At 32.3% G+C, this 59,195-nt stretch overlaps 1 protein-coding gene and 1 long non-coding RNA gene across 2 annotated transcripts; both read right to left on the reverse strand.

Annotated features, from left to right (window-relative positions):
- Nucleotides 1-14,007: 14,007 nt before the first annotated feature.
- On the reverse strand, nt 14,008-28,489 carry LOC143069877 (matrix metalloproteinase-18-like). Its single transcript, XM_076244683.1, has 13 exons — nt 28,265-28,489; nt 26,975-27,098; nt 23,622-23,735; nt 22,672-22,772; nt 22,171-22,375; nt 21,253-21,422; nt 20,867-20,879; nt 20,384-20,578; nt 19,722-19,858; nt 19,348-19,486; nt 18,732-18,904; nt 15,820-16,000; nt 14,008-14,078 (listed from the first exon to the last, which is right to left on the reverse strand). The coding sequence occupies exons 1-13, from the start codon at nt 28,361-28,363 to the stop codon at nt 14,008-14,010; spliced, it is 1,722 nt and encodes a 573-aa protein (XP_076100798.1). The 5' UTR covers nt 28,364-28,489.
- Nucleotides 28,490-55,732: 27,243 nt separating this feature from the next.
- Nucleotides 55,733-56,958, reverse strand: LOC143066319 (uncharacterized). Its single transcript, XR_012975551.1, has 2 exons — nt 56,828-56,958; nt 55,733-56,291 (listed from the first exon to the last, which is right to left on the reverse strand). It is a non-coding gene; the product is annotated as an uncharacterized LOC143066319 (long non-coding RNA).
- Nucleotides 56,959-59,195: the final 2,237 nt, after the last annotated feature.

The raw sequence follows: 59,195 nt of genomic DNA on the forward strand, positions 1-59,195 counted from the left end.
AATTAGAAATATATATGTTTTAGGTAGATAACTGTACGGACAGTCTAGGCAGCAGTTTTCTATATAGATATAGTGATGTAAGTTTTTCTGTTGGACACACAAGTCTGTTCTTCTATTTGTTAAGACCTTTTACAGTAAGCTTGTCAGATTTTAAAAATTGGATTATGATCCACATCGGTGCAGCCAATTCGTCAAATAGAGATTTTTTGGGGATTTTTTTAAAAATTTAAATTGAATACGAATAAATCAAGGAACCAAATAGAAAACAATGCACTTTTATGCTTCAGCTATAAATGCAGGGGGGGGGGGGGGATAAACTAATCATTCGATAATACTTTTCTATTTTATCGTATTTGAAATATACTAAAGTATTTTCGATGTGTGCATTGAGTTTCCATAAATTTTGTTTCAGTGTAATATCATCTCAGTTCATTGTAAACTTTTAATTATGTATAATGATTAACTTTACAGGAAAACTGTTTTCGTTTCTGTCTCAAATTTAAGAACAAAAATATTTGGCAATGTTTTATCTAAAATATCATCGTATGAATTTGACGGCACATTTATTATGAAATCATTTATCCTTTATTCAAAAAATGTAAGCTTTTAGTGAGCTACCAAAGTGTACTAGTACTATACATAGGTTACATTTACATTGTGAATTTCCTAACAATATTACTTTTTTTTAAAGGGGCATGTAAAAAATTAACATCTGTATAAAAACGGCGAACTCTAGCGAATAATGATTCAGAGTTTAAGTTCATGGGTGTGCCTCCGCTAGTTATACAATAATAAATTAAAATCGAAATTTAAATTTGACAATTTTCTAATTGTGGATATGAGATAAGATTTTCAACAAATGTAGGGGAGGTAACTCCTATACCTTTAAAATAAGACCATACTACTATTTACATTTGTACTATGTGTTTAAAAAATGCAGTTAAAATTTTTTTTTCTCTTTATGCATTGATTTCCCGAAATTTTGTTTCAGTGTAATATTATCTCAATTCAATGTAAACTTTTAATTATGTATAATGATCAACTTTACAGAAAAGGTGTATTAATTTCTGTCACAAATTTAAGAACAAAAATATTTGGCAATGTTTTATCTAAAATATCATCGTATAAATTTGACGGCACATTGATTATGATATCATTTATCCTTTATTAAAAAAATGTAAGCTCTTAATGAGCTGCCAAAGTGTACTAGTAAACTAGTTTAAGTCTGAAACGGCCATTTTGATTTGAACTTAGTTAGCATTTGCATTGTGAATTTCCTATCAATGTTTTACTATTTCTTCAAAGCGGCATGTTAAAAATTAACATCTGTATAAAAACGGCGATCTCTAGCGAATAATGGTAACGATTTTATGTTCATGGGGATGCCTCCACTAAATTTACAACAATAAATTTAAATCGAAATTAAAATTTGACAATTTTCTTATTGTTGATATGAGATAAGATTTTCAACAAATGTAGGGGAGGTAACTCCTACATAATAAGACTATACTACTATTTGCATTCGTACAATGTGTTATCACGACTAGTGTCCAGCTATATAATGCAGTTAACTAATTCTAATTGTGTCGTGCCATCAGTAGTTATACTGCATACATTAGAATATTTGTTCCACAATCATGATTCATCATACCCTTCATATGTCAATCCCAAGCAAGGATCATATGCCAGTTCCAAAAATGGAAATCATGTCATTCCTAGCAAGGAACATTTGCCAATCCTAAAGCAAGGAATATATACCAGTTCCAAGCAAGGAACATCTGCAGCCCCAATCAAGGAATATATACAAGTCCCAAAACAAGGAATCTATGTCAGTCCTAAGCATTGAACCTATGGTAAATATTGGTTGTCAACGTCTATATTTGTTTTTCGTTTAATGTCATTTACATAATCCGACAGTTAGTTGTCCATTTTTCATGTTTCACTCATTACTAATTAACTTGTCATTTGTTTACATTTTCGTTTCATGTTTTATGATGACCAGTTTATAACATATCCCCATGTTTTATGCATACCATTTATAAAGGGTTGAAGTTGAAATCATGGCTTCTTTAATTTTACGGTCGCCATCATGAGTTGTTTGATTGATATCGATCGTCTGTTTCATAGATGACGACGGATATGATTCAATTATACCACAATCCCGTCTTCCTTTTCCCGAATTTGTTCCACCGAATAAGACGTATCATCTGGTTCATATTTGACATGATCAACACGACGGATGCCACATGTGGAGCAGGATCTGCTTCCCCTTCTTGAACACCTGATATCACGCCCGTTTTTAGGTGGGGTTCGCGTTGCTCAGGTCTTAGTTTTTTTGTGCTGTGTTTTTTGTGTACTCTTGCATGTCTTGTTGTTTTTTTCTTTTTTTGCCATGGCGTTTTCAGTTTATTTTCGACTTATGAGTTTGAATGTTCCTATGGTATCTTTCGCCTCTCTTTTATAACTTTTTACCATACAACAAAAGGAATTTTTACACGAATACACGTAATTTCTGCCTCTTGTACAATATTGATGCAGTATCAAGCTCTTTCAGATAAATATTTTACTCGGGAAAATATTCATCAAATATCGTATTATCATAGTCTGTTGCCGTGACTAAATTTCATTGTGTTCGTTACTTAATCTGTATCTAAAGGCACTGAATACTGAATGTGGGTGGCGATTCTGTTTTAATATCTATCCAATAGAAAGGTCAAAGTGTATGACATTACTATATGTTGCATACGTCTTCGAACATGTTTGAAGGCACCAACCCTGCTCCTAACCTTGAACAGAGGGTTAACAGCATATAACACAAAAAAAAAAAATGTAAAACAACAAAGGAAAAAATCACATGAAAAACAGCAAAAACAAAAACGGCAACCACTCGATGACAGACTCCTGATTTGGGACAAACACATATAGAATGTGACGAGGTCAAAAATGCTTTAAGGCATCGAAACCCCTCTTACATAGATCAGTGGCGTAATAGTACAACATAAGAATAAAGATATAAACATTTAGCAAAAGTTTCATGCAAATTGGTTTAAGCGTTTTTGAGTTATCTCCCGACATGTTGACGACGGACGGACGGACAACGGTATACTTTAATCGCGTTGCTTGGTCTTTAGTTTTCTATGTTGTGTCTTCTGTACTATTATTTGTCTGTTTGTCTTTTTATTTTTTAGCCATGGCGTTGTCAGTTTATTTTCTATCTATGAGTTTGACTCTCCCCCTTTTAATGCATTCCGTAATCGGGCGTTAAAAAATCAGTCGAAAATGACTTAACTTATCAGATCGATACTAAACAGAATCTACTTTTTTTATTAAATTAGGGAACACTATTACTTGTTAATTCAGCGGATAACTATGTACGTGGTGGATATATCTCTCCGTTATACGACAAATCTAAGTGGAACAATAAAAGGTATGACCATCTGTCGTTATTATAGATTTTCAATTCAAACAGACGTCATAAATAAAGACAACAGTAGTATGCCAGTGTTTAAAAGTCATAAATCGATTGAGAGAAAACAAATCCGGGTTACAAACCGAGGAAAACACATCAACTATAACAGGAAAACAAATCAACTATAACAGGAAAACAAAGGAACAACAGAAACACTGCAGTGCAACAAAAACAATCGCCCACATACATGGAAACGAAATATATTTGATAAAAACTATCATATTTCTGAATAGGTACAGAACATTTTAAGAACAAATGGTGGGTTGAACCTGGTTTTATGGCTAGCCAAAGCTCTCGCTTATGACAATTAAAAAATATATATCATTAAAATGACAACACTTAGTGACAGAAATATAGTACAAACACACGCATGAACATACGTTCCAGAGAAAATAATGACGCTAAAACTTCACCTTCTCTTTTTATATTTAGCGTAGTTAATCACATATATCATACTCGTTTATTTTAGAAATGCCATTGGATTACTCATCAGTCTTGATGAAAATGGTAGTGCCAAAGGAGAAATCCAAATTACGAAGGCCTTTAGAAATCGTAAGTTATTATCTTTAGCGTAATGTTTTTCTTTTTTCTTTATTGTGACTAATGATAAGTTCCAGATATTATTATGGTTCACAACTAGTTTTAGATATAACAGAAATATTTTTAATCTTTTGGAACTTTCACAAACATGTTTTCATCATTTCCTTCGTATTTTCAAAGGGCAGTATTTTTGAAACAATAAGTTTTACTTTTAGAAAAAGAAGATGATTACGTTAACCTTCGACTCTTTGTTTCTGAGGTAAGAAAAGTTTTCACTGATTCTATTTTCCTTTTTCATTGTCAGTATTTCTATTGAAATATACTTTTCTTCGCCTTTTTTTTGGTATAGTTTTTACATCAATATCTGTTAGTTTTATTATCAATATCTGTTTCTTTCTGGGAATATGTTAGTTTTATTATCAATATCTGAAAAGTGTTCACGCCGATAAATGTTTATTTTAAAGACATTGTTTACTGCTATATAAACATTAATATTTATTTCATTCAGGAAAATCAGTATTTGTAACATTACTTTAAGAGAAAATATTAAGTGATTACAACAATACTTGCTACTTTAAGGGAAATTGTTTTTGTGTATATAAAATATATCTGTTACTTTTAGGAAAGTTGTTTAGTGTTAACATCAAAATCTTTTACTCCAAGAAAAGTTGTTAAGGAGTAACACCAATTCTTGTTACCTTGAGGAATGTTGGGTGTCAACACCAATAATATATGTTACTTTCAGGGAACTTGTTTAGAGTTAACATCAGTTTCTGTTACATTCCGTTGGATTGTTACAACTTTTGTGACTTCAATAGAATGAAATTCAAAACAGTGTGGCTGTGGCCATTGATTGACACATTAAATTCATCCATTGACTGGGACAATTTACCTGAACGTTTGTCTGTAACGACCACTGTTCACGACGTACCTACGATAGACATTTAAACTGTGGGGTTACCAAACGTTTCTTAACGCCTTTAATGATAAAATAATTCGAAAAAATAATCAGGAATAACCTTTATGTTTTGATTTATATAATTGATATAAATCAATACATCGTGTTATTTCTGATTAATTTTTCGAATTACTTTATTAAGGTGTTGAGAACCTTTGGTGACCCCATAGTTTAAGTGTCTCTAAAAAGTACATAGTGAGCAGTGGTCGTTACATACAAACGTTCACCTAAATTGTCCCAGTCAATGGATGAATTTAATGTGTCAATCAATGGCCACAGCCACACTGTTTTGAATTTCATTCCATCTGTTTCTTTCAGGAGGATTGTTTAGTGTTAACATCAATTTCTAATACATTCCGGAGGATTGTTTCAACTTAAGTGTTTATATCGATTTTGTTTAAGATTGCTTAGTCTTTAATTTTTCTATGTTGTGTCATATGTACAATTATTTATCTGTTGTCTTTTCATTTTTAGCCCTGGTGTTGTCAGTTAATCTTTGATCTATGAGTTTGACTGTCCCTCTGGTATCTTTCGCTCTTGTTTGTGTCAACATCTATTTCTGTTATTTTCTAGTGTTTACATCAATTTCGTTTACCTTCAGGGTGATTGTTTATGGTTAACATCAATTTTTGATACTTTCAGGGGGGTGTTTAATGCTTAGCATCAACTCCTGGTACTTTCCAGGGGATAGTTTAAGGCTTAACATCAATTCCTGGTACTTTCCGGGGGATTGTTTAATGCTTAACATCAACTCCTGGTAGAAGACGTTACTAAGTTGAAAAACGTGTGTCTAATACATTTGTCATATTTGAACAATAACATATGTTTAAACTAACTCCTGATACCGTTAGGATTGTTTAGTGTTAACATCAAATCATTGTACCTTAAGGAGTATTGTTTAGTGTTAACATTAGTTGCTTGTACTTTCAGGATTATTGTTTAATGTTAACATCAGTTCCTGGTACTTTCAGGAGGATTGTTTAGTGTTAACATCAATTTCTGATACTTTCAGGGGGGTTGTTTAATGCTTAACATCGACTCCTGGTACTTTCCGGGGGATTGTTTAATGCTAAACATCAACTCCTGGTACTTTTAGGAGGATTGTTTAGTGTTAACATCAATGTCTGGTACTTTCAGGATTATTGTTTAGTGTTAACATCAATATCTGATACAATCACGGGGATTGTTTCATGCTTAACATCAACTCCAGGTTCCTTTAGAAGGATTTTTTAGTGTTAACATCAGTTTCTGTTACTTTCAGGGAAATTGTTTGATAATAAGGTCAATATCTGCAAATAACGATAACAACTACTTTGACATAGATTTTATACAATTCTATGGATTATACGGTTTTCCTGATGGATTTGTTATAGATAAAGGAAAGAAATATAAAGTAGAAGATGATTTATCCAAAAATAGAAGAATCTTTAATCAACATAGGGTAAGCCATATTATATTTAGGGATGGTAAAAATCCTTCGAAATTGTTGTCATACCAGAGTCTATCGGATCTTCTTCAAAAATGAATTCAGGTTTCAACTTATCACAAAACTAATCAACAATGCGTATTGGCAATGCATGTTAGAATTTCGAATAACATAGACGTTAAATTGAAAAATAAGAGGTGCAATTATCGGACTTTTATTTACCGAGTTGTCGTGTTATAAATGAGATGCAGGAGATACGAAACAAAATGTCTTTTACCAATGACTAAGATATATCTTTTTAGACAGCAAACATTGACAAAGTTGTTTAGCCTAATAGAATAGTGATCAATAATAATTAAAATTCTATGTCTCGCTTTTGACGACAACAAATAACCACAATATCTCGCCTGGGACAGAAACAAATGACAAACAAATCTCGCTTTAAACATCAACACACGCAGGACAGGAAACGGTGATCATGATCAATGACAAAGATATCTCGCTTGCAATCAAAACTTAAGCGCTTGCAATCAAAACTTTGGACAAAATTGTGTTGAGTTGAGAACAACCAAATTGAATGAAAACAAATCTCGGTACGGACTTGTAATTAGACATTAACCAGTGGAAAAGTCACAAAAATATCTCGCTAGAGACAACAACTGATGACAAAAATTAACTCGCTATGGACACCACTCAATCAATAACAAAGATATCGCGCTTGATACATCACACAATGATCTACCGGTATATGGCTTGGCAAAAATACCTTTAGTACAAATTGCTGACTGAAGCTAATTTTAACTTTTTTCTTTTGTAGATATATACTTTTTCGCATTTACGGTTGGATACTAAAACAGATCATATAATAAGATGGACATACTTTTAAAACTATGAGTATCGAATGAAGGAATCTCAATTTCTACATAATTACACAACCCGCAACAGAGATCGTTCAATCGATTAATCGAGGGAGAGCGATGTAATTTTTCTTACAGGATTATCTGTTACTAGTGTCATTTGAATGTTATATAAATATGTTACCTACTAACACCAATCTGTAACAGTTACTAATAACATTAATATTTAAAACTACTAAATTAATATAGATTAATAACTATCAATTTAAATCTTTATCTAATAATATGAATAAGTAAGAAAGGATATATATGTGGGTATATTACCAATTTCTATAGCTTAAACCCGACACGATGCGACAGGATGATTGTTTTGGAACCGCCCATTAATTTCATATGGACATATGTGGGGATGCAGCTTTTCCCTCTTGAAACAAGAATTTTTCTCAACTTAAATCAAAAGCAAATTATTTTTGATTAACATAATGTAGCAGGACACGTTTTTTTGAAAATCACCGTTGAAAATATAATTTCTCATAATTTTCAATTGAAACAAACTATTTTGTATATTTCCCTTCTTTAACAATTTTTGAAAAAAGAAACTTACAATACAATTTACAGAAAAGCCTAATGCACTCCCCCCTCCCTAACAAGTTACTAAATGTCGTATAAATAAAGCTTGATTTAAAGACCTACGTCTGAGATGCTTAAATGATCTTCTGTCGAATGCAGACCTCTGAGAGATGATTTGTCAGAAATAAACACAAAGTCTTAATTTAATTGGAGTTCTGTGTTTTACTGTTCAAGTAGTCTAAGTGTTCAAGTTCCCTGGTCATCGTAGTATTATTTTATTTATACCGTTAACATGTACATGTCAATGAATATAAGCATGATATTTCGTTTCATTGTAAAAAAGTGTCATAGTTATTGTTCACTTTTACTTCGTTTTTTTGCTGTATGTAACATATACTGGTATTGAAAAGTTTACAGGGACACACACACACAAATAGTAATTCTAATATGACGTCCTTATTACGCTTTGTAAACAAAGCCGTATTCTAATGAGCACAAAATATGTTTGACACATGCGCACGAACTTACTGTTTATATTAACGTTATTTCAATCGTTATCCATTAAAATATATACATTTAAGCAGCTAACATAAACTTTTATTGTATATTTTCATAAAACAACATATATTTTCCCTGCACGTAGTTTTTAAACTTATCAAATTTGAAATGTAATGTACATACTCCTCGGGGAGGAAACGGGAATAGTCAAAGATTTTTACGGTATTTTCGTACGCTTCAACCTATAGAAATACAGTATTTGTCCTATTAGAATCGAAATAATTCCTTCATGTCATGCTCTATGCTCATTTTAACATGGGTAGGCATTATATTTGACCACATTTTACACCTCGCTAACGCTCAGTGTAAAATATCGACAAATATAATGCCTACCCATGTTAAAATGAGCATAGAGCATGACATGAAGGAATTATTTCTTAAACATGACCAGCTAGACAAGATCTATAAATATCAAACAAGCCCAAAATCGTTAATCGACTTCTCACTGAAATTATTACCCTTTTACCTTTTTTGGTATTTACTTCAAAACTCCAATATGCTGTATGTGAAATAAATGAATTTTGGTCTGTACTAGACGAGTGCATAATTCATGAGAGATATCACCGTAATATCAGGCATTCGTTATTAAGGAAGAAATGTACACTTTATCAGTCAGTTGATTGTCAAGCTGTTTAACATATGCACGTTATGTCATCATTGATACCACTTCCAGGATACATTATATAGAATAAACGGATATCAAGTCGGTTCAATATTCAACATTCAATATTCAACTTTAACATTCAACATTCAAATTGTTTGTTTGTAAAAGCTTTTTTTTTAATCTATGTTTCTTCAAATAATTAACATTTGTTTTCAACATCCAACATTCGTTTTCATTTTTCGATTTTCAACATTCGTTTTTAGTTTTCAACATTCAATTTCTACATTCAAAATTCGTTTTCAAAATTCAACATTCATTATCAACATTCAACATTCGTTTTCGAAATTTCAACATTCATTATCAACATTTCACATTCGTTTTCGAAATTCAGCATTCATTATCAACATCAATCATTCGTTTTCAAAATTCAATTTCAACATTCGTTTTTCAAAATTCAACATTCGTTTTCAAAATTCAACATTCATTATCAACATTTCACATTCGTTTTCGAAATTTAACATTCATTATCAACATCAAACATTCGTTTTCAAAATTCAATATTCGATTTGCAACATTCAACATTTGTTTTCAATATTCGATTTGCAACATTCAACATTCGTTTTCAACATTCGATTTGCAACATTCAATATTCGTTTTCAACATTCAACATTCGATTTCAACATCAATAAGCGGAAAGTTTGGCTAGCCATAAAACTAGTATCACCCAACCATTTTTTCTTAAAATGTCTTTGATGACTGCTGTACCCATATTTTGACTTTTTTATTTATTATGTCTGATTAGTTCACGCATCATTGTAAATATAACGGAATTTGACGTGACTGTCAGGAATCAAGATATATTGAACTAGACCATGGATCAAGTTGTTAACGTTGGTTACCGTGTACAAGTGCACATCAATGTATTGATAAAATGTAGGCAACCACTTTATACTGGAATAACCATATTCCTATAAAAAATATTCTCATTGAAACATCTGATTGGTCCACTGATAAAAGTACAATGTAACCTAATAGAAGTAATACTGATATGTACCGATTATCAGGTTATCTGCATGTTGATATCGTAAAATATCAGCTGCGAGACATAATATGAAGCTTTTTGTCGAGTGAGCGTAGCGAACGAGATCAAAAAGCCTCCATATAATGTCAAGCAGCTGATATTTTACAATATAAATATGCAGATAATCTGATAATCAATTTATCGGGCTATATTTGCGTGTTTCGGAAGTGTTTTCTTTGTTTCACCAGCACACAAAAGATGACTTGATAAGTTCGGGTCAAAGTTATTAACGTCGGTTCAAACATTATGCCGTCGCTGATATGTCCGGGTCAAAGTTATTAAGGCCGGGTCAACGTATTTGACGTCACAAAGACATGATACGGAATAAAATTAAGAGCTGAACAGAGTGATATAGACAGTGGGACGACCGATAAGGTATTAATAACGTAAAAGAAGTACATTTACCCGCCTGACAAAACTTTTAAATGACGTCGTTTACACCTCAAAATTGACTCGGAGTACAGACTAACCTGTGCATGTGGAATAGTTTAAAGGCATAGCTCTAGTTAAATACAATTCAAAATCATTTTATGCGTATAAAATAATGAAAACTTGAACAGGATTTTACAGTACACTTTTTTTTATCTATGCAAAAGACAAACAGTAGAGTTTCACATGATATGGTCCACTCGGGTACACAATTATTGTCAAGTATCAAGTCCCTCTAATGTCCATGTCAATCAATATAGTTCATCTCAATAATAACCTGTGGGGAAGTTCTCAAACCTCTTCACAAACTTTGTTTATTTTGACACCTTCTGTAGGAATGAAAAACATGAGCATTTCAAAACCCAGTTAAAGTAATCAATTTTCTAAAACATAAAGTATATTTGAACTTTATTAATCTAGAGCATGCTATGTCTTATTTTTTTCCGGTAACATGGGTCACCTGAACTGTCTTGTCTGAAATGTTGGTGTGCAAATGCATCCATTTTAGCGAAAGGGTCCACACGAACTTTAATCAATGTTTTTCAAACTAGGTATTTTTTCTGTATACAGAATATTGATAGCAAACTGTGCATTGCTACAAAACTAAGAAATATTAACGCCAACGTTAAAAACGGTAATAATGTAATACAAATAGACAGGAAATACGAAATAAAACTCAAAACCTATCTATTTATGTCGAAATACGCATCTGGTGTAGTAAGATTGTACCGTAAATGTTATAACTATCATTGGACGTTAAACAGCCATTCATACATCCATTCAACTCTTTGCTACGCCTGTTTTTTTTGTCACGGGGCGTCAGATTGAGTGTTTAGCACGGTGATTTTATCATGAATTGTGTAGTGGAACATTAAATATTAGATTGCTTTGGAATAAACAATTGCAAATGAAAACAATATGATTGAGAAGAAAATTGTATAACAGAAGATTGATTGACACCTTTTTAGAAAGTAAATTTGAAAAAAAACAAAGTATACGTTGCATGTTATGTTTTATTATCGAAAGAATATATAGAAATAACCAATAATAACGCATATACTGGAGAACAAGACAATTAATTACGCTAATTGTAATTATTTTTAAATTAAGTCAGTAAACCGCTGTTCAAAAGACAAAAGTCATAAATTGATTAAGCGAAAACAAATTCTGGGCCGCAAAACGAAAACCGAGAGAAATACTTCATTTATAACTTTAAAAGAACAGATCCTCATAACTTCAACACCGCCTTGACCATACTTTATCATTCCTTTTCCTGTATATTTACTCTTAATCAATCGCCTGATATATACATTCAAATATCCTCGAAACTGTTCACACGCTTCTTTTGCATAGAAATATAAGTAAAAAACTAAAGCAAACATTCTAATGATTAACATGAACAACTTTTAAAGATTTCACAGCAGATTTGTATGTGAAAACAGAGATATATGTCTCTGGTGAAAATTAGTGCTTGACCTTTCTCCCATAGACTGGGTTCGTTCGACATAGAATATTATTTGTATCCGTTTATAATTTATAAAACAAATATGTCATTACAGATATTATCTCTTTTTGTATTAACTATTATTTCGAAAATGGACATCAATAAAAAATATATGTGGAATGCTTTCCAATAAAACAGAAGAGGGGCGCAAGATTCAGAGGGACATTCAATAAAGATATCCAACAGTGTTCAAATGACGATTACAACAGCAATTACAGTAAGAGTGCATTTGTTTCTCACCCGAAATTGTGTCATCGACGACTATCGTTTAGTAAACGTTAAGCTGCTAGAAACAAATACATCGTTTAATAAACTTTATCGACCCCGCGTAGTCAGACAGAAATAGATTACACTCACGCACTGTAAACACACAGGTAAAAGTGCGGGAAATAAATAACCAGGACTTTATGAAAACAACAGTGCTCGTAATTATTTAAACGACAGATGCAGAAACAAATTTATCGTTTACACGTCTCAACGATAAACGATCAACGACTACGCGACTATTTTGCGCGTACATCTTTTATGTGAACGATGTCAACGTTGACCAAAAACTGTAAGAAACAAATGGATTAAACGACTACGCGCGTAATCGTTTACATCGTTTAGGTTAGAAACAAATGCGATCTAAATTATACAGCTATGAGATATATAGTAAGCTAGGAAAGATCCCTGACATGACGAAAAACGTGAAACAACTCGTCCCCAAAACCAAAACCGAGAAATGTCAGATAGAAATAACCACCCACTAAATACACATTAACATTGTATGAAACAAACAAAAGTAAAGCATGGTATCGAAAAATGGCATGCTTTAGCTGTTAAGCGATTGACGTTGTTCATTATATCATACTAATTGATATTTAATTTGGTATGATTAAAAAAAGAAAATAAGGGGAAAACATCTGGTTCCTAACTGAACAAAATGAGTTTATACCAAAGCAAAGTTTTTTAAAATGAAAGTGATAACCAAAATCCAATATTGATAATGTAAACAGTTTAAATGAATTTGTGAAAAAAAATATGGGTTGCATAATCTCCGTCGTAAATATATCCCTATATGACGATAATGGACTCTACCAGGGATCAAGACAGAGTGGACAAGAGCTCGGGTCGAGTGGTTTACTCTTGTAATAGTGCACGAGTAAACTTAAAATGCATTCTATTTATTAAATCTATTTGATCTTTTCGTAATAGGATCCCACACTCCTATCATATATACTTTCAAAACACCGTTCATTGATGAATATGTATATAGCTATTGTTTGGTTAATTTTTGTAGTTTCTAGTATAAATCTTTGAAATCATTTGAGCAGTATACATGTGTATCCCTTTTGTCCTTTATTTCAACACTCTGACGAAAAAACGGATAGTATTTGGTAAGAATGTCCTGTTATCCTGTTTTATAATGCCCTATACCAAGTCAGGAATTTAGTAGTTGTTATCAAATAGTTCATGTCTAGGTTTTTGGCTTTTTTGCACTTCTTATAAAGTTCTGTAATCTTTTAAATCTTATCATATGTTATGTGGTAAGACTATTATAACATACTGAATCGAGATTATTAAATAGTTTTATTCACAAAAATTTCCAAGGATTTTCCAAACTAAAGAAAAACAAGCCATGTGTAGGTGGAAAATTTAATGGTATGATATAAATGAGGAGTATTTGTACAGTTGTACTATTGATTCACACATTTTATTTACATTTAAGTTCATGGCACATAATTTTGTAAAATTGCTAATTAAAAAAAAAACAACACTGATTGTTTCATTTTCTATGTACATTCATTTTTTGATTCACTCACATAAATCAGACTTCCATAGCACTTATTAAACATGTTAATTTCTGTCATCTACATACATATAAAAAAATGATGTATAAAAACAGTTATATCAAATTTATGAAAATAAAATTCAAAATATCAATAAATCACATATCAAAAACAAAGAGCCATGTGGTATGAAATTGTCTAAATGCAATTTAAATCACACATGTATGCATAACATACAGTCAAATCAGACATGTAATTATAACATACAAACCATTCACACATGTAATCATAACATACACACATATCACACCTGTAATCATAACATACAAACATATCACACATGTAATCCTAACATACACAGATATCACACCTGTAATCATAACATACAAACATATCAAACATGTAATCCTAACATACACAAATATCACACATGTAAGCATAACATAAACAGATATCACACATGTAATCATAACATTCACAGAAATCACACATGTAATCATAACATTCACAGATATCACACATGTAATCATAACATACAAATCACATACATGTATGTCACCCTTACATACAAACAAATAACTTGTGTAAGCATTACAATCACACAAGTCATATATCTAATTTAACAAGTCACATACCAAAAAATTATAAATATCTTAATGAACAAACAAATTACATATATCCGAACAAACAACCAAACCACATATGTAATCAAAACATTAACAAAGCACATATGTAATCATCACAAACGAATAAATCGCATATGAAATACCAATGAATAAATGTTTCAAAAATCCCACGTGTAATCATGAAATACAAAAAATGGTAAAATAACATATAAATGTAATAACAATGGAATCCTTGCTAACAACGTAACTAATGTTCTAATGACTAATATTTCTAAAATGTCTCTTTTTCCATGGATTCCAAATATGTAATTTTAAAGGAAATGAAGGTGTAAGGTATTACAATAAAAAAAAACATTTCACTCTAATTTTTTTAATTGATGAATAAAAAATGTTAAAGGATTATAGTCAGTTTGTTCAGACACTTGGGATATTAATTTCCATAAACTTTATACAGTTGTAGAAGTTAACCATCCATATGAAAATTTTCTCTATTAATCATAGTTGGTTAGGTCAGGGATGTGTCAGATTAACTTTTATACACTTTATAAAATTCAAAAAAGAGATTTTTCTAAAACATATAATCCTATTTTGTGGGTTGATGGTTAATTTGAATAAATAAGAGGTTTTTAAATGTTCACTACATTTTGTATAAATGTCTCAAAATAAATAACAAGCAATATCTACAATATAATGAAGTCCATTTCATCAATATATACATATATAATCAAAACCAACTTCTACTGATAAGTTAAATGCTACAACCGGTTGATGTCTTATAATGAAATAAAATACATATATGAACAACATATTCCACTCTAGTCTTGGATCATGTGTCACTGATCGACGAAAGTAGTTACTTTAGACCTTACATAGAAAAGATTGGACTGGGACCAAAGGCTACTTTGTACACGATAAATGGGACATTTCATAAGTAACTACACCATATTAAGAGACAGACAGATCTCACCGGAAAACAAAAGACTTTAAAATGCAAGAAGAGAATCACTTTCATTTAATAAGCCTTTTTTAATGTAAATTCCCTTTGTGATATTTTATCTTCGAAACGAACTATAAAAATAACATATGAAACCCAAATATTGAAGAACATGTTCTGTATGTATACTCTAAACCTTTTAAATATACATGCAAATGTCAACTAGCCTGTTTACACGCTTACTCCACATAGGAATATTATTAAAAACAAACTAATGCAAACAATTTTCACAGCAGACCTGTAGCTATAAAATAATGCTGGATTTATCTCCCTTAGACTGGGTTCGTTGAACATGGAATGTAATTAGTACCCGTTTATAATTTTTAAATATTTTTCAATTCATCATCACAAATGAATATTACAGAGAACTATCAAAAAGCTTATAATAAAAGTTAAAGTAGTACTATATTTGGCAGCAGAATTAATGTTACTCTGTGCGTCCATGTAAGTGGTTCCATCATCTTCCACAACTAACCATTGTTCATCTTTATCGTTTTTCTCTGATTGTCCTTTGTCATCTTGTGCGTAAGGGTTTCTTATGTCTGTCATTTCACCTTGATTTGGACATCCTAACCACCATGTAGCAACTGATCTTGGATATGTGCTGTCAACCTACAAAATAAAGAATTATAATAACGACTGCTGTTTGTTCTTTCTACTTGAAATGTGTAATCTAATCATAATTATCCTTGTACATTTGGTGTAATCTGACCACCCGTTTATATTTCTATCATTAAACTGGCAACACTTGTTGTTGGAAGTTTAAATACGGTCATATTTTCTATTGAAAATTATTTAGTTTTGATGTTGGACTGTATTCATCTATTTTCTTGCAACGTTATTAAAGTTTGAAAAATAAAAGCAAATTCGAGGGTACATATTTGTGTTTTAATCATTTGCTCTCCATAAAGTGACTTAAAATTCATCTTTTGTCATGAACTTAAATTCACGGGTTTCCCTACATTTGAAAATCAACAGTATTCCACGAATAGAAATGAAATATAGATTATGATGTACACATAACATATAGGTTGGTCTGCATAAATGGTATAATTTTGATTTCCGATGTGTATGTAATTGGAGGTGAACCGGTACGTAGTTTTATGGGCCTTCAGTATATGTTTAAGAAATAAATTATGAGGATATACATATTGAACAATCATTGTTACAAAAAATGCAATTTAATTTTAAATTGATTGAAAAAGAAAAGTAGAAAAAAATTGAATAATTAATCCAAGCGTGAATAATATAGCTAAATCATAACTCCAGGTAAACGTGTGGGTTGTTAACATTCATCATTTTAACCACACTTCTCCTCACAGTTATAAATTAATAATACAATTTGAAGATCTGAATAGTAAATGTCGATCGATAGTCAAAACTTCAATATGTCCTTAAACACACAGCCATTTAATGATTGCCAATGAGACAACTATCAATCTATACGTTACAAGAAATGTCTCTCTTATGTTCAGAAAACATATAAAGACGGATTCATTAACCAGAACTCGATTCACAGAAGGGATCAGTTATAACCTCTCTTTAGACCTGTTATAATGTTTTACAACTGTACCAAGTCAGGAATATAACAGTTATTATCCATTCGTTTGCTGTGTTTGAGCTTTTGATTTTGCCCTTAAATTAGGGACTTTTTGTTTTGAATTTTTCTCGGAGTTCAGTATTTTTGTGATTTTACTTTTTCCAAAGATCCGTTTTATCCTTGATAAAAATACAGTATATCCTTGATAGAACTGTCAGAATAAATTATAGAATTTCTTGGCTTGAACTTTCCATGAGACGTCCAAACAAGGTCTGCCCGGATAAGTTCTACTATAGATCTGTCCATATCTATTCAAGGGTAAATTGATAGCAATATACGACGAAAAATTAAAATTTTTGCGGTCGTATAAAAACTGTTGTTGAGTAGAATTTTCTAAATGACGTAAATAAGAGCAGTTAAATAAAGGCAACAGTAGTATATCGCTGTTCAATAGTGATAATTATATTATGCAAAACAAAACCGGGTATCAAACTTAAACTAACAAAACACATCAATTAAAAGAAGAAAACAATGGAATAAAAGAGGCACTGAAGTGCAACAAAAGCAAACGCCAACATACATAGAAACAAACTGTGGACAGCAACTGCCTTATTCCTGACTTTGTACGGGTAATTTTAATAAAACAAAACAAAAAGTTGATTGAAACCTAGTTCTATGGCTATATACTAGTATTACGCTTATATGCCGACTGTCGTCAGATTGGTGTCAAATGCCCAGTGGTGTGCAGACGGCCGACGTGTGAGGTCATCTAATCACTTATGCAGAGAACCCAGCCAAAACTTCTATGCATTTAAGTAAAGGTGACTCTTAATAACCACACACAAATAAAACGATAGATTGGTTTCACTTTCAAGTTTATATTATAAGAGATTCGTTCTTTGGCTCTTTCTAATTTACTTTATAAAAATGTATGATTGTCGATGAGACAAAATTAATATCCATGTAATACCAAAAAACAAAAAAAAGTTATATACAATCTCACTTTCCAATTTATATGGAATTTGTATACTTTATGTGCAATACATGCTGTATCATAATATATTACGTTAAATGCTGTTTTAACATTTCAATGGACACCCTGACACCTGATATATGTACAACTGTCATATTTGTTATGTTTATGTTATTATATTCACAATGAAATATTGTTCAAAATTTATGATTACACCTGGATAAGTAGATAAAAATATCACGCCAAAGATATACGTTATATGGGAATAAAACGAGACATAAGGTATACGTCAAGTAGACTGAAACCCAAATACAGATGTTATTAGAATATGTCACCCAAGCTTTTAATAATCCAAATCTGGTATAGGCGTGAATAAATTGCACAGACACAATCACAGATCAGCATCTACTATTAAAACTCAACTCTCAAGTAAAGGAACACATTCTGATGATACAGTGCAGGGATCTGCTGTTACTTTAACGGGTGTTTCTATTAACAGTCATTTCCATTTGCATTCTATTTTATAGTATATACTTTGGTAAAAACATTGGAGGGCTAATTTAGATGAAGAGATGTTTGTTAGCAACAGATAGTGTGATATGTGCTTTGCATTACATTAATTATACTGTAGCTAAATGTAGGAGGCTTCGATGCCGATATTGACACTGGGTAAAATGAATACATGTATTTATATGAATCTATAGTGGTCTGTATAGGTCCGTAAGGATGCTTTTGTGAATGTTGTCTTGTTTTTGTATTAAAATTCCCCGATCTTTTTAAGTATAACACATTTTGAAGTATAGTATCTGACATTCAAAACAAATGCTTACTGTAAAAAGATGATCATTATATCTGTAATATTTCTCGCCACTGAAAAAGTAGGTCCTTCCATTCTCCCACTTAAAAGCTGCAGTTATCTTCCTTGGTAAACCTCTCCATACCGACACTGGTCGGGGATAACCGTACTCCACCTTTCTCCCAGAATATCTCCAATAATAACCATCTGAAATAAATGTATTTGATATAACATGATATCATTATATTACTTTGCTATACTATATACTGCCTGAATATCTCAATTGAGTTATCCAATTGACACTGAATTGACTCGGTAAGAGATTAAACGGAGCCAAATAGTAGTGTATCTTTTGACTAAAATTAATATAACTATTTATACATGCCTATCGTTTTGATAAATCCCCATTTTTTAATACTGAAATATATTTTAGAAATAAACGAAAGACAACAGAATTATTCCTTTCTATGATTTTTCATATGTTACACACATATATTAAAACCTCTATAGTTAAATGTTTCCTTAATTATTACGAATTTGCCATAACCATTCTAGAAATATAACACATATATAGACAACATGAATACCATCAAAATAATCGGTGATAAATAGATTTTAAAATTCGTTGTTTTCAACTTGGAGATTCTCACCTTTAAAGAAATAAGTTTTACCATTACCGCTCCAGACCACAGCAGCATCGATACCAGCAGGCACTCCACTGAACCCAACAGATATCTTTTTAGGACCATATATTCTCTTAGTGTTCTGGAACTTCCAATAAACATCGTCCTATAAGCGAAGAAGAAAAGATATTTTGAATATAGACATCTGCATACAAGAACAATTTCTAATGACAGTTGATTTCCATTTTGAATTGTTTTACATTTCTTCATCATGGGTCATGATAAATGGTGCTGTACGGAGACCTTTAATTATTTTAATAAACGTCAAATCTATAGACTGACGGTGTCATTGGCAAACATACCATTCATCTTTATTTTTATATCAATAGTTTGTTTCTTACCTTAAAAATATAGGTATATCCATTGTCCCATGTAATAGCAGAATCTATTGGTCCCTCTACACCTTTGAAGTCCCACGATATTCTCCTCGGGAAACCTTGCTCAATACCATAACGGGTTAAACGATAATGATGTTTTCCTGCAACAGATTATTCAAATATATAATTGTCATGCCAAACTGCATTAGCAGTACTAGTACTTTAAATCACTAAAAACTTGAATACATTACAAATCATGTTGAAAAATTATCACATATCTAAGCCCAATAGTCACTTGCTTTCAAAGTCTTGTACGACAATATTTATGAAAAAAAAATCCCAAGATGTACTTCTGCAGCAATATTTATTATGATTGTTTCTAAAAAACAAAAAAAAGGTTATAACATTTTATAATGTTATGGAACACAAATAGCAAAAGAAGACCATGAGCCATATAATTAATTATGAAGAAATGCTTAAATATTAATTTACCTTAATCAAATGAAATCAGATTTGTTGATAGTTGTAAAAGATAATAAAAAATATAAATAAAACCGTTGACTGTTCAAAAATTCATAAGGTTTTAGAAAAAATACCTTTAAAGATATAAGTTTCGCCATTTTTCAGTCTTGTTATGGCGTCTATATAAGCATGTCTACATATGTGTGGGATTTGCACAACTGGACTTTTATATGTTGTAGTAATTCTGTCTGCAGTAGTTGCTTTTGTTGTCCATGGTTTGGGAATCATGTTTTGGTCTTTCATTGGTTTCCATGGTTTCATCGGTTTCCATGGTTTCGTCGGTTTCCATGGTTTCATCGTTGTAGTTGTTGTGGTAGTTGTCGTTGGTGGTGTTGGTTTTGGGGTGTTCTTTGGCGTTCCTATAAAAGACAAAATTAGAAAATTGTATGACTTATTATACAACCTAACGTATTGATGATTATAACTATCAATAATGGCTTACTAGATTCAGACAGTTTCTCACTCATTCACTCAATCTTTCATTCGTTAGTTTTGCTTATTTTAAGGCAGGTTGAAACTGTCAGTTAGTAAATGTTGGCGATTATTTGCATTACACAAAACATTAAAAAGAAATAAAAATATGAAATCACACCAATCTTTTGTTGAAATCGAAGTTTTGTTTTACCGATTCTCAGATATAAATGTACTCATTATTTTATGCTTAAGCAGTTCAATAAAATGCATCAAAAATGACTGCAACAACGCTCTGTAGTCCTGTTTAAAAATCTTTCTTTTTTTACTGTGTATATGAATAAATTGATGAATAAAAATTAAATTTAATTGTATTGTATCCTCAATTTCCACTACGTTTCATCCAAGATAAAGATAGGGGTCATGTTTCTCAGTCTTATTGTATGTGGGTTTTTTTATGGACTTCTTTGTCTCTTTTTCGTTTTTCTTAATTTTAGCCATTTTTGTTTATCTTCAACTGAGTTTTGAATGTCAACTATTTTTGAAATCTTCCGCCTCTTTTCTCCAGATTAGAGACAACTGATACCATTGTATATGTTTGGTTTCATTGACTTTAATTAACGATGATTTTACCATATAATGCCTGTATGGCAGCTACATCATCCCTTCCAAGTTTGAAATCTTTTGTGTGGCCTTTATAAAATGGTGCCATTAACGCACTATAAATGTTGGAATGTGCCAGTCCTAAGGAATGTCCGAATTCGTGTGTTGCAACTTGAAAAAAATCCACACCTGCAATTTAAAACTACATTTACTGCTATGTTTATTAAGAAGAGAGTCTGGTTTATTATTATATAGTAGTTAAGTAGTTCATGTTGATATCAAACAGTACCGACTCAAGTTAATATAGTGTCTGTCCTTCGGTAGGCTTGTTGTCTCTTTGCATTTCCCATTTCCATTCTCAATTTTATTTCTTTTATGGTAAACGGCCTCTTTGCTTGACCTCCATTATCTGACTGTTTACTGAGATGCCAACTAGTACAGAATAAAATTTGGCCAACAGAAAATCATTCATCGTGTATACACTACACTTTTCTTTATCAACACGATCAATCGAATACCGAAAGTAGGCAAACCGTTGCAACTCTTAGAATTTGTAATTTAAAAATCTAAAACAAGTTGATGAGTGGATAAAACAAATGATGACGTAAAATATAGCAAAATTCGGACAAGAAATCAGAGCAATGCCTGCGAGAAATGGAAATCTTGTAATTTAGATATCGCATTATCATAGAAAAAAGAAATAACAAAAATCAAGAAGAAAAGAGAATTTTAAAGGAATGTTAAAATATAAAGAAAAGAAATTAAAAGCAAAACCGTTCTTGGCGTTTTAAACGGAAACATTATTAATTTTCAAAAAATGAAACATATATATAATACATTAGTTACATGAGGTGTAATAGGGATAATGCGCTAGAAAACTTTAAAAGATAAATTCGAACTAATGAACAGATCAAGAAATTTATTTCGAACACTTTACCGTCGGGAAGGTTAATAGTCCATGGTTCATCATCATCAAAATGGGCATCTCCTCCAAACTGTGGGAAGAAAGCATGAGCTAATGTTTGACCTTGCCCATCAAATGGGTTATTGTCGCCATGCCAATATTTTTCAAATCGTATATCAATATCCACTGGTCCGGAGTATTTTCTAGTAAATGTTAAAGGTGAAACTTCGCTCCAAACCTGTGCGAAATAAAAAATAAAAATAAATATATTTTATTTGATAGTCAGAAACCTTCAGTTTTCATAGGGACCTCTGTTTGAGTTAAATAAGCACTATTTTAGATATTAACTAAATCTTTTGTTTACTACGGTTTTTTTTTTAGTTTTTTAGTGATAACGTTATATTTTCTCGCTTTCTTTATCTTTTGTCCCATAATTTTGATTGCACCCTATAGTGCTTATCCTACTGTAGTCCTATTTCTTAATTTTATGAATTTATGCTTTTAATTCCCATTATTTAGATCCCTTTTACTCACTTGAAATGCATTGTGAATTTCCCTGTCGACATCCACTTTCTTTATCTTTGAACCATATTTGGAAATTTTATATGTTAAATAGTGCTTTGACCATTTACTGCCTGTAAATAAAATGCATCATTTTTAAAAATCTGACTACTTCCAATTACCACTCGAGATGTAATGAATGTATTACTCTTATGTCAACAACAACAGTATGTTCATGTCTATGCAGTACAATGGTATGCAAAGATCAAGTCCTACATAACATCTGTAATAGAACATTTGTCAGCAAAACAAGTATTTTTGAGGGCCAGTTATTGTCAATGTTTCACAGATGAGAGTCAGATGACCGTGACGTATAATACATGTTTACCCATGCTCTATAAAAAAAACCAATTATCACACATCTACCATGGTATCAGTTGCCTAATTGATAAACTTTATAGTTTCAAACGTTTTGGATATTCATTCACGTCAATGTAAGCCAAAGCATCTTAATGACCAAGAATTGTTAATCTTTCATTAAAGCAGTATAATTTTAATAAAAATAAGATCATTGAAACTGTTATCACCAAGATATTGGAACTTTTATGACAACAATGTTCATATGGGAACCAAGTGTGCTCCTTTTCTCGTCGACTTGTTCCTTTGTTTGTATGAGGCGACTCCAACCAGTAGCTTATAAAGACTTTGTGTTTCACTGTAGATAAATTTGTTGACGATTGAACAACTGCTGTTATATGATATAATATGTTCTGAAGTCTTCGATACTTAGAACTTTGATTTTAATTTTTACAAATAGAAAAGTACATGTAGGGGTTGCGTTTCTTTTGAAACTCAGAATAATTAAAACACTTAAATTTTCTTATTTCTTGTATTACAGGCACAATAATCAGTATGAAGTAAAAAGAAAAACGATTGGTTTAATGTGCTAATTCAATTGCATAATTTGTAATTATTGTAGTTACCATGTAAAGCGTATCGTTTCTTTCTCTTGGCATTATCAGACGTTCCTTGCATGTCGTCCTTGACGCCACACCTTGGGCGCTTCATCATCTCCTTTGTAGATGTGTCAAGAACACCTGGAATGAAACATACATTTCTCTGCATGTTATTAATTAAGGAATGACAGGTGAGAGACACGTGTGGTACCGACTACCATACAGACATACCGGATGGCTTCCTTTGTTACAAAATGAAGGTTGAAATATTTCATATTCATTTTTCTTGTCAGAAGCCACATGTTTTTCATCAGATACAGAGACATGCAATCATATATTTCAATGTTGCATTTTGGGAAATTATCAATACTAAGGAACTTAATTTTCCATCGCATTTACTCACTGTCTAGTGGACATGACTTTAACAATTGTATGCGATCTATCTACTTTACACTTGTGTACGAGCAGAAAAGGAGAGCCAAACTTTTTTTTACTCCAAGTTTTGGACAAAAATACCTAATTAAAAAAAACGAATACGTAAGAGGACATTGACTAACGCCTAGACTATAGAAAAAAATGGATTTTTTTGTGCTTGTCGCTTTTTGTATACCTACTTAACAACCCCACCTTTGAGTCCACCCATACTGCCTTGCACATTCTGATAGGGCATTGCTCTAACATATTTTACATTCAGTCACATGACGGAGTTTGCACTAGTAGGATAAATGCAGGTCGTATGATACAGTATATTGTTCTGACACTAGTATCTGAAAAACTTCTGGTTACACACATATGACATTTGTAAATAAACGGGTCAGTGATAGGTGTTGTGAATGGGATTCATAATCATTAATGATGATCTTTCTTGTAAACATGCGTCCATTATACATTTATAAAACAATAGAGGAAATTTGAACTAACGTTAAATCTTTACAACAGAACATTAATTGTTCATAAAAAAAATATGGCAACCTTTGTTGGATTCAGGGAAACTACGATATGTTAATGTCTAAGGCGGCATGCTATTCATATTAGCACAGATATTTTAGCTGTTTAAACGTATATCCATGTCCCTTGAGTTGCGTGAAAGAATGAAAACTATTTATAATCTGACATTAACCAATTGATAGAATAATGTTAATACAAATACCACCTGCATTCAACGCTAAATCTGATATTTTTACATCGGAAATTAACTCTGAAAAGATATCGGTCCAATAATCAATTTGAAAAAAAAACAGTTGGCGTTGTACTTGAAAATTCTAAAAATAAAATTTATTAAAGAGTCAATTGTCATAAGAAAAACAGAGAAAAAAAACCAACAACAACCAAGAAATAAAAAGCTACTTGGAAATCCTAAAAATAGTCACGATTAACTCAAATATGTCGATATACCAACGAAAATAGACAGACAGTAAGTAAATGTTTCCAGACTTTTAATGTCTACATGAATTTGTTCAAGGGTATGTACTACTTAAATTTGAAGATATGATTACTTTGTGTTGTGGACTCTCTAAACCTACGTTTATAAGGGGTTGAGGCTGAAACCTGCATTAAGGTTTAAACGGGTTTGAAGATGCAACTTATATTAAAGTTTTAAACGGGTTTGAGGATGAAACACACATTTGATGTTTCGACCAGATGTTAGGATGAAACCTTTATTTAAGTTTCAATCGAATTTAAGTTTGATGCCCATAATATGTACTGGGTCTGATCAGACTTCCAAAGATTTACAATCCGAATTTACACGTCAATTTGCTATTAGTATCGTTATACAAATTACTATAAATTACTTATTTTTGAGTATTACATAACAATAATTATTTCAGAAGTTAATACTGAACGCTGAAAATAATTAAGCAGATTAATTTTATGAAAAGTAATTAAGTTATTGGTACCAGTCTAGCTGTAAATAGATGAACGATATGATGCCACACAGACGTTTTTAAAGAGTGTCTATTGTATGTCTTAATTGGGTGTAATATTTTGCACTAAGAAACAAAATTTCTTAACATGAATGGCGTCAATGTAGAAAAAACTTGTCCGTAAACAAGGGATGAATAGTAGGTTTAAACAGTGGTAGCATGAACATTTGTTTAAAGTATACTTCCGTTTGTTCAAATATATTACGTCACATTACCAACAGACGTGGTAATACGTCAATAATAGAGACACAACGACACATATTCAGGACAACATACAGACTTCATTTATAGATAGTCAGGTATCGACAAAACATACCAAGGTCTAAAAAGTCTTAAAAAAAACTTTCCGAAATTACACAGAAGCTTTCAAAGATGTGGCATCAACTCATTTTATTTTACAAAATTCAAAAAAAATATATATATAATAAATCTCAAATTAAACATGTAAAAGAACCTGGAAGAAACACAAAGAAAATTGAGACGATGCCAATTGCCAGCTATCCAAAAAAACATGTCGGATCACAGCATTTGGTTACACCACACAAAACTCTAAAGAGAGAAAACTACCATGGAAACAGAAAAAAGTATTTATAGAACTTTTGCATGATTAAGATGCATGTGATATTTTGGAAAACACCTAAGTTATTTTTATAGCTAATGATCTAATGCACTGCGACAGAGTGTACATGTGGTTTACCTTCATATTTAAAGTTATGATCTGATACAGATAGAACGTTTCATTGCCCGTCTATCATTCATCAGGTCATTAGGCCATAAAGTAACTTAGACTTTGATATCTATATAGACCACAAAGTACCCATGAAACATGCACCATACATAAATCATTTTGTACCTGTAAACATTAATTTGTTATGATGAACCAGAAGCACTTCCGGAAATAAGCTTTGATAAATTGATTGCTTTATGACTGCATGTGATTATTATTGTTACACTCTCAGTTTGACATCAGCTTCTATTTTCTACTAACGTTTTATGTTTCTTTAGATACTTTGTTCTACCAGAGAACATTGTGGAGCAACTGGAATCATGATATCGACTTTAGATTGTCTAGATTGATATTTTGAAAAAAAAGACGGGATATTGGGTGTTTAAGAAAAGTATGAAATAAGAAAAAGAAAACAGAAACACAATCATGTATTCAAATTCTTTAGATCCTTTTCATTTATATGATGTAATGTATGAATAATAATTTAGCTTTGGATGTACTAGACGAAGTAACAATCAAAGAAGGCTAGCTACCTTTAAATTGATATAATAACACGAGGGTTAGGTCACATTCAGGTTTTAATAATATGATCTGGTTATTTTAACCTACAAGGCTAGTGGTGACCTCTAATGCCATTAAATGGAATCAGTAACAGGGAAAATTAGTCGTACCTTTTTAAAGACCTTTTTTCCAACCAATTACATAGCTATTCATGTTTATAAACTCACCTGTAACAGGTAAATTGGCCATCATCTGAAAGTTTTTGACTGCATCTTTATAGAACTCCTCGGTTCTGTATGCAGCACTACCTGATGACTCCGGAGGTATATAACCATATTTCATTAAATAATTCTACAAAGATAGGATACAATAAAGTTGTAAAGTCAAATTTAGCATAATGTACTGAATTATTTTATATAAAAAAAGAAGATGTTGTATGATTGCCAATGAGATAACTCTCCACAAGAGACCAAATGAAACAGAAATAAACAACTATAGTCACTGTACGGCCTTCAACAATGAGCAAAGCCCATACCACATAGCCAGCTATAAAAGGCCCCGAAATGACAAATGTTAAACAATTCAAACGAGAAAACTTAGACAATTTTTTAATTGGGTTGCTGTCTCAAGACTTTAACCCAACATTTCATTTAAATTGATTGTTATTTGATGAATAGTGTTTTCTAATTATACGGGTGATATACAATATACTTTAAATGGATGAATTGGAGATAATGTCATAATACTACAGAAAACATATACGAGTTTTGTGCTCTTAAAAATGTGATGTGAAACACTATACCACTTCACATTTCAATACAATCACAATATCGGCGGGTTAGTTCATAAGAACATAGATTACTATCAGGATCTTCTTTCAAAATTTTCCGCTACAACTGAAGAACTGAAAAACACCATGTGACAATGGTATAGTATATGGTTTTTAAAGTTGATGTTAACAGTTTTAAAGTTAATCTGTCTCTGAGGTAAAAAGTTAAATAGGTCGCTCTTCCAGCAAGTTAGATAACTGTCATTAATTAACATAGGTAACTCATCTTTAACCCTTCTACCTCTAAATGCACGGTGATAGCGTACACTTCCTTATTTCTAAATAGCCTGAATTGATTTGATGGTCTGAAAGCGAAAGCAAACAAAGACAACTAACAGATTTATTCATTCATAGATGTATAAACCCAAGTTATATATCTCGATTTATATATACATCTATGATTTATCAGGAGAGGTAATAAGGATTATGAAAGTATCAGGAATTCTGGAAATAAATCAGCCAAAGTATAAAAAAAAAACTACATTAACAGACTACCAGTCATTTAATAGAAAAAAATGAAATTTACCGTGGGATAATTCAATTAAATATTATGAAAATTGAATGTTGCTCTACTTAGCGACAGCAATACATATGTTTGCTATTCTTAAAAAATGAACTACTGACGTCAGACACCCACTGTCAAATCAATAATGGTATATCATTTGACAAAACATTATATAATTCTTACCGTTTCATCTGCATTTATTACTAAGTTTCCCAAGGTTTCATATTTTATAAATTGTAACACTAATGTTAGACTAAAAATCAGTCTGTTAACTATATCCATAATGGCAAACACTAATTTAGTTCCTTGTTATTCGAATTAGCCTAAATTGTACAGAGAAATTATAAAAGTAGATTCATAATTTAATCGATATGAAAATAAGTAATATCTTAGTTGCTTCCTACTCCTAAAATAAAGTTTGTGTTAAAAAACCATGTATAAATATATAAACAAGTTACGTCATGATTGACAGCTAAGTTCAAATGGGCGGTCTTAGTGCTCTATAGATGAAAAGAGCGCGGGTAATTGCCCTACAAGAGAAGTTTGGAATCAATCACCGTAAAGTTCATATTAGTATTAAAGGGAGTGAAGTAGCCCTGCTCTATTGATACCGTACATTAATTGGTAGTCTGTAGTTTTTGTTTATGTAACTTTTGCACCCAATAATTTGTATTAACCAGAAATCCGATAAGAAGAATGGGCAGTTACATGATTATAATGACCTAACATCCGATGACCACTAACTCCAGAACATTTAAAATCACTGACCGATTCTTAACTTCATCCAATGTATAGTACAAGTCATAAATTATTTATTGTCAATTTGGTAAGCTTCAACATACATGATTCTAGACAGTGGTTTTGATAGAAATGATACATTTTATTCATGAATGTTAATTGGTTTAATTGGAATTGATCGGATCGATTGATGCTCTTTTAGCCTTGACTCCAGTGGCAAACATTTCATGTATGTTTTAGATAAGAACATATTAACAGTAAATCCAATGGGTACTTTATATCAATCTGATTTTTCAGTTTGTTCTTTTGTTGTATTATATTGCCACCTGTCTCGGGTTAGGAGAGGGGTTGGCCAGATAAATAGTTTAGCCATATTGAATATTTGAATTGTTTCATATTTCCATGTCAGGATCGTTTATAGCCGACTATACGGTATGTAGTTTTCTCATTGATGAATACAATACGGCTGTCTATTATAAAGTATGCTCGTACAGATAATTCAAACATAATGAATATATGCTATTATATATATATATCCCACACAGTGAGTGTAACCCCCCCCCCCCCATCCCTCAGCTGGACAATGGAGGACCAGATAACTCCTATGACCCTTATGGTCGGTATCATATTCATTTACATAGAAATAAGAACAGGTATTTTCCTTTGGCCTTAATAGCAAGTTGTCATATTGTCAATTATTGAATTTCAACATCTCTTAATTATAAACATTCGCTTGTTTTTCTGTAGATTTTTGGAATTTTTAATTACGACTTCAGAATTTAAACAATAGAATATTAAAGACAATCGACTGACTCACTGACACAATTCCCACGTCTCAAAGGCTGAATCATGCATTTTCAAATTAACTATTATATAAGCTGTATATAGGTTAGGAGTTAACATTAAACCGCACGTGAGCATCTCACCTGGGTAAGACAACACGTGTGTACAGGTAAAAAAAAAAACTTCATATCTGCAGTTTTGAAAGAAACTTAACAATAAATGTAAGAAAAAATCTGATACTAATATGAAAAAATGTGTGGTATCATTGTTCAATGAGACAACAACCCAACGAGACAAATAGAACTAAAAAAATCTCGAAACACATCAAGAGACAAGTTTGAGCAGAAGTATACTGTTGGCCAGTACATGTCTTTTAATTTTCATTGTTGGGGTCTTGTATTCTTGATAAACATATAATCCCCAAATCTACGAGTATTCGTAATACAAATTAGCTGTATCCAGAATCATATATGCACTCATCACAAGTTTCGAATTGTACCCAGAAAAGTGTCGACAAACTCTTAGTATTCGTGAGTTGTTTTTTTTACTTTCATGTAAAACCCAAGGAACTGTGAAGTTCCGGTTCTGTGTAGGTTAAACATTTACTCATATGCGATAAAGCACCATTTGACGAAAAATTCAACCACAGATTAAAAATATTTGTTAAAAAAAGAGTATGCTAGGGTTAGTAACAGATCATAGAGTAAGTATTACACAATATTGAACCCAATGAACTCTTCATTCGATTTTCCGCATTATTTGCATCATAACACCGTTGATTCATGAAATATGTGAAAACATTTAATTTACCATTAAATTCAATACATCACTTTGTAGTATTGAAAACGATTTTGAAATAAGTGCAGATAGATTTGAACTTAAAAACATGTTGGTTAAAAGATTAAGCATTATATACTTTGTTCCTTGAGAGAAGAGTTTTTAATACATATTTGTTTTTTACTTTTTGGATAAACGTTTGTTGATAATTAAAGATAAAATATCATATAAACGAAAGAGGCACATTAGAGTAAAACAGGATAAGTATTGAAATCTTGTTTGTATGTTTTTACAATCTTTAATTGATAACTATCCACTCAGTATAAGGGTAACATATAAAAAAACAAAATACATAATTTTAAGCGCATCCGTAATGTGGATATTAAAGAAGGGACACGCTTTTAAAAGACTTGCTGAAACTGGCAAACATTGCAAGTTTATGCAACAGACAGTTCAAAGACAAATGTTACTGAAGGACAAAATCAGAAACTGTTAGCCAATAGACACTGTGACAGTCTAAAGACAAATGTTACTGAAGGACAAATCAGAAATCGTGAGTCAAAACACAGTTCAAAGACAAAAGTTACTGAAACGCAAATCAGGAGCTATAAGTCAAAACACTGTCCAACGACAAAAGTCACTGAAGGGCAAATCAGGAACTATAAGTCAAAGAACAGTCCAAAGAAAAAAGTTACTGAAGGAAAAATCAGAAATTGCAAGTCAAAACACAGTTCAAAGACAAAAGTTACTGAAACGCAAATCAGGAGCTATAAGTAAAAACACTGTCCAACGACAAAAGTCACTGAAGGGCAAATCAGGAATTATAAGTCAAAAGAACATTCCAACGACAAAAGTCACTGAAGGGGAAATCAGGAACTATAATAAGTCAAACAACATTCCAAAGACGAAAGTCACTGAAGGGCAAATCAGGAACTATAATAAGTCAAACAACATTCCAAAGACGAAAGTCACTGAAGGGCAAATCAGGAACTATAATAAGTCAAACAACATTCCAAAGACGAAAGTCACTGGAGGTCAAATCAGGAACTATAATAAGTCAAACAACATTCCAAAGACGAAAGTCACTGAAGGTCAAATCAGGAACTGTAATAAGTCAAACAACATTCCAAAGACGAAAGTCACTGAAGGTCAAATCAGGAACTATAATAAGTCAAACAACATTCCAAAGACGAAAGTCACTGAAGGGCAAATCAGGAACTGTAATAAGTCAAACAACATTCCAAAGACGAAAGTCACTGAAGGTCAAATCAGGAACTATAATAAGTCAAACAACATTCCAAAGACGAAAGTCACTGAAGGGCAAATCAGGAACTGTAATAAGTCAAACAACATTCCAAAGACGAAAGTCACTGAAGGGCAAATCAGGAACTGTAATAAGTCAAACAACATTCCAAAGACGAAAGTCACTGAAGGGCAAATCAGAAACTGTAATAAGTCAAACAACATTCCAAAGACGAAAGTCACTGACGGTCAAATCAGGAACTGTAATAAGTCAAACAACATTCCAAAGACGAAAGTCACTGAAGGTCAAATCAGGAACTATAATAAGTCAAACAACATTCCAAAGACGAAAGTCACTGAAGGGCAAATCAGAAAATATAATAAGTCAAACAACATTCCAAAGACGAATGTCACTGAAGGGCAAACCAGGAAATATAGTAAGTCAAACAACATTCCAAAGACGAAAGTCACTGAAGGGCAAATCATGAAATATAATAAGTCAAACAACATTCCAAAGACGAAAGTCACTGAAGGGTAAATCAGGAACTGTAAGTCAGACGAGAGGACAAATGAACTAGGTGAAAATTGTGCTCCAATGTCCTTCAAATCCTAGGGGAGAAAGCAAACGAATAAATTAACAGAAGGTATGTTGACACTAAATATCACAAAAGGCACCGTAAAGTTTACAGCCAACAGTAATGTTACAAAATTACGAATGAATGAACAAATAAATAAACAGATAAACGAAAGAAATGTATAATCAATTTGTAAAATAATATTATCCAAATCAAGCTTTTGGGGCCACCTTTCAAAATTATGAGAGAATATCGTGACATGTCAACTAGTAAACGTCCATCATCTTGGCCACTTCAGCTTTCAGGTGGAGCATAGTTTTTTTGTTAAATTTTACCAGGTGCGACAAAAACATTATATATTTTGATAAATAATATCAGTTTACAGCTGCTAGTAAATACATCAAGGTATCTTTGTAATGATTATCATTTACCAAACGGGTTATATGAACGATAGATCAACATTGCTTGTATCAATAGCTCTTGAAGTTTTCTTAAAATGGTTTAGTATTCTTGTAAAAACGATAGACGCAAAGTACCGATTACAAGCCTCGCAGAAACTGAATGCTATTTTGAATATTGTTTTTATACTGCAACTTAAATAAATAAATTCATAGCCATTTGAATTATTACACAATGTTCAAACTTATTTTCATCCCTTAATGAACCCTTGACTTAGGAAAAAGTGTTCCATGATAAAATTGACATTGCACAAAATATGACTATATTTAGAAAATAAACACAACTAGTTGCAGTATAAATATGTATATATGTTTAGCAATATATATTAAGTCATGCTTTATTTTTTCCAAAAAAATTAAATCAATGGTAGAACCGATAAAACAATATTTAAAGATTTTACTATTGTTTTAAATTGACAACCTATAAAGCTAAGTTTATTCAAAGCCGGAACAATTAGTTTAAACGCATGGTTTTTAAACTGGCGGGCTCTGTGAACAACATAACGTTTAAATTAAATATATAAAAAAAAAAGCATTACAAATAGTATCAACAGGCCAAATTAACAAGAAAGTACTATTTGATGATTTATGATTTAGTGATGTTTGTGTGATTTATTTAGTATTCTTAGTTTTGGTATCCTCAATAATACATCTTTTTTATTTTATCTTCACCTTTTTGATATCAAATTTCTCTCGCAAAGTCATTAGATCTCATATTATTTGATATTTCTACCCTTCCGTATAGATCTACAGCGTCCTAATACGGGAATTTATCTGGTCAATAAAATTTATATCGAGTGAGGCGAATATGGATCCCGTATAACAATTAATGTTCTGAATGGAAAGGGCAGCACTCCTTTTGCGCCAATTACTGTTTTTCAGGGGTATTATTTGCGCCAAATATTTTTTTCAAAAGTATCAATTGCGCCAGTTTTCGGAACTCATTTGCGCCAATTTACCTGAACACATATTGATCGTACATATTAAAGATTAATATATATTTAGTATAATTTTTGTCTTATAAATTTTTATTCGCTAAATAATTGTTACTCTTGTTGGTGAAAGGTGAGTATGAATAATAGGATTACCATTAATCTAAAGGTATGCATATAAACAAACAGCTAAACACTAATTATAAAAAGTGTTCAGTAACGAATATAAAAGAATCAGTTTAAGAGAAGTCTTTGCGTAATATGGATGTTACTATAAAGAAATTAGAGTCGAATCGAGGGAAGCCAGTTGTTGTGTTAGATGGCCATAAATTTCGTCAGGCTTTTATTAAGAAAAGTGGAGAAATAAGATGGCGATGTACGATAAAAAACTGCAGTGCGACAGCTTATACCGATGAGCAATGCCTAGATGTTCTGAGTGGAAATCTTGCACATATACATGAGACAGACCCACAAAAGTTAGAGCGTCAAATACTACGAACAGCATGCAAAAGAAAAGCAACAGAAAATATATCCGAAAGACCAGCTAAGATCATATGTAAGTATGAGAAATATGCAGAAGGAGAACTTATAGCCGCATAGACTTTGTATGTGTAATGAGTTACAAATTCCAGCCTTTAACTTCTTAAACAGATATATATGATGTCCGACTGTACATAGTTTTATATTTTAAAGTTTATCATTAAATGACTTAAAATGACTTTAACTCCGCCAGTGAAGACTGCCGGTCCCAAGCACGGATAAAGGAGGAGGGAAGTCATTTTTCTTTAAATTGTCGCAATCGTATTTTATTTTTGGCGCAAATGATACCATGTAATTCTAAAACAGGTGGCGCAAACGTAGCAGTTGTGGCGCAAAAGGACGCATTTTTGGCGCAAACGGATCTCTCCCTGTGTTATACCCTCCCATATTGATATCGTGTCAGTTGATATTTGAATCTCGTATCATTTGATATTTCCCTGTAATGGATGTCGTTTTATTTCATATTCCTCCCGTATTGGTCTTGTGTCATTTTGATATTATCCCGATCTTGTATTCTCCTATGCTCAGTTTTCTCTATTACTATGTTGCTTTCTCTGTTTGTCAGTATATACTTTCTCAATGTTTTATAGATTCTAATATTGATTTCCATTTTACTAGTTTAGTTATCTTTTTAAAGTTATCTTTTTAAACTTTGAAGATATAAATAATATGTTTTTGAAAAAAAACTTTGGTTATAATGGACAATTTTAAGATGTCAGACTTTTTATAATACATTGAAAATTGATTTGTATTAAAAATATTTATCAAAGGTACCAGGATTATAATTTAGTACGCTAGACCCGCGTTTCGTCTACACAAGACTCATCAGTGACTCTGGTATTATTGCCAATAAGACAACTACCCTAAAAAAAGCAGCACCATACGAGATTCATAAATGATTTAGCATAAATTAAAGCGAACAAATAGGGCGTAGTGCATCTTGATGTTATGTTTCTATGGCATGACCAAAATTGTCACAAACTATTATCCATATAAAGCTGGCCAGTTATGTGGCTCCTTTCGGTTGTATTTATTTTTGAACTTGATCGTTCTTCTTAGTAGTATAACTGAATTTGATTTAATTATCTGGGCGGCGATGTTTTTCGAAATTTAATGATGTTTATAATTGCTCATTTTGGTCAATTATACGGGTGAATAACTTAACACTATTGAAATCAATATGAATATCAAATATTTCAATAGTAAGGTCAAATTTTTCAAATACCGAATTTAACGTTTTTTATACCTCCCTTTTCAGTATCTTTTAAATCAGTAAAAAGGCGTCGTGGAAAAAGACCTTGACATTAGTTAAAAAAACACCTTTCTTTTCCCGTACCTTCCGTCAAACTATTACGAAAACAAACATAGATTCCAAGTGTCACTATTATAGAAATAGGTATAAAAGTCAGAAACGTGGAGCCCTGTCGTGACGTTTTGGTCAATGGTTAAAAAAAACCTTTCACTGACACGTCGTAAACAAGAACGCCCACGAAACCACAATGCAGCACCGGAATTTTTTTCTTTTTTGAAACTAAACATTAAAGGAGTAAATATATCTTCGCATCAATATAACCTATTAGTAGTTCAGTGAGGTACAAGGCATGTGTCTGTTATAGAGCATGTTGTTTGTAGCAAAAACAGTACCACATGATAAACGGGAGAAAAGTTGAATGAAGACATTATCACAAATAAACAAAATATGTAAGATGAAGCTCACGCGCTAAAGAACTAATTACAAAGTAGAAACGGTGTATACATGCGGCTCTATGACGACAGTAACCTACGACACACTAAAAGAAACAAGTACAAAAAACAGGCGCGGATCCAGTAACTTTGTAAAGGATTCAAACACGTGCAAGTCTTTTAAAAAAGGGGGTTCCAATCATGTCTTAATACAAAAACATTAAAATGTTACTAAATTCATCCAACTACAATGTTTATTTAAAACGCATAAGTACATTACATTAAAGCGGTGATAAACACCTTTATTTCAGCTTTAACCTGGATCAGTGGAAAGGAAGAACTCACAATTAAAGTAATTGTTATTTGAAATCTCTGTACCCGTGTCTGTACCGCTTTAACACTTTAATAATATGTAAATTTTATAATAGAATCAAATTGAAAATGGAAATGGTGAATGTGTCAAAGAGACAACAATCCGACCAAAGATCATAAAACATTTATTAGCATCAAGTGGATAAACTAAAACATAGGATTAAGTAAAACAACACTAAATAATGCCTCATTCATAGTGAATGTTAAAAGATACTGAAGGCCGCTTTAAGTTACACACAAGACAATATTAGAAGATACTGAAGGCGGCTCTAAGTTATACACGAGACAATGTTAGAAGATACTGAAGGCGGCTCAAAGTTATACACAAGACAATGTTAGAAGATACTGAAGGCGGCTCCAAGTTATACACAAGACAATGTTAGAAGATACTGAAGGCGGCTCTAAGTTATACACAAGACAATGTTAGAAGATACTGAAGGCGGCTCCAAGTTATACACAAGACAATGTTAGAAGATACTGAAGGCGGCTCCAAGTTATACACAAGACAATGTTAGAAGATACTGAAAGCGGCTTCAAGTTATACACAAGACAAAGTTAGAAGATACTGAAGGCGGCTCCAAGTTATACACAAGACAATGTTAGAAGATACTGAAGGCGGCTCTAAGTTATACACAAGACAATGTTAGAATATACTGAAGGCGGCTCTAAGTTATACACAAGACAATGTTAGAAGATACTGAAGGCGGCTCCAAGTTATACACAAGACAATGTTAGAAGATACTGAAGGCGGCTCCAAGTTATACACAAGACAATGTTAGAAGATACTGAAGGCGGCTCTAAGTTATACACAAGACAATGTTAGAAGATACTGAAGGCGGCTCCAAGTTATACACAAGACACTGTTAGAAGATACTGAAGGCGGCTCCAAGTTATACACAAGACAATGTTAGAAGATACTGAAGGTCTTCCAAAAAACGAAAAATGTTAGAGGACGAACGTAGACAATTATATTAAAGGAAATTTTTTTTTTGAACAATGGGAACAGTGAAAAAAATCCATACATTTACATTATTTATAGTGTCAGAACATAGAAAGACTGGGTGATCGATGAAAAATTGACAGTGAACATATTATAAGTATCAATTCAGTATTATCATTTTGTCACCTATTCAATATAGAATATGCATGAGCCACTATAAGCAAAGTTGGACAGTGTCACTCAATTCCATAAGCATGTTTGGTTGAAGCTGTGATTGCTGATTTTATGGTACATATAAAGACAAAGATATATTCTATTTTTGATATAAAGCAGTCACCTCTACACGATACTCCTCAAGTTAACGGATTTAAAAGTGTATAACAAGAGCAAGTATGCATGCTCTATGACAAACAAAACGTATTTAAGGAAAGGTTAGTTTCACACTTTAACACATTTTGTTATCATCTTTACAAAAATATAAAATTACACGAAATCTTATAGTATTAAAAGTACACGGATATCCACATTTATTTACATTTAAAAGGTTGCATGACATCTTACATCCATGAAATACAATTTTGGGAAATAAAATCCTCACTAGAAAAAAGGTTGTATTACAGCAAAAGTACAATACAACTAAAATGAAAAAAAAAAGAAAAAGAAGACAAACATATTGTACTTTTATCTATTTTCTTATAAAGTATTGTTATAAGCTTAAAAGTTAAAAAACTAATAAAATAAAACAGTACATATGTCTCCCAATCTTGCATCCGATAATGATATATTCATAGAATAAATGGAATGTGTTTTAGCTTATGCATGTATGCAACAAAAATGTAGTTTCAATAAACAGAAAATATAAATGGCTAAGTTCATAAAAAAATGATCGTGATATTAGCTATTATTGGTGTTTTATGAAATAACGATGGTCTTTGTTGATATTCATAGGAAATAACCGTGTTCTCAATGTCAATATAACCATGTTAAGCAATTGTATGATAGGAAAACCACTTGTAGAGATGGAACTCAAATTACAATGTCTATCATGGATACGACAAATAGGCGATTGGTGAGGGTATAGGTTAAATAATTTCTTAACTCTCAGTCTGCCATCTTCGTTCATTCAATAGAACATAGAAAAACATATACTTAAATTAATTCAGCAAAACATATCTAATATGTGATACCGATAATAAACATATCAAAAACATAATACTGTAAATAAAATAGTGTTCGCTGCCTCTGCACGTATTTAAAACCAGATAATCAATTCATATTTATCGATGTTTGGTGAATCTTTATCAGTTATCGAATTTCCAGGATTATTTATATTGGTCAATTTGAAATACTGAATCAACAGCAAGATGATTGTTAACATTAATATTAATGATAATGCAATTAAATTGTCGGCCGTAAGATACCACGATGCCGGGAAGCAAGACGTTAGTTTTCTTTGTTTGATAGTGTATCGAAAGGGATACTGGTCACCTACTGAATCAAAACCTGAACCAGGAGTCAGTATCCGACAGAACAACGACCCGGATGACCATACATAAATCTAGATGTAATCTGTTGGAATAACATTCAAACCATAATTATATTTCCACTTCTTGATACATTTTCAAAAGAAATGTAAACACACTTTAAAGATACTTTAAACCGTTCTTTTAACATATAAGGTTAAAAACTTTTGATATAGAAAAGATATATTATTTCTGATACATTTTTGACGTTTGTATATTAATCAAAAGTACAACAATGTACATAAAGGAAGACATATCAACAGATGTTGGCATTTAATTACATGTTAGAATACCAATGTACTAGGTGAGTAGGTCATCGGGCAAATACCTACTATCTTTAAAAAAAAACACGCAATTCATGTCTCCCCTCTCCCCCTCTCTCACTCTCTTTCTCTTTTATCATGTTTATTTCAGAAATTGTGATTGACATATTGGTGAAGACTTATAAGAATTAATCTGACAAATTTTTGTAATTGTTTTTTATATGGAGTGATCAGAAATACAGCAGCAGAACTAAAAAAAAACTAGAATACATCAATGGTAAATATGAAACGTTAAAATAAGATGAATAGGCATTAATCACGCAAGTATGCATTTCGTTTCCATCAATATATAATCCTACACGATAAAAGTGTGATTAAAGTTATCGTAACAGATTAAAAACAAAACAGAAATCAGTAGAAATGAATAAAATATCTTATCACTACCCTAAACCAAACGGCAAAAACATCTAAATACCAGCTCACAGGTGATTTATTTATCTTTAATTAACCTTAGTCGCGTGCTGTTGATGATAAAAAGCAAAAAATACAATCGTCATTCTGTAACGGAACAACACGGTAGCAGACGATATGGTGGTCATGTTGAAAACATAACCCTTGAACTGATACCCGAGACCCGGCTGTACGATGATGGTGGTCTCTTCTGGCCTTTGAAACTCAGGATGAACAATGAACCAGCATCCAGATGGTTTGTTTTTGGGAATGTTTTTTATAGAGTGTTATATTCTTCAGTTTCCCGGTACACAGACGTGTAGCTTCAAAAGTTTATATTCTGCAAGTGTTCTGCAGATAAATACCTTTGGAGACTACTATCAAAGACTTAGATGTTTCAACATATTTAATTGCACCAGTATGCATGTTTCTTTACATTTATCTTTCATGTTGAAAAACAAAACAATGACTCGTTTATACTGTAGTACCAGTCCGTTTATCTCAATGTTTCACTGAAAAATGATGAGATACGATTTCACATAAACCATCCAAGGTTAAGCAGTACAGAAATGCATCCACAACAGGGAAAAAAAGCACCAACAGAAATTTGATAATCTATTTTTCCTCAGACTATGTAGAATCATTTTGTAAGTTTTCAAAATATGTGTTAAATTTCTAACATACTGTTGAAAAGAAAATCATAAATGATGCGATTTCGTTTGATGATACACTTAATGCCAATGGTTTAGTAATACTAATTGTTTTATATGTACCCCGTGGAACAAGATATAAACAGACAGGGTAACCAAATATGTCTTCATGCCAACGTTTATTTGTGAAGTTTGGAAACACGACAAGGATTTTTACTCTACGCTCACTTATATTTCTCACAATAGGTAGTACGTATGCTATAAGAATATAGAAGAACAAAAAACAAAATAAAGGAAGGCTTTCAACAACATGATAAGAACAAACACATATTATAAATACTAAAAGTGAATGATTTGCACCTATTTGGGTAATATTGATGTTGAATTCACGAGATGACACTCTAAAATATCTCCTATGAATAATGTGATTCATATGAAAGGTCAGAAAGGACAACTAATATCGAATGCACCTGCATGTACTTTGTTATGCATCAACATTGATCAGCATTAAAAGGGGGAAAAAACATCAAAGTCACACTATAAATGTTAAATAAATATATATATACTAATAAAAGTTCGTATATTACCTACCATGTATCACTATACCAAATAGTGTTAACCTTACAACTAGTGAGGAGATATGGTCGACTTATGATGTTGGGTTGCTTGCTGTTCGCCATAACCTATATATATTTTAATAATGCAATTATTGTTTTTACTACCAACTATGACTCTGATACCTATATATCTGTAAAATAGACACACATGGTATAGTAATCACTGATTTAAAAAGAAGTATATGCAGCAATTTAGTCTTACAAATTACAATTGTATTGACATATTTTGAAAAAAAAATGTAATGTTTGTTATTGTTTTAGTTGTATTATTCATATTTTCTTTGTGTTGTTTCCTTATTGTATTATTTTCATCATCTTCCGCTGTTTCCTTTCATATATCCTTGCATCATTTCTCTAGGTTAACAGTAGCAGGTTAATATGCTTTGTTATACAGATTAAACTCTAAAGAAGTACTGAATCATCACACTGGGTTATCTGCTTGACCCAGTAACTCGTCATAAAATTTCATATCATCCTTATCTAATAGCTCGTAATTCAATTTCTCAACAAAGATACATTATCACCACAACCAAACGGAGTGTGAAAGTAAATGTCTGCACACAAGTGATTGCCCCCTAGGTCGAATAATCGTCACCTGAAGAGTTAAAGTAATCAACTATATATATTTTATGATTAAGTAAACAGTGAATGTTATTCAGATGGAACCTGATCGAATAATAGACGTACTGCTGCATGTAAATATAAACAAAAAACAGAAGAATTTTGTTCAACATCAAAGCCAATTATTTGCACTTTTCTGCATCTATGTTATCATACAGAAGTCAAAAACAAAAAAAGTGTATGTCTCATCAAAACATGATATCGACAGCTGTACTTTTGTTTTCTTAAAATTTTACAAAAATGTTTATAGTCAATTTTTAATTACAGCATAGTAAAAATAATATGAAGTCCTGAAGTCAGTTCAAATATCGTATATCTTGGTACAAATAGACGGATGTAATTTAAAACAGTAACGATATTCCGATAGCAAGTAAACTAACATCAGCGTAATACCGTAAAAAATATTGGTGTTAAAGCCGCATTAATTGATCTCTTGGATACAACATGTAAAATTAGAAAAACATTGGAATCGCATGTTCTCCCAAAATGGAATCAACCGCCCTTAGTTAAAATACAAAGTCACTAGAAGGCAATGTGGAACACTGAGTTCAAAAGACACTGAAAGCAACAAATTGAACGTAATTGTATACAGAAGGCACAACTAAAACTAGTACAAATAACAGTGACTAACTAAAGCTCTCTCGTTATTCCAATTAAGTGGTAGCTTGATGTGACACCAGGGGTTTGGTAAATGGTGACTTAATTACCACAAGTGATAACAGGGGTTAGGCCATTACTAACTCCATAGAAGTGGTATTTAGGGATTGGCTAGTACTAACTCCCCAGAAAGTGTACCAACGGTGTGGTCATTACGAACTCCGCGCAGATGGTATCACGGTTTTGACAAATACTGACTCTCAAATAATTTTATCAGGGATTTGGTCAACTATTACTTTTAAAAGTGGTACCAAAGTTTGGCCAATTCTGAATTCTCGGTAGTAGTATCGGGAATTTGGCTAGTACTGGAGTAGCAAGGGTTTGACTTAATATAATAATATTCTTTTATTCAGAAGCAATACAGCTTATAGAATTTACATATACAAATATAATTGCATCAGTGAATAATTACATATATATGACTTCCCAAAAGTGATATCAGCGTTAAGACAATACTGGCCCAACAAAAGCATACCATGTTAGCAACGGGACTCTTGTATGGGTCACCAGGATTCTCTTTGAGAGTTAGAACAAAATATGTGTTGAACATTTTTTTTTTTTTTTAATTCCTCTGAAAATGTACTTTCCGATGAATAAAAAAACAGCTTCCTAATTTAAACAGGAAAAACACTTTTACAACAGTATGATATGTACTAAAGGACACTGATAATCTCAACATTATGCTCCTATACAGTTCAAGAATATGACGTGTTGATGTGCGGGTGGCATATGGGTCACCAAACCATCCTATCAAATGCAGTTTAATATCATAATATAATTATTAGATATAATATATATTTGCACTTTATTGACCGACAAAAAGACAGGTGAAGAATTTTAATTATGGTGGATTCATCTGTTTACCACCGGAAATAAGTTCCGTTGGTTAAATCTGTTTATATACAATAATACATTACCTGTACTATACAAACAGACAAATGCACTTTGAAAAAAAAGGGCAATTCTTTCAAATAAATTGGGACTTTCCATATTTTTATACTTACGTATATGCTTATGTGCCTTAAGTTCTGGTGCATATCTACAATCACAAATAATATCCTCAATACAATATTACCAGCAAGAAGCACGAATTATCAAAGGTAGTCAGTTTTCAAGATTCTTATATAGAAAATATTGCGGTAATCAGAAGAATTATCAATTCCAAATAACGAATATCTATTAATAAGTACAAGAATTCACAATATTGAGGTAGTCAGTAAATTTCAAAATCGAAAATATTAAGGTAATTTGTAAGAATAATGAGAAGGATAATATAATAAAACTTGACGTGATTTCAGAAGCACACATTCAATGTATCATATGCTATATATTCATAAGAAGATTGTCTCGTGTATTTATTTGACTTAGTTGGGTTTATCGAGTCCTCCTGAGATGTTGTGCCTGTATTTTCGATTCCTACAGCTTTTAGATAAGAACAGATGGTATCGACACAAACAATTTTTTTTCTTTAAATTTATTTCGTGTTTAATGTAGTCTTTCGAATATTGGATTTATGGTGGTTACATTATGACTTCGCTTAGTCAAAGTGCATTACATGACTAAAATGGTTACATTATGACTACGCTTAGTCAAAGTGCATGATAGGACTATTGTGGTTACTATATGACTAAACTTGGTCTCAGTGATTAACATGACTATGGTGGTTACTTTATGACTACACATGGTCTCAGTGCATTACAGGACTATGATGGTTACGTTATGACTACACATGGTCTCAGTGCATAACAGGACTATGGTGGTTACTTTATGACTACACATGATTTCAGTGCATAACAGGACTATGGTGGTTACTTTATGACTACACATGGTCTCAGTGCATAACAGGACTATGATGGTTACGTTATGACTACACTTGGTCTCAGTGCATAACAGGACTATGATGGTTACGTTATGCCTACACATGATTTCAGTGCATAACAGGACTATGGTGGTTACTTTATGACTACACATGGTCTCAGTGCATTACAGGACTATGATGATTACGTTATGACTACACTTGGTCTCAGTGCATAACAGGACTATGGTGGTTACGTTATGACTACACATGGTCTCAGTGCATTACAGGACTATGATGGTTACGTTATGACTACACATGGTCTCAGTGCATTACAGGACTATGATGGTTACTTTATGACTACACTTGGTCTCAGTGCATAACAGGACTATGGTGGATACTTTATGACTACACTTGGTCTCAGTGCATAACAGGACTATGGTGGTTACGTTATGACTACACATGGTCTCAGTGCATTACAGGACTATGATGGTTACTTCATGACTACACTCGGTCTCAGTGCATAACAGGACTATGTCGGTTACTTTATGACTACACATGGTCTCAGTGCATTACAGGACTAAGGTGGTTACGTTATGACTACACTTGGTCTCAGTGCATAACAGGACTATGATGGTTACGTTATGCCTACACATGATTTCAGTGCATAACAGGACTATGGTGGTTACTTTATGACTACACATGGTCTCAGTGCATTACAGGACTATGATGGTTACGTTATGACTACACTTGGTCTCAGTGCATAACAGGACTATGGTGGTTACGTTATGACTACACATGGTCTCAGTGCATTACAGGACTATGATGGTTACGTTATGACTACACATGGTCTCAGTGATTAACATGACTATGGTGGTTACTTTATGACTACACTTGGTCTCAGTGCATAACAGGACTATGGTGGTTACTTTATGACTACACACGGTCTCAGTGCATTACAGGACTATGGTGGTTACTTTATGACTACACATGATTTCAGTGCATAACAGGACTATGGTGGTTACTTTATGACTACACATGATTTCAGTGCATAACAGGACTATGGTGGTTACTTTATGACTACACATGGTCTCAGTGCATTACAGGACTATGATGGTTACGTTATGACTACACTTGGTCTCAGTGCATAACAGGACTATGGTGGTTACTTTATGACTACACATGATTTCAGTGCATAACAGGACTATGGTGGTTACTTTATGACTACACATGGTCTCAGTGCATTACAGGACTATGGTGGTTACGTTATGACTACACTTGGTCTCAGTGCATAACAGGACTATGATGGTTACGTTATGACTACACATGATTTCAGTGCATAACAGGACTATGGTGGTTACTTTATGACTACACATGGTCTCAGTGCATTACAGGACTATGATGGTTACGTTATGACTACACATGGTCTCAGTGCATAACAGGACTATGGTGGTTACGTTATGACTACACTTGGTCTCAGTGCATAACAGGACTATGGTGGTTACTTTATGACTACACATGATTTCAGTGCATAACAGGACTATGGTGGTTACTTTATGACTACACACGGTCTCAGTGCATAACAGGACTATGGTGGTTACTTTATGACTACACATGGTCTCAGTGCATAACAGGACTATGGTGGTTACTTTATGACTACACACGGTCTCAGTGCATAACAGGACTATGGTGGTTACTTTATGACTACACTCGGTCTCAGTGCATAACAGGACTATGGTGGTTACTTTATGACTACACATGGTCTCAGTGCATAACAGGACTATGGTGGTTACGTTATGACTACACACGGTCTCAGTGCATAACAGGACTATGGTGGTTACTTTATGACTACACAGGATCTCAGTGCACAACATGACTATGGTGGATACTTTATGACTACACTTGGTCTCAGTGCATAACAGGACTATGGTGGTTACGTTATGACTACACATGGTCTCAGTGATTAACATGACTATGGTGGTAAATTTATGACTGCAAATGGTCTCAGTGCATAACAGGACTATGGTGGTTACGTTATGACTACACATGGTCTCAGTGCACAACATGACTATGGTGGATACTTTATGACTACACTTGGTATCAGTGCATAACAGGACTATGGTGGTTACGTTATGACTACAAATGGTCTCAGTGCACAACAGGACTATGGTGGTTACGTTATGACTACACATGGTCTCAGTGATTAACATGACTATGGTGGTTACTTTATGACTACACTCGGTCTCAGTGCATAACAGGACTATGGTGGTTACTTTATGACTACACTTGGTCTCAGTGCACAACATGACTATGGTGGATACTTTATGACTACACTTGGTCTCAGTGCATAACAGGACTATGGTGGTTACTTTATGACTACACTCGGTCTCAGTGCATAACAGGACTATGGTGGTTACTTTATGACTACACTTGGTCTCAGTGCATAACAGGACTATGGTGGTTACTTTATGACTACACTCGGTCTCAGTGCATAACAGGACTATGGTGGTTACTTTATGACTACACTCGGTCTCAGTGCATAACAGGACTATGGTGGTTACTTTATGACTACACATGGTCTCAGTGCATAACAGGACTATGGTGGTTACTTTATGACTACACATGGTCTCAGTGCATAACAGGACTATGGTGGTTACGTTATGACTACAAATGGTCTCAGTGCATAACAGGACTATGGTGGTTACTTTATGACTACACATGGTATCAGTGCATAACAGGACTATGATGGTTACGTTATGACTACACATGGTCTCAGTGCATAACAGGACTATGGTGGTTACGTTATGACTACACTTGGTCTCAGTGCATAACAGGACTATGGTGGTTACTTTATGACTACACTTGGTCTCAGTGCATAACAGGACTATGGTGGTTACTTTATGACTACACATGGTCTCAGTGCATAACAGGACTATGGTGGTTACGTTATGACTACACATGGTCTCAGTGCATAACAGGACTATGGTGGTTACTTTATGACTACACATGATTTCAGTGCACAACAGGACTATGGTGGTTACTTTATGACTACACATGGTCTCAGTGCATAACAGGACTATGGTGGTTACTTTATGACTACACATGGTCTCAGTGCATAACAGGACTATGGTGGTTACGTTATGACTACACACGGTCTCAGTGCATAACAGGACTATGGTGGTTACGTTATGACTACACACGGTCTCAGTGCATAACAGGACTATGGTGGTTACGTTATGACTACACATGGTCTCAGTGCATAACAGGACTATGGTGGTTACTTTATGACCACATTTGGTCTCAATGTATATTTTTAACAAGACAATGATGGTTTCTTTAAAGCTACATATGGTCTCAGTGCATAACAGGACAATGTGGTTACCCTGTGAACATAGTTGATCTCGGCCTATTTTCTTGTACGCATAATGTGATCTGTTTTCTCTATATTTGTCTTATTCTAACGATAGAAAAGGTAACCATACAACGATATATTCATTTGTGTAGATCTATTATTTGTTGGTCTAAATTATAAAAAAAGACTATAAAGTTGTCAGGTGTATCTAATATTGGCTCATTATCATTGTGGTTGCGGCATATAGTATTATTTTTCTCCTGTAACGTAATGCTTCCACGTAAACTAATTTGTTCATGTCACGATGTTTCCAAAATAATCTCACATTGTTTGATCACATCTAAACTAAGCGATGCTATGTTAACGTAATATTTATATGAGCATAGTCGTAAAGAAAATATTCTTTGGAGAACCGACGGTGTAAAGAATGCCAAAAATAAACCCTAATGATGTAAAGGTTTGATGAAAAGGGTGAATTTTATAGCAAGTTTTCCGGAACAGGTAAAGATCACGTATTTTTATCGGCTTTCCTAAAGTGCTATGAAGCAATTTAGCAAAGGTAACTTGTACCTATGCCCTATCTGTATAATAGTACAGATATTTAAGAATTCTGAATCGCTTTTGGAGGTTTTTTTATACTACCGATTAACATTCAAAGAAAGATAGATAATGAATATAATAAAAAAAAAAAAAAAAAAACCTAATTGTTCAGAGGACACAAGTCATGAAGGTCTTTTCACCTCAATTTGAAAAATGATTTATGGTGTAACACCACTAATTCAGGCCCGGCCAGAAAGCACATACCAGAAAGTAGTACATATTTAACACAAAATAGTTCCTACGCATGAGTGTAACTTTCAAAATATGTAGAATATTTAGGTATTTTTGGTATCAAATGAAAGCTGAAGGACTGGTGATCATTGTAGAACACTTTTGGACTTTTAATTTTGAATAGTAAAAAAACTGCACCAAATTTTAAAAAGAGGGTACATTTTGTCTGTTTGTCAGATCTGAAGTACCTGTTTTGGTACATCTGAAGTTCCGGGAACCAGTTCTTTCTTATATGCAATGTAAGGTATGTTGATTTTTTCAGTACAAGACACCATAAAGTGTTGCTTTGAAATGCAATGATTGCCACTTTATTTGAACTTAAAATAAAAGAGGTGTGCCTGCTTGAAACGGAGGAATTTAACATAGAAAGCAATGGGACCATGAATTAGTGGTGTACTTCCTTATAAGAAGCTACTTCCGGTTTTCTGTAGGTAATTATTGGTATCTAATCAAATGTTTATTCACACTGATGGTTTCAATATACTTTTGTGTGATATAAGGGAAACAATTTGCTACTTCCGGTGAATTAAATGTCACTTTATGTCTCACATTTAAAGATATTTTATTGGTTTAAAATCCAAAATTACAGGATTGATGCCAAGACAATACACATTGGTTATACACAAACATAAATATATATCTGACCACATTCATATGTCTCATATGATAGTTTCTTTCACACTGATTCCAAAAATATGTTTTCTATATATTTTTCCCTAAACAAGGGAGATAATTGCTGACTTCCGGTTAAGAAAATGTCACTTCTGCTTTCAAAAATAGCTGTTTTACACATTAGTTAAAAAATAAATGGTTTCTATAAACATTTGCCTGTAATAAGAGCGAAAATAAGCGGCTGTCGGTTTCAGTCAATTCTGGTCTCAAATGATAGGTTAATTTAACTTCAAAGTCATATGTCATGTACTATTTTGAATCAAGAATACATCAAATTTTTTCAGTGGAACAATTACCTTTAAGATGTCTTTGGATTATTGCAGACCAAATGTATCATACCTTTATTACAATAAAGATTTTGCACTTGTGTTTTTATATTTATCTTTAAAAGTGTCAGAGGAGATCATAAAATAAGAAAAGCCAAATTAAGAACATGACCGTGACCTTGACCTCAAATTAATTTTCTGAACCGAGGACCTCAAATAAAAATACTTTGGGTCTCTACCACTTACCCTTCATGCAATACATCAATATATATATATATATATATCACTTTATCAAAATACAGAAAGAGACTTAACTCTCGTATTGAGTATTCCTATCACTTCGGTAAAAATGCACAAAACTTCCTGAGGATATTTATAACGAGCAATTAGGTAAAAGGAATTTGTCGATTTCTTTGACGGTTACGGAGGAGATGCAATCGCAAGGAAAACAGTGTTGGGGAGATAACTACTACAAAGAAAACATCATTTGAGCACCACCTTTTTGATGTTATTTCTTTATTGACAGGGAAAATATTACAGTAATTCCTTAAAAAATAACAGTAGCAGGCATTTCTACAGAAAAGGAAAGAGACCTAATAACTGATGTCTAGTAATGCCTTCGGGTTCATTCTCTTTATTGAAATTTGAAATTTTACTTAAATCTTTTTTCTTCTTACAGTTATTTTTACTTAAATTTTGAAAACTTGCAGGTGGTCTTTATTGATTTTAACGAAGAATATAAAAACGATAAACATTGATGGAATATTTATCAAATAATATACGTTATTATTTGATATAATTATAATATATGAGGGTCTGAATGGGAGTGCATATATGCCTAAATCCTTCCAATCTGTATTTTATCAAATGTATATTTGAAACATAATGTTAAAACTAGCTGTTCATTCCTTTGATTTCTATTAAGTAATGCTATCTTTTGCATTATTTCATTTTGTCTTTTAATCTCAAGTCATTAACTTTTTTTTTAGATGATTACACATAACATTTTAACCTACTTCTAAAGTTACATTAGTTTCAATCATGATCATGACCTTATGTTTTAGCTATTACCTTTAATATATTTAATTCAGACGGATGATTTTCATAAGATTTCGTAAACACCATTCCCGTCAAAATACCTACCAAATTCTGGTGCACCCGAGATCACCCCCGATTTATGGTGGTGTTCTTTTTACTCAGTCTTTAGTTTTATACATTGTTTGTTTTGTGTACTGTTATTTGTCTTTTGGTCTTTTCGAATTTTTGCCGTTGTCAGTTTATTTTCGACTGACGAGTTTTAATGTCTCTTTGGTATCATTCGCCTCTCTTTTTTCAATTTGTGTGTTGAGATAAGAGGCTAAGAAGCAACTGAAAACAAAACTATAATTCAAGAATACAATACAGACATTTCTACATCTTCAACACAAGGTTTGTAAAAGTCCTAACATAAACGTCTTCAAAATTTTCTTTTAGAAAAAAAGATTTCATATGAACAATACAGAGTAAAATGAGAGGGGCAAATAGTAAGGTTCATGCACTATACATGTACATGACCACTACTTGTATAAACTTTGAAGATACAAATTACGAAAGTTGTATCAACTACAATTCGCAAAGATAAAAACTTCGAATATGTTCTGTTAGTACCATACATACAAAACTACTGGACGAGCTAACGATCGAGATCAAAGCTCGAAAAAAGAAAACCTCAATAGGCATGGATTGATAAAAATCAATGACCTGAAGCGATAAGTCTTGATTTGCACAACGTAAGGACGCAGAAAGTTAAACATTTCTTATCAAAAACAGACATAATGCATGTTTGTAACTGTCACCAAGCACAGACTGAGCACGAAATGCTTCAACGTAGTATCACTTTATGCATAATATATGTATTATATGATGCTATAAATTTCGAAGGTGCATCAAAACACGTGTAAGTTATACACTGTCCACACTAGGGACAATAAACGTGTCTCTGAATCATATGTTTGAATTGGCAGACGAGTGCAAAATAAAATAAAAATAAACCGAAAAGACAAATGCAATAGCTAAATAAAGTAGATACGAAAGAGTGGAGAGAACAAGCTGAAAGGAATAGGGAAGAGTGGCTACTGGACAATTCAGTCAGTGACGATTTGGGCAAGGATACTATCTTGGAAGCTTTTGACAAAATCGTGCAAGTTATATAAGGCAGAAAAAAAGAAAAAAAAAGAAATAATCCTAACTCTACTGAACCTTCATTGCTAATTTAAGTGAGGTAAAGAGTACCATAGACATATAGGAAGTATAGAAGGAAAAACACTTCAAAATAGAAAAAAATATCCTTGTAACAACTGAACTAAAATCCGAAGATTTTTTTTTAATATTTGAAATGAACGCTTTATTGGTTAATTGAAATCATATAGAACCCAATTGAAGTATGAAATACCTACATAGAAATGACAAAAACGACTGAATGAAACATCGACCTTATTCAGTAGCAGAATACTAAACAACAACCTTATTGACTATGAAAAATGCACTATACTACAAAAACATTGTCTTTAAAGGACACATCTCAAAACTGACGAATTCGATAGAGAGTTTCAAAAACCAGCTTTAGAAGTTTATCAATTGATATGCAATCTATATTATAAGTTGAAGAACGGCACCGGTATACTTTATTAAGACGACGAGATAAGAACCGATGGTCACCATTGAAACAGGTCCGGATATATACCATCGGAATGGAGGACAGCACATGTTTATATTCCGAGCAAATACAAGAAAAAACAAAATGTGTTATCCCATCATCACACGATAAGTCAGCTTTACCATTGTTATAATGTAAAATAACAGAAAGAACAATTTCTAGAAGTAATAACTTTTTTCTACATTCAATTGCCTTTGCGAATAAAAAAATACATATTAAAGATCTAAAACAAGCAAATGATATATCTGGAGGCCTGAGATTGATTGTTCGTGAATCTGTACAACCAAGGTACCGTATGAACTTATGAGCTTGTATCAGAATTTTCTTTTAGATATAAAGAAGAAAGGTGTATCTTCGACATTTATGGAGGTATTTGAACCCAGTTACGGACTACTAAAAGGATCCGTCCTAGCCCAACAATAAACAAAGACTTACCAGACAGCTAAACCGGAACAGATAGCAGAACTTAAAGATATAATAAAAGATAACATTACAAAGACAATAAAATCGACACAACCGAGAAGAGTTATAATCAATCTGGGACAGAATTACATTAGATTTGCCAGAAAAAAATAAACCAGTGGAAGACAGAATGAAATGGTGTGGTCACGTTTCTCCGACATTTGGTAATTAGACTAAAACAACATTAGGGATTACGGGGTCCTCTTAAGGAGGCTCGCGGGTATAAGATTTTTAGAAAAAAATTAAACATTTATTTTTCATTACAAATTTTATTTATTACCTTTAGTAGTTGTTACTTTATCATATGGTACAAAAATCATTCCGAAAAATCAATTCGTGTTGGCCCCAGGTGATTTTTAAAATGTAGATATCATTGAAAAAGCTACAAATTATCTCCCTTTGGCGCAAAATGCCATTTTTTGGCATTAAAATTGAAATATCTTATTTAACTCATCGGTGACCTATATTTTTTATTTTTGTTTTCGAATAAGCTGTACATAAACTAAATAATTGTAAAATTTAAGCGATTTCTGTAATTTAGTTCTTTTTTTATTTCGATATTACCGCTATCTCTCCTATTAGTTCAACAGAAAAAAAGGACATTGACAAAAATGTCTGCTTCTTTCGAAGGCAGATTGTGAGCGTAAATTAACGGTGACCTCATTTTTTTATTTCATTTTTCTATTTAGTATAATATAAAGTTCATTTATAGAAAAAAATACCGAAATCCTATATTAAATAAAAAAAATGATTTAGACCCGCGAGCCCCCTTAAGGACTGGATCTTAATTGATATCTACCTGTAATTCACCTGTTCTTAACCAAAATATTGTTAAAAAGGTATATATCTTTTAAAGATATATATATTTTTTAATAGTCTCCCAAAATGGTAAAAGTCCATATAGTCTAACAAAGTGATGTAATTTTTTATTCAATATCATGGAATATAATTCACTGATGGATAAGGTCTAGATAACACAGGACATTGTAAAGAAAGGATAATTATCTATGCAGATATTTGAACATTTATAAAAAGCTGAATGTCTACATAGTCCCTTGACATAAACAGGAGACATTTTCCTGGCGGAAATTATTTCGATTTCATAATTTTCGAATATTGCACTACTTAAAACCTGACAGTAAAAGTCCCGTAGAACTGCTTACTAAGAAATACATGTTAAAGAATAGATAAACAAAACAAAATGAAATAAAGAAAAAAAAAACTGAACTTTCATGGTCACAAGCATCTACATATGTATAAGAAGAGACATTCATGAAAGTATAGAACATTTAATACGAGAATGTTTAGTTATGACCATATCATGGACAAAATGACATGTCAATATAATTGCTGATGATGGCACCGAAGTCTTTGTAAAAACAGCAGCACGGGAAGTCATACAATTGTCACCCCATTTGATTGAACAATAGAGGTATCAGTACTGCGTTAACAAAAGCCGATATATGTTTCAAAAGAATGCATTATGGCAATCTTAATACAATGAACGTAAGTTCAACTTTTGATATACTTGGATTAAATCCAGCGAAAACTGTTACAGACACAAGACAATGTTTACATAATTTTTATGAGAATTCATGTAAGCTTGTGCCAAAAAACGTCATGCAAGTAACCAGAACATATTGCAGCTGATACATAAATAAATCAATAAGATCGTAGAAAATTATTTCCAAGAAGTGCTCAGTTTCTACAACCCAAATATTTTCTCCATTTGAAAATAACTTGGAATTAAAGTGCATTATTTTTATTTCTTTGATTTTGATGGTTGTAGAACTTTTTAAAGAATGTTTTACTTTTCTGTTTCCGCTGCATGTATGTATATAAACTCATCATAAATACCAGGAATAAAATTTAATATTTACGGCAGACGCGCGTTTCGTCTACAAAAGACTCATCAGTGACGCTCGAATCAAAAATGTTATAAAAGGCCAAATAAAGTACGAAGATGAAGAGCATTGAGGTAAAAAATTCCTAAAAGTTTTGCCAAAAACAGCTAAGGTAATCTATTCCTGTGGTAGAAAACCCTTAGTTTTTCAAAAATTCAAAGTTTTGTTAACAGTTAATTTATAATTATGAACATATCAATATTATATGAGTAATAAACATTGTAAAGGTTTCTCTCTTATTCAACACGATTTTGCTTTTAAGATGAATCTAGTCTTGAACTATAAAAATTGTCTGTTTTTCGAACAGCGGTATACTACTGTTGCCTTTATTTCTGATTTGGTCGGATTGTTGTCTATTTGACACATTCCCTATTTCTATCTAAATTTAATTATGTTGTTCGGAATGTGGCATACAGTTTATATGGCTTTGATTTGTTTTCGTTTTGGTTGTTTTATAGGTAAAACATGTGCATGAATGCAAAGAAGGAGAAGATAACCACGTCTACGCTCTTGGTCTAGCTCGTGCGTTCATGGAGTTCACGCGATTCTACCAGTGTGTGTGACATTGATTTGTCTCTTCTAATTCGACTTACGAGGTTTGAACATTGGTGAAATATTGTTCCCTTAAATTAATTTATACATAGACAGATCGTCTGTATTGCATACTACTTTTGTTTTCATTGTTATATTAAATAGAAGTAAAGCGGATCTATAAAATTAACAGCTACTTCACGAAAGTCTTTCGTTTGGATAGAAGGTTATTTTACAGCTTCTTTCATTTACGTTATATTAGAGACAAGTTTCATTTGCGTGAACGGTTATATTACATTCGTTAAATGTCTTTGAGCTTTTGACTTTGTCATTAAGGACTTCCGTTTTGAATTTCCCTTGTAGTTCGGTATTCTTGTTATTATACTTTTTGCTGACTACTTTTTATTCAATTATTGATGGTTAAAATAATAGCTTTAGTACTAAGAAATAGACAGATTGTCGTTATGACGAGCAACTTTGAAATAGGAATATTGGTTATAGAGACTCCTTTCGTTTGAGATGTTATTGTTCCGGAAAAACAAAGAGCGTCTATGTTATTAACTTCTTTTGTTTCATTTGTTTTCAGCAGTCAGATCATCTATATGACTACTTACTTAAATTTAGTTTTTATTTTGTTTTCAAATTTTCATCTCACTTTTATTACAATTATTAGTCGCGAAATAATATATTATGCAGAAAAAAAACATTATTTTTATTAAAAGCTCTGTCGTTTTTGTTGACAATTGCTAAGTTTCCAGCATTATAGACTCCTTTCAATATAGAAATAAACAAATCGTTGTTATTACTAGTTCGTTTTAATGTTGCATTGAAAAAAATAGGCAGTTTTAACAAGCTACTTTCGTTTAAGTAGAATCGAATAATAAATTGGTAGCAAGTAAGCAGATTAGTGTAATGATTATTACAATTAGTTTCGTGTTTGTGATGTTTAGAAAAAAGGCAGATCGAGTCGTTTGACATAGAGTCAAACCTTCAATCAAATAGTAGTTTCAACGGTATATTCAGATGCAATATCATATAATATAAGAAGATGTGGTATGATTGCCAATGAGACAACTGTCCACAAGAGACCAAAATGACACAGTCATTAACAACTAAAGGTCACCGTACGGCCTTCAACAATGAGCAAAGCCCATACCGCATAGTCAGCTATAAAAGGCCCCGATATGACAATGTAAAACAATTCAAACGAAGAAACTAACGGCCTTATTTATATAGCTGTTAAATAAACTAATCATAGATACAAAACACAGTTCATGATAATCTCCAATCTAACAGGCTTCTAAAACTTCAAAATAGATATATGATTGGAGATATTTTATTTCAAGTTGAGTTTCAAAGAACGGAAGAAGTCGTACAATGATACAAAAAGCATTGTTCATCTTTTAAATTATATATCCAAAATCCTATATTATTATTATAAACTCAATGTTATTTTACCATGTATATATATATGGTAAGAATATACGAATATCAGTCCAGACTTTTCTCTAATTACGATAGAAATAGTGATGTCCTATTTGGGATTTGTTAGGCCCGGGACTTTGGTTGAAGCTCGTAGCACCGTTAGTTGGATCAGCGCTTCTTCTACTGAGAGCATCTCTGGAGGCTGACATGGCGTTTCTGTACTCTTCTGTATTTCTCCTTTTATGATCTTCCCAGGCGCTGTTATGTGCAGGTAGATCCAAGGTTTCGTACTGATGTCTTCCCGATGCAGTCCTCTGATTTGCTACGTCCCTAACGGAGTTCGGAAAACCAGAGTGGTTTGCCCTGTTGACCATGGTATATGCTACGGCACGTTGTCCTTCAAATGGTTCGCCTCTAGATTCTCCGAATACTACTCGCCCAACAGTGTCTTCGTCACTACAAAAGGAAAATTACAATACTTGATTTAAGATGTCACTAAAGGAACAGCATTCACATATATATTACAAAAAAAAAATCACTTTTACTTAAATTTAGTTGCCGTCTATTTCGCGTATAACACACCTTTAAAACTATACTTGAACACGTACATTAACTTTAGTGCATTCTGGAAAAAAAATGAAATGCACAATCTCTTTATAACTATCTTCTCTCAATACGTATACTTTAGAAACAAGCAATTAATTTTAAACATATTCTGACTATTGTCTCTTTGGCATATTTCCCATTTCCATTCTCAATTTTATACCTCTTAACTATAAAAAAAAAACGGTTTTTGTTTTTCAAGATTTACGTTTTAAACTTTCTAACATAAAGAATAACATGAAGATTTATATTCTAAGTATTAGATGTTTGGGTCAGAATGTCAAATACCAATATTTCTCTTCACTAATCACGTGTTTCAGTATGAGCCCTTCAATGTCTTCTCTTTTTATTTAGATCTTGTTTACTAGTATAAACATTAAAGTACTTACCTAGACATAATGATTCTTGTTCTGTCCTACAATACAGTGAAGTTACATTGAAACACATCTTATATATATACGACAAACATAATTTCTGAAAATAGTGTGTATACAGAATGTTACATGTTATCTATTTTAAGATGGAAAGTTTTCCATTTCTAAATACAAACTGACCGTCAGTTGACCTTGGCAAGCGGACGAACCAGTTTAAAGACAATATGAGTCATCCTTGAGACAAGTTTTTTTTCTTCAGTCCATGCTTTTTGTATACTATTTCATAAACAGGCTTTTGCTGTTTCTCCTAAAAATAAAAAAAAGCCACTCAATTTGAATAAGAATTTGAATTTTAGTCACCAAATAAGGACACAAGTATGCATCTTATACACTAATTACTCGAGACTAATTATGATAGTAAACAGTAGCTATACTTCAAAATATCAAAATATAAACTTTGAAAAAAGAGCAAGTAAATTAATACAAATACAAATGAAACATAATTGTTTCTGATAAGAGAATGCAAAATGACGTCTTAAATTATGTAATTTTTCAAAAAGTTTTAAAATATTACAATAAAAAAATACGAACAACACGTGTATGTTTTTATACATCTATATATAAAACAGAAGAGTGCATGGTACATATGAAGCAGAGGGAAACAATGATTTTTGTTTGTTTGTAAATGTTGACTGACTGATTGTACGCATTTATAAGAAGTAAATATTTGATGCACATTTTGGACGCCGGAGACCAAAATGAAAATTGATCATATGGGTAAGTTCGAAAAATAATTGACCCGGATAAATGACATGAATTTCGACTACAAATTGAATTAAAGGTATTTTGGATAGGGACAGACATCCGTGTTTATCTGAATTCGTAAATTTTTCGTGTTTCTGTTGTTATGTAGGTTTTTGCTCTTTCTAAAAGTCCAGTACGTTAAAAATAGATTACCGGGATTTTCCATCGCCTGTTTCAGCACACCATACGTGTAAACATATTGTTTATATTCTTAAAATAGAAATATCTTGTCACAAAATCGACTTAATACAGAAATACAAGTGAAAGTATGTATACGATCAAAAACTCAATAAATAAATCTAAATGTCTAGAAAGCACAGATGTCTTTAAAAATGTAAAATCTCCGAATCATCCTGAGTCTACAAAACTATGAAATAATTTAATATAAACAGGGACTGTCAGGATTCTGCTATCAACTCCAAATTCTGCATAAACATACAAACATGAAAACAGACAACCTGGCTGTACTATGTTTTCACTAATAGTAATACTTATACTAAAAGAGATACTACTGTGAACTCTGAAGATATTGCAACAGAACTGCAAACACTCCAACAGCCTCGGAGTTGCTTAATATGAAAATGATAAGACTTTTTTGGTTCAATGATGTCAGATCCTGGTCCAGATGTGACACCCGGCCGTTAAACCTATCATTATAAAAATGAGGTCAAAGGTTTATATATCAGGAATGTCTTACAGATTTCGAAAATCAGTGCTGATCAACTATTTTTAAACAAGATATGGCTCTATAAAATATAAATCATATAGAACATTGTAATGTTGGTTCTATCATGACGTGCATAATTCTTGACAGGTATTTAATTTGTTTTGTCGTTTTATAATCAATAAGTCATAAAAAAAAAACACTTAAAAAGAAGCGACGGATGCAGAGACGTCGAGGAGAGACCGAAAAGAGATAGCAAAAAATGATGAAAAGAGAAACAATAGTTATGCATAACACTACATATGATAACCACAGACTGCAACCCTCCAAATTATAAACATTGCTATTTTATTTGATGAAAAGATTCTATAATCTTAAAAAATCTTGTTGTAAATGTGTTTGGATACATTGTCTTCGTCTGACGTGTACTTTGTGTCTGAAGGACTGTTACTGTGAACCCGTTGTATTCGCCTGACACGTGTATTGAGTTTTAGAATCTTTTAGGATATGTGAACATGTGTCTGAAGAAACTGGTATAGTATCTGCAAACCGTTGTCTTCACCTGATGCATGTGACGCATGTTTTGTGTCTTAGGATCTGTAAAATACCTGTTACAATTTGAAGGCGTATCCCTCTATGTTTGTTTGACATGCACATTGGCAACCATTTCAAAGCTATTCGAAATCAACAGTTAAGGCTTCGATTACAGCAAACACGGTCAAAATATATTAAGAACGTTCCTGTATATAATTGCATAAAAGAAACAATCTATAGTACATTGTTTTATGTGTACAATGCTCAAAAAGTAATTCTTTTCTTTCTTTTCTTTCTTCTGTTGTTTTGCTTTTTTTTTTAGTCTTTTCACTAGTTATACATGCTATTTTGGGCGGGTGTTTTAGTAGTTTGTTTGTAGAA

This window comes from Mytilus galloprovincialis, chromosome 3, assembly GCF_965363235.1.
Source record: "Mytilus galloprovincialis chromosome 3, xbMytGall1.hap1.1, whole genome shotgun sequence".
Lineage (NCBI taxonomy): Eukaryota > Metazoa > Mollusca > Bivalvia > Mytilida > Mytilidae > Mytilus > Mytilus galloprovincialis.

Coding starts and splice junctions, on each gene's coding strand:
- LOC143069877 (XM_076244683.1), bottom strand. CDS start 28,363: ATGGATATAGTTAACAGACTGATTTTTAGTCTAACATTAGTGTTACAA. Junction 27,099..28,264: donor TAATAAATGCAGATGAAACG/GTAAGAATTATA, acceptor CTATCTTTGTAG/AATTATTTAATGAAATATGG. Junction 22,376..22,671: donor AAATTCACAATGCATTTCAA/GTGAGTAAAAGG, acceptor TATTTCGCACAG/GTTTGGAGCGAAGTTTCACC.